General features: G+C 40.3%; 1 protein-coding gene across 3 annotated transcripts; it reads right to left on the bottom strand.

Moving 5' to 3' along the window:
- Window positions 1-21186: 21186 nt before the first annotated feature.
- On the bottom strand, window positions 21187-33043 carry BMP2 (bone morphogenetic protein 2). 3 transcript variants are annotated; one of them, XM_025469342.3, is made up of 3 exons: window positions 32897-33043; window positions 31307-31656; window positions 21187-23213 (listed from the first exon to the last, which is right to left on the bottom strand). In XM_025469342.3, exons 2-3 carry the CDS (start codon window positions 31647-31649, stop codon window positions 22369-22371), a joined length of 1188 nt encoding a protein of 395 aa, XP_025325127.1. In that variant the 5' UTR covers window positions 31650-31656; window positions 32897-33043; the 3' UTR covers window positions 21187-22368. The 3 variants fall into 3 exon arrangements, with proteins under 3 accessions (XP_025325127.1, XP_035561706.1, XP_048956332.1); XM_035705813.2 differs by lacking the exon at window positions 32897-33043 and adding an exon at window positions 31949-32128; XM_049100375.1 differs by lacking the exon at window positions 32897-33043 and adding an exon at window positions 31766-31909.
- Window positions 33044-72089: the final 39046 nt, after the last annotated feature.

Here is a 72089-nt window from a genome sequence, read left to right on the forward strand (position 1 = left end):
ATTTTCATCCAATTTGTTACTTGTTTTATTTTCTTAACAGTGTCTTTTGAGGTGCAAAAGATTATAATTTAAATGAAGTCCACTTTATGAAATTTTTATTTTATGGATCTTAATTTTGGTTTCATATCTAAGAATCACCTGCCTATCCCAAGATCAGAACATTTCCTCTTATGTTTTCTTCTAGAAGTTTTATAGTTATTTTTACATTTAGATGGTGTGTTACATTAATTAATTTTTGGGTATAAAACCAACTTTGCTTTCCTAGGACAAATGGTTCTTGGTCATGATGTATGATTCTTTATTACATGCTGCTGGATTTGGTTTGCTCCATTACCCAATTTGCTGACATCAAATTCTCCATAATATTCCTGTCTAAGCCCTTGAAATTCTTCAGGTTTAGCACAAAACTCCCCTCTTTTCATTCCTGATTTTGATAGTGTCTTTGGGGGAGGAGCGCAGTCATAGTAGGTAATTGTCAATTTTATTGACTTTTCAACTTTTGGCTTCATTAATACTCTCAACTGCTTTTCTGTTTTCCATTTCACTGATTTCCACTTCAATCTTTATTGTTTCCATAATTCTGCTTGCTTTGCTTTTAGTTTCTTCTTTTCCTAGTTTCTTAAGGCAAAAAGCAAGGTTATTGGTTTGAGATCTTTCTTCACTTCCGAAGTAGGTGTTTAAAGCTTTAAGTTTCTCTTTGATAGCTGCTTTGGCTGCATCCCACAGATTTTGATATGTCATGCTTTGGCTTTTACTCAATTTAAAATATTTTCTGATTTCCATGTGATTTCTTTTTGACCATGGATTATTTGATATGTGTTAATTTCCAAATTGGGGATTTCCTAAGTTTGTTTCTGTTGTTAATTTCTAATTTAATTGTGTTGTAGTCTGAGGACATAATTGTATGATTTCAACCCTTTTAAATTTACTGAATCTTATTTATGGCCCAACATATGGCCTACCTTAGAAAATGTCCTATGTATGCTATTGTTGGGTGAATTATCCTATAGGGTGTTGGTCCATATTGGTTGATAGTGTTATTTAAGTCTTCTGCATGTTTGTTGATCTTCTGTAATATAACATACTGTTTTATAAATTATTGAGAAAAAGATATTGAAGTTTTCAACTACTACAGTTGAGTGGTTCATTTCTTCTTTCAACTCTTTCCATTTTTGCTTCATATATTTTGGGGATCTATTATTAGGTGTATATTTATACTTTCTTTTTTTTAAGATTTTTTATTTATTCATGAGAGACACACAGAGAGAGAGGCAGAGACACAGGCAAAGGGAGAAGCAGACTCCATGCAGGGTGCTCGATGTGGGACTCGATCCTGAGCTACCCAGGCATCCCGGTGTTTATACTTTCATAAGTGTTATATCCTCCTGATTAATGGGCCGTTTTACATTACAAAATGTAATGTCTCTGGTAACATATGCTGTCTTAAAGTCTATTTTTCCCAATAATTGTAGAGCCATTCCAATTTGCTTAATATTATCATTTACATGATGTATCACTGTTATGCTTTTGATTTTTAGCTATTTGGATCATAAGTATCTCTCTATAGATAGCATACAGCTGGAACTTGAAGTTTTATCCAGTCTAACAACCTCTGCCTTTGATTAGAGTTTTCAATTCATTTACATTTAATGTATTGATATGGCTTCATTCACATCTGCCACTTTGTTTTTTTGTTTTCTCTGTTTTGTACCTCTCTTGTTTCTCTGTTCATCTGCTACTAGTTTGTGTGGGGGTAAACAGATATTTAAAGTGCACCATTTTAATTTTTTGTTAGTTTTTTCTTAAATATTTTGTGGAGTTTTTAGTGGTTGATTTAGGACTTGTACTGCAAGTTCTTAGATTATTACAACCTACTTCAGATTAATACTAACTTCTTATAAAATATAAAAACTTATTCCAATATAGCTCCATTTCTTTCTCCTTCCTTTTTGCTATTATTTTCATAAATATTATATCTTTACATGTTATAAGTTCAGTAATGCAGTTTTATAAGTATTGCTTTATGCAATCTCATATATTTTCAACCAGTTAAAAGAAAAAATAAGAAATATTTATAAAGTCTTATATATTTACCTGTATATTTATCTCTAGTGATATAATTCCTTCATGTGGATTCCACTTACCATATACTAAAATTTCAACATGAAGGAATTCCTTTAGTATTTGTTATAAAACAGGTCTGCTAGCAACAAACTCATTTTTAAATCTGAGAATGTCTTTCTTTTTGAAATATCAATTTTAAAGGATAAATTTAATGGATTTAGAATTCTTGAAATGTCAGTCTTAAAGGATAATTTTACTGGATTTATATATCTTCACTGACAGTCATATTCTTTCAGCATTTTGAATATGTCATACGATTACATTCTGGTTTCCTTTGTTTTGAATGAGAAATCAGCTGTTAATTACATTGTTGTTGTCTTATATATAATGAATCATTTTTCTTTGTCTTTGATTTTCAGCAGTTTGACTATGAAGTGTCCAGGTGTGACTCTCTTGGCATCTATCATACTTGGAAGCCACTGAGTTTGTTAAATCTGTAGATTAGTTTTTATTTTTTATTTTGATAATATTAAAAAATATTTATTTATTTATTTTGGCAGGGGGAAGGGCAGAGGGAGAGAGAAAATCTTGAAGTAGGCTCCTTCCTGAGCCTGAAGCCCCAATGTAGGGCTCCATCCCACGATCCTGATATCATGACCTGAGCCAGATACTTAACCGACTGAGCCACCCAAACACCCTATAGATTAGTTTTTAATCAGATTTGGAAAGTATTTGGCCATAATGCCTTCCATTTTTTTTCTGATCTTTTCTTTCTCCCTTCTCCGGTGAGACTCCCAATTTATGTGCATTAGTATGATTGATAGTACCCCAATAAGTCTCTGAGGCTCTTATTTTTTTCCTTTTCTCTTCTACTTGAACAAAACAAATTCTATTGATCTATCTTCAAATTTGCTGATTCTTTCTTCTGCAATCTCAAATATGCTGTAGAGCCCTTATGATTCTTTACTTCAGTTATTTTACTTTTTATCTATAGAATTTCCACTTATTTTTATAATGTATATCCCTCTATTAAGATCTCTATTTAATTAATCATTATTCTCATATTGTTCTTTCATTGCTTGACAGTTACCTTTAGCTGTTTGAACATATTTACAATAGCTGTTTTGAAGTCTTTGTCTACTGAGTCCAACAACTGGACTCCTCAGAGATAATAGGGATTGACTTTTTTTCTTGAGTATGAGTGATACTTCACTATTTCTTTGTATAACACCTGGCATTCCTTGTACGTATTTTTGGTGAAAGCTGAACACTTTGTTGAAAACTGGACATTTCAAATAAGGTAACAACTCTAGACTTCTATTTTTTCTTCCTGGGCATTAGTATTATTGCTGCTTTCTTTATGTATTTAGTCATTTTCCTGAACTAATTCTATAAAGTATGCCTCCCTCACAGTCTGTGACCATTAATGTCTTTGCTAAGATATTTTCTTTATTCTTGCTTTGTCAAGCCTGACTTCCTTGGGGTTTCCCTGGTGTTACCATAGCTCAGTGGCCAACCAAAGATTGGTCAGAGGTTATACTCAAACACCTTGAACCCCTCTACCATTTTAAGAAAAGTTATGGGTAGGCTGGGACATGCACTTAAAATTCAGGTGGTTTAGGGGATCCCTGGGTGGCTCAGTGGTTTAGCACCTGCCTTCAGCCCAGGGTGTGATCCTGGAGTCCCGGGATCAAGTCCCACATCAGGCTCCCTCCATGGAGCCTGCTTCTCCCTCTGCCTGTGTCTGTGCCTGTGTGTGTGTGTGTGTGTGTGTGTCTCATGAATGAATAAATAAAATATTTTAAAATAAAAAATAAATAAAATTCAGGTGGTTTACAAGACTGCCTTGACTTTAACTTCCTATGTGTGCAAAAACTCATGATCAGCCAGGATGAATATATAGCCAGGGATCTTTACTGAGTATGTGTATTACCTAATCATGTACACAGCCTTCCAAATGACCAGAGATATTTTGGAGCTTATCAAGGACTACTATGACTATCTCATTCCCTGACTCTCCCTGCTAAAATTTTCTCTCTAACCAGGATCACAGCTTCAAGCAAACTGCAGTATTGGCCTTCCTTCTTTGTTTGCTACTGAGGCTAATTTTCAATAACACTTAGGGATATGATTTTTTTTGCACCCCATTCCCAATCAAGTCATTCCCCACCAGCAGTTTCACTGTTGGTGTTTTCTCAATTTGCCACATCCTAATAGAACTTCTGAAATGGGTCTTGAGGATGGGATGAATGGAAGCATCCCAGGCTAAAATGCCACAGATCTTCACAGTTCTAACCCAAGGTTCAGCAGAATTTTAAAAGATAAATGCTTTTAAATTTGTTTTTATATCTTTGGTGGACTTATTTCAGGAGTTCTAAAATAGTTTCACAATTATGTTCGGTTTCATTAGTGCTTTTTGTGGAGATTTATTTATTTATTTTTAAAGATTTTATTTATTTATTCATGAGAGAGAGAGACAGAGAGAGAGAAAGAGGCAGAAGCAGGTTCCATGCAGGAGCCTGACGTGGGATTTGATTCCAGGTCTCCAGGATCACGTCCTGGGCTGAAGGCGGTGCTAAACCACTGGGCCACCCGGGCTGCCTGCAGAGAAGATTTACCATGCCCCTCACTTCTTCTATCTAAAACCCTTGCCCTCTAGAATGAAATTGTGTGTCATCAGAACCCCAGTGAAATGATTACTGAGGGAAAGGAATCTAAAATGATCACTTTATTACAAAATAAAATAAAAATCAACAATTAACCTAGAGTTTGGAAAATCTGATTGAAACAGCATCAATAGGAAATAATAAAAGAAAAAATGTTTTATCTGACAATTAAGATAACTAGGTTCTAGTTCTGACACTGTTGCCCATGAACTGCAAATTCTACTGCATTGTTTCATCTTGCTGAGCCTCATATTTTCAGCTACCAAAAAAGAGCATGTGGAATCGGGGCACCTGGGTGGCTCTGTTGGTTAACCAGCTGACTCTTGGTTTCGGCTCAGGTCATAATCTCAGGTCCTGGGATTGAGCCCTGCATCAGGATCTGTTCTCAGTGCAGAGTCTGCTAGAGATTCTCTCTCTCCCTCCCTCTCCTCCTCTCCCTTCTCCTTTCTAAAATACATAGAATCTTAAAAAAGAAAAGGCATGTGGAATCAAATTTCCTACAAAGGTCTTTCTCCACCTAATATTTGCGTTTCAGATGAAAACAGCAAAACATGGCAAGGAGATGCTTAAAGGACCATAGTAACAGTGAAAATACAAGCAAGTCTGTTGCACTAAGACACTTAGAGCTACTTTCTTGGTAAAACTCTCTAGTAAGCATATATTTGACTCAGTGCACACTCAGAAACATGAATGTGTCACTAGACCCAAGCACTCATAGTCCTTTGACATGCTCATATAATCAAAATGTACAAACAATGGCTTGCTTGAGAAGTAAATAATAACTATACAATGAAGTCCAAAGCACCACAAATTCATGGTATAACATGATGTTTGTCCATCTAAAGACAAAATTTCAAATCTCTGCTCCCCACTTAGTAACTACAGATACGAATCTTTACTATTTTAGGCCTCAAGATCCTCATCTGAAAATGAGTGTAAATTCATTAAAATAGATACAGCATTTCCTATACACAGCACAGATTCTGCAATATAAATGCTCCATAAATTGTCATATTTATAACTATTTCATATCTCCAGGGTTGGTCCTCTGGGTTGACAATGGAGGTATCTGTGTGCATGAAGGTGGGAATCTACACCCAAATTCTCTCTCCCTTACTAGGCTGATGCTAGAGTAAATCATGCTAAGAAAGCCCTCCTAAAAACAAACATCAAGGAACCATTATAGCTTCACAACCCTATTGCGTAGAATTGGGAAAAGTGCAACTGGATGAAATAGGAGGGGAAGTAGGAAAGATGAGAAAGAAGAGGGCACGAAATAGAAGTTGCAGAGGGCCACTGATTTGCCTTCTGTGGTACAAGAAGATAGGTGAAAATAGTTGAGGGTAGCAAGAGGCAAGCAGGAAGCAGAGAAGACTGATTCTGCCTTAGGCCACCTCATAGATCCCATTTCAGGAATCCAAGGGCTTCTCCCTTCTCTTTCACAACAACCCTAAGCATCTGTATATCTCTATGACTCACCACTCTCTCTCCTCTATCAGCAAAACATGTAGTTTCACTCCTCCATCTTGTGTCCCAAATTGGTCCCAAGCCCAGAGATTTCCCAAAGCCATGTCTCATTTATCCCTTTTGGCAGGTGGCAATAAGGGTTGACATGATGCTGACCAAGTTCACTTATTCTGGTGTATGTTGTTTTTTTGACATATGGCCTTTTCTATTAAGGCTCTAGGATATAGCTTCTTTGAGTGAATCAGTTAGGATTTTAGGAGATATATTGGCTGCTCTAAGTAACAAGGTCCAGGAGTAGGATGGGGATCAGGTATGGTTCAATCAGGGTTCTGCTCTAAGTTTCTCTGAAGCTCTTGCCTCTGCCCATCTTCACCTACTTCATCAAGCTGCAGCAGTTTCAAGAATTGAACCTGGACAGCATAGTAGACAGAGAAAGAACTATTTCTTCCTCTGGCTCTCTCTATACAGAAAAGAACTTCCTTTACCAGCATCTCCTTGAAAACACACCCATTTCTGGGCCAATCCTTATGGTACAAGGAATGGCATACAATAGTAGGCTATAGCCTGAGTTCTTAAACTGACCATTGGCAAAATCCTCAGGACTTCAAGTCCACATGAATACTCTGGGAATCTTGGTAAAATGCAGATTCTGGTTCAGGAAATTTGGAATGGGGACTAAGATTCTGCACTTTTTGTATCCCAGGTAATATACAGTCTGCACTCTGAGTACAAAGGAATAGGGGATATGTAGATTATGTAGGGAAGGGCTTGTAAGCTTTTATCCACCACTGAATTCACAGGGCCTATCATACAACACAGTGTACAAAAAGTATCCTACAAATACCTGTTGAATTTTGAAGAATATCCTCCCCAAAATTGGGAAATTGATACATAGTCAGGTAATAGGTCTTTATAATCCATTACCCCTTTCCAGACACAACTGTCAACTTCTGAGCTTTCAATATTATTTAAAACACTCGATAGATTCTAAAAGCTAAAAATGAATAAGTGATGGAACACTTGTACTTTGAAACCAAAGTCACAGAAATATTCCTTTCCTTGAGAACATGTATAAGAGAGATAAGCTCAATAACCCTACTGAAACATCAATATTTAGACACATGGATCTCCTTTCCAGGTGCACAAAACTTTGCAATTAGAAATATTATATACAAAGATTACCAAATATTTGAACTTAGAAGTAAACTGCATTATTTTTTTGCAAAGTTTTTAGCATGGTTTCTGATATGAAACAAGGATAAGTGGCATTTGAAAAAAAAATAAATGACACAAAGTATCTAAATGCAAACTGAGATGCAGAAATGAAAGTTGAAAATAAGACACTCTTATTCCCACAGTGTTCTCTGATGCATAGAAAACATTCATTCTTACTGTTTGCAGCAGTAGCTTTGTGTTTTAGAGAGGAAGCCGACACTTGGATAGATCCTTCTGGAATTCCATACACTCACCCAGAGTGATGGCTCTAGAGAGAAATCATTATCTCCAAAACAAAAAACAAAAAACTTCAAATAGAAAACTATAAAACATTAAAAAAACGTCTGGGGACCCCTGGCACTTACCAACTCTGATACCCTAACAAAGCAACTTTTCTGGAGTTACAGAAAATAAGCAAGCAATGTCAATGGCTAAGAAACTATGCATTGATTTCCTATTTCTCTTCTGGGTAGCAGGTCTTAAAAGACCGTCAGAGGCCCAGTCAGTACCTATGTAAGGGCTAATCTCCAGCCCCCATTTCCTCATCCCCCTTCCCTTATCACTGCATTTGCTGCATTTTCCTTCTGGTCTGATTTCTGGAGGTGAAAGTCTCATGGAAATGACTGCAAACTTGTAACTGAGATTTCTCAGTTGCCCCTAAACTCTAAGCGTGCCTCCTGCCAAGTTCATAGGGTCCTCTCTGACCAAGTATTTATGTGTGGCTGTCTCTTCTCATGAGGGAAGTGCAGCTAGGAGAAACAAAAGAGAAAGGAGATAGATGTCATCATTCACTCTTCCTTTCTCCAAGCAAAACTCAGCCCATCCCCTCCAACAAAGGCATTGTAGGGGGGCAAGGCTTTCCCTGGCAATTAAAGTAACAAAAAAGCTTCTTGAACCAAAGCTGAGACAACTTTGAATGCCTCAGTGGAGCCAGTTCTACAGCTGAGAGGCTGGAACACATCATGAACAACTTAGAAAAAAAAATCCCTACAGCTAAAATTTCTACAAAAACCTAGACGTTGCTGCCTTCAAAGAGACATTTTTCTCATTGAGTTCTGTAGGAAAATCGGGAGACTGGATGGAAGACAGAGGCACTCCAGGAGATTCCTGAACAGTAGCTTAAATGGAGCCCCAAACTCCTTGGGAAAACCAGAACTGTCATAACTCTTGATTCAGAAGCAGAGAATTTTCCATAGGAATGACTATACCCTTATTTCATTCTACCTTCCCAATGGCCCTCTGCTGTGTCCCATATTCTTTTCTAGAATTCCTTAGTTTTGCTCACTCTCCTCCTACAATACATGCCAAGTCTGAACTCCTAAGAACTGGATGAACCAAAATGGCCATGAAAAGATCAAGCAGATAGGTCAGTTCACTTGTTCCTAAAAAGTCTTCGCCATTTACCATCCATTCTTGATTTTAGACATATGGGAATTCTAAAGAGCAGTGGTAGTAATCAAGAGTAAAACAGGGGAAGAGGGGCTCTGAATGCTCTATTAGGAAATATATTAGAATTAGAAATTTTGCTTAGGGAAGCTAATTCTCTGAGCTCATCACTGCCTTTGCAATATTGGAAACCTTTCTGCAACTCTAAACATTGGGCTTTAAGAGAGCATTTAAAATAAAGTCTTCTTTGAAATACTAAGCAATCTGAAGAATTTGTAGGACCAAAAGGGTTCAGATGAAAGTTTTATATAAGCTTTCATCACTACAAAGTGACGAAAATTTTCCCCATCCTTCCCATTTCTATGCAAATCTTTAATTAAGGAGGTGGGAGTGATTATTAAATATATACCCTGCCACTTGAGTTTCAGGACACAGTACAAATAATTGAAGTTATTTATTTATAAGATGAGACATAAGCGAGTAACTACGAAGATCATATAGTTAATCTGTGTAGATTAACAACATTTCAAAGGTCAATTAAAATCCACCTAAAAAGTCCTAGTTCCACCATTCTAAATAGTTGCTGCTTCCAAACAAAAAAGTAGTCCTTTAGTGTTCTCTTTAGTAACTATTCTTTCCTTCCCCATTCTCATTACCCCTACTCCCAGATTTTTCTTTCTAACAAACATAGAAAGAAAAGGAAAAAGCAAAATAATAACTGTTAAAATTCCAAGATTTTACTCCAAGGCCACATTTCTAAGCAACTTTGATCAGGCAAATTACCTCTAAGTGTCTCAATTTTTTCCTCAGAAAATTGAAATAATTTATCACCTTTGATCTGCAAATTTGTGAGGGCATTTAAAGATCGAAAGAAACATACGTACTGGTATTTGTTTCCAGGAAGATAGAGTAGGCATACTTTTCCCTATTCCTCTTGCTAAGTTAAACTAAAAACCCTGTACTTTATATATAAAACAAATGCCAACAGGTCTTAAAGGTTAATTAGAGGAAGGCAGTCCAGCTAGGGACCTTGCGCCAGAAGAACATAGGTGGTGAGTTCTCTGAGGCTTCTTTCTGCTTCACATATTCCAGACTAGATACTGGAGAACTGGTACCTCATGATCATAGACACAAAAGAAAAGACAGAAAATAAGGAAAGAAAAAAAGAAAGAAAAGAAAGAGAAAAGGAAGAAGTGCAAAGGAAAGTTTGCCCTCTCTGGCCAAAAGACCAGGAAAAATGTCTAGAAATACAAAGACTTTTAGATAATACAAAGTCTACTCCAGCCAAACAACACAGAAAAGAACTTCAGCCTAACTCCCAACTCTGCCAGCAAAAGCCAAATGGACAGCCTAGACATGCCTCTTTATAGGCTGTAACAAGGTGTTCCAACTCTCTCTTCCTTGAGTGCATGTCAAAAGAAGCCTAATGGAGGGTCAGAATTTTCATCATTATTCAGTGGTAACAAGAATATCCCAACTCACAGCTATTAGTGGAAGCCAAAAGGGGACCCCAAAATTCCACTCCATCCAGTGAATGAAGAAGCCCCCTTACTCCCTGGGTGTTAATGGAAGCAGAGTGGAGAACCTGGACTTCTACCTCCACCTGGCAGCAGGAGGTAGTACCCCCACTTCACCCCAAAAGCACTGTTGGAGGATGCCTGCTACACAAGACTTAAATAAGATCTAGAATATTATAATACCCAAACTGTCCAGATTTCAATTAAAAAAAAAAATCCCTTGTTATACCAAGAACCAGGAAGAACTCAAAATAAATGAGAAAAGACAATCATCAGATGCTACCCTAAAATGATAAAGATGTTAGAATTAAAGCAGCCATCATAAAACTGCTCAGAAGAACAGTTACAAACATATTTGAAATAAATGAGTGCACAGAAAGTCCTGGCAAAGAAACAGAAGATACATGGAAAAACCAAATGGAAATTTTAGAACTGAAAAACAAAATAACTGATATAAGAAACTCCATAGATGGGCTCAACACCAGAATGAATAAGACAGAGGAAAGAATCCGTGAACTTAAACATAGCGGGGGTTATTCAATCCAAACAACAGAGTATAGACCAAAAGAAATGAACAGTCTCAGGGATATTTGGAACTCTAACAAAAGATCTTGTCACTAAAGTCCTATAAAGAAATGGGAGAGAAGAGAAGATTAAAAGAACAGTCAAAAAATATGGCAAAAAATTCCTAAACTTAGAAAAAGGGAGGGGGGACTTCAGATTCAAGCAAAGTGAACTTCAAATAAAAAAGCCAAAAAAACCCATTCTGAGACACCACAAACTTTTGAAGACTAAAGACCAAGAAAATCTCAAAAACAGCCTAGAAAAATTATGCATTGCTTATAAGGGTTAAAAAAAAAATTCAAACAGCAGAACATTTCTCATCAGAAGCCAGAGAAGACAGAGGAAGTAGTGCAGTGTTTTTTATGGGCCGAAAAAAAGAAGTCAACCCAGAATCCTATACCCAGTTGACAGTCTCCTTCAAGAATGAAAGTGAAACCAAGACATTCTCAGGTGAAGAAAACCTGAGAGAATTTGTGGCCAGCAGACCGACCTTAAAAGGGTAGTTGAAGAACAGTGAGTAGGTACCATGGAGACAGGGGACCTCGGCCCAAAGCGCCCAGCCCCATCCAGGAATTGCCGCCAAGCCACCAGACGTGGCCAAACTCTCACCACCTCCAGCTCTTGCAGGTGTGCCCTCCTGGGTGTGCGCACATCCAGCCACCTCCCAGGCTGCTGCTGGGAATGTGGGAATCAATCCTGGAAGGCCTTGTGGAACGTCCTTAATGAAGAAGGTTCACAGGTAGAGCAGGTTTATGGGTTGAGCACAATAGACTTTCCTTCTCTTCCTGACTTTTCTAAATTATGTTTGATGATTGAAACAAAAATCATAACCTTGTCTAACGTGGTTGCCAAGGAATGCAAGGAAATATTTGAGACTCCCATGTTCTAAAAAGGGATGAGTAAAGGGACATAAAAGGAGGTGAAATTTCTTCACTTTAATTTCTCTGGTACATAGTTACATACTAAGAATGCCTTGCAAAGAGATGCACTAAAAAAAAAAAAAAAAAAAACTATAGATAGATTAAAATAGAATTCTAAAAAATGTTCAAGTAAGGTAGGAAAAAGAAAAGGCAAGGAGAACAAAGAAATAATAAAAAAGTAGACTTAAACAATTATCCTTAATGAGTTACATGTCATTAAAAAGACACTGTAAGGATGCCTGGGTGGCTCAGAGGTTGAGCATCTGCCTTCGGCTCAGATCATGATCCCAGGGTCCTGGGACTGAGTCTGTATCAGTCTCCCTGCAGGGAGTCTGCTTCTCCCTCTGCCTGTGTTTCTGCCTCTGTGTCTCTCATGAAAATAAGCAAAATCTTAAAAAAAAAAAAAAAAAAAAGACATTGTAGCAATTAAAAGACAGGATTTGCTGAGTGGCTTAAGAAGTATGACCCAACTATCTGCTGCCTCTAAGAAAGTAACTTTAAATATAAAAATTTAGGTAGACTAAAAGTACAAGGATAAAAAAAAATATGATGCAGTATATTTTATATGTATGCATATTTAAGGCAAAAACTCGATAGGAAAAATAAAGTCCACTATTGTAAATACTTCAACACCCCTCTCTCAACAATTTATAGAATAACTAGAGATAAAGCCAGCAATGATGTAGAAAAATTCAACACTATCAACCAACAAAATCTAAAGACATTAACAGAACACTGCACACAACAGCAGAATTCACATTGTCTTCAATTACTCACATGCTGTATAACAAGATAGACCAAATCGTGGCCATAGAAAGGATGCCAACAAATTTAAAAGATACGCAATTGTATAGAGTATGTTTGACCACAATGCAATCAAACTAGAAATCAACAGCATAAAACCAAAAAGAAAATATTCAAACACTTGGAAACTAAACAACATTTCTAAATAATCCCTGGGTCAAAGGGAAATTCTCACACACACACACAAAAAGTGAAACTATAACATCAAAATTTTCAAGACACAAATAAAGTACTGCTGAGAGGGAATTTGTATTACTAGATTGCTTACATGAAGAGGAAAAATCTCTCAAACCAATAAACTAAGCTCTCATCTGAAGAGCACAGACAACAAAGAGCAAAAAATAAACCCAAATAAGAAGACAGGAAATAACAAAAAACAAAAATTAATGAAACTGAAAACAAAAAATTAGATAAAATGAATGAACAGAAAGTTTGATTCTTTGAAAAGATCAATAAAATCTACAAATCTGTAGCAAGGCTGACAAAGAAAAAAAGAGAAGAGACACACTAATAACATCTAGAATAAAACAAGATGCCACTACAGACCCTGCAGACACCAAAAGAATAATATTACAAACATCTCTACACATGTATTTGAAAACTTAAATAAAAAAAGCCAAGTCCTCAAAAGTACAAACTATTATAAATCATCTAATATGTAATAGATAATCTGAATAGCCCTCTGTTTTAAAAACTGAAATTGAATTCATAATTAAAAATGTCTCCAAAAAAAGAAATCTTCAACCCAGATATTCACTGAAGAATTCTACCAATGCTTAAAGAATTGATGCCAAATTTATACAATCTCTTCCAGAAAATCCAAGAAGAGGGAACACTTTCTAATTCATTCCACAAAGCCAGTATTACCCTTAAAACAAAACCAGACAAAAATAGTACCACAAAAAAACCCCACCTCACTGTAGACCCCTATCCCTCATGAATATGGATGCACAAATTTTTAGTAACATATTAGCAGATAGAATTCAGCAATGTATAGAAGCTATTATGCCATGACTAAGTAGGGATTATTCAATTGATACAAATCTGGTTGAATTTTTGAAAATCAATCAGTGTAATCTACCACATTAACAGACTAAAAAAGAAAAATCATATGATCACAACAATTGAAGCATAAAATGCATTTTTTATGCACGTTCAAAGCTCTCAAAACACAGGATTAGAGCAGCATTTCTTCAACGTGATAAGGACACATCTTTTTAAAAATACCTGCAGCTAACCTTCTATATGGTGGTGAAAGGAATTCAAGATAAGAAAGACATTAAGACGAAACTGGCTGCTTGAGGATCCGTCAACAGTAGTGGAAAGATCAGCCAGGGTAGAGGCCCCTACCGCAGCCAGGAGGGGAGGGGTGCGAGAAACGCCCCTCTCTTCCCACCCCACCCCCGCCCCCCAGTGAAGTTTTAGGGACATCTTCTATTTGGGAGGATAAAAGTGTATTCTTCCTGGTGAATGTTTTAAGTTCCTAAAAAGTAAGTAACTGTTTCAGTGTTTTAAATTCCATATGAAATTATCAAATGAGTCATGAGAAAAATCCTAACGTCAAAATTAAAATCAAATGAATCACTGTTTCTGGCTGCAAAGCAGAGCGCTTTGCTCAGTGCTTACACTTGCAGAAGGCCAACTGGCTGCCTGCTCCCTCCCTCGCACCCCCTCCCACCGGAGTGGCCCTTCTCCCCATCATCTCAGAGGCTGGGTTATGGACAGGAGGACAGTGCTCTCTCCCTCCCACAACAAGCATTTTCCATAAGGTAAGTCTGTGGAGTTACTGGTCTCCCAAAACTCAGTCCCATCACCATGGAAATGAAAAATAACAATAGGATTTGGTGCCTTCTCCAAGTTGGCATCTCAGAAGAGATCTTCTTCAGCAGTTTCAGTTGTGTTGAGCCAACTCTCAGGTTGGTGATGCCGTAGGACCAAATCCCTCTCCCTTTTTATCCAATCAAGTTGGCTTTGCCAGCTCCTCTTTCCCTAACATATTTTCCTATCTCCATGGAAGGTCCTGATACCCAGAGGAAGGAAAAGAGAAGGAGGGCTGAACGTGAAATAGAATTATCGGAAGGTTCTAATTGGTTTTCTGAGGACCAGGTAAGTGATAAGTACAAAATTAAAGTTACCAGGTTGTACTCCACCCAGAGAAGGACCACCTCTTAACTTACCTCTTCACTGGACAGCCTTGTGAGTCCCAACTCCTTTGGGACCCAGAGGTCAAAGTCCCACGGATCTACTAGGCAAGGAGCCTTCAGAGACTGTGTTTGGGCAACAGCTTCTATAGAGGGAGGCTCTTATTTTTACACCACTGAGGGTGAAAAACTGCTATCCCTCTGAACTTTCCAGAAATGGCACATCATAGATGGACTTGTCCCCATCCCAAGAAGTCCTTTAATTACTATCCCTGAGAGGAACAGCAGTGGTACAGTCTCATTGTCCTAGCTTTAAAAGTTCTAGAAATGAGACACTGCCCACCATGCTATGAGAATGTACCTAATTGTCCTTTAGGAATGTCAATACCCCCTCTACTCCTTCACACTATGCCCTTAAAATTTGCTTAGTGAGCCCAAGAGTATATCAAAGGGTGAGGTTAAACAAAGGCACTCAGGAAGTATCCTTCTGACACACTGACCTCAACCTGGCCTCATCAGTGAAAGTGATATTCAAAAGTACTCACGAAAGAGAGAGAATCTGGAGCTGATTTCCATATTATACAGTGACAACCTTCCAGAGATATATTTCCCAACAAAGCAGGGTTATATATTTTCTTTAGGGTTGCTCTTGTTGGTAAATGGATTCTAGAATTATACAGTTCAAAAACTGTTCTTTTATGTAAGACAAATAGTTCAGTAACTTCTAAGCCCTTTTCTACCCAGGTAAAATGTTCTGTAACATCACCAAGGAAAGGGTTATTATACTATGAGAATCTTTAAAAATCACTCCTCTGCTCATCAAAGCTGCATTGATCGTGTGTGTGTGTGTGCGTGCGTGCGTGTGTGTGTGTGTTTTCAAACCACAAAATAACCCCTAGCTTCTCAATTTTCTTTTATTCAGCCAAGCTATCTTCAGGCAGCAAACACGCACTTAATCCTATGAGATTAGAATATATTAGAATCCTCTCCTGGGCCTATTTTCCTATTTCTATTTAGCTCATCTATTGATTGTCATGAGGTTTGCAATTTGATTCATTTCAGGGCCCTGGTGTTTAAATATTGTGCCTTATAATATTGACAATACTAATGTGCCCGTGAGGACTTGTAGGCTTACTGCTTAAACCAAGTGATTGAGCAATATTTAAGTCAGTAGTAAGGCTTCTTTATAGGAGAACATTTTGTCAAATTTATATGTACAGGCCAGACGGGCTTCAGAAGATCCTAATTTCCAAGACAGGCTATGATGAACAAACTTCAGGGCTCCCTGTTTGATCCCCATGCCAGGAAATCCTGCCTGTAAATGAATCAGTAAAGTTGGTAAAGTTTTCCATGGAGTTGACTAAATTCCAGCACGGGGAACCCTGTGAAGAGGAGGCACAAAGAGGCAGCATCTCAGAGGACGAACAAGGGGAAAGGGCAGACCCGGGGTGAGGATAGCACGTCAGCTACAAATTGTGTACACATGCAAGACAAACTTGTGAACACACGTCCAACTTGGCAGACGTATAAAGATCATGTATTTATAACACGCTCCTGAAACATCTCACTGAAATGAGCAATTTAAATGACTTTGATTTAAAATTAGGCTTTTAAGAATCTTTAAAAACATTTCCAATCTGATCCACCAAAAAAAAAAAAAAAAAAAAAAAAGCGAATGCAGCTTCTTGGAGACAACCTGAAGTCCTGGCATTTCTGAACATTGCCTCAAAGTGATCTCTCCTCTACCTCTTTGCCTCATAACTATCGAAGTGGCTGGAAGCTGGAGCTCAACTTTGTTAGTGATTTAAAACACACCCTTGGAAACTAAGCTGGCTTTTTCTTGTCCGTTCAGGTGGGAAGTGTGTTCCAGCAAAGGGGAACAACTCTTAATAAAGTTCTCAAACAGATAATGCCTTAAGAGGTCGACTTCAAAAAAATCTTCGGCCAGCCAACTACCCAACAAAAGGAAGGGTAACCTGGTAAGAAAACTAAGCCTTCCATAATAAGACAAAGATAAAATAGTTCGGCCGCCAGGATTTGACATCTTTAAAAATGCCTTTTCAATCTTTAACTTTTGTCTGCTTGGTTGTCTAGCAACCAAGTGCCGACAAGAAACTCCACCCAAAACAAAGTGAAACAATACAGACACTTAATTTCGCGAGTGTGCACGCGCACGTGTGTTAAGATTCTCAATGTGCAAAGATAGAAACTCGCTTTCAGGCAATTAAAACAGAAAAAGTGCTGATTGTAGATGGCAGGAAAGGAAGTCGGGAGTGAGTAAAAAAGCAACTTGAAAATGCGTAATGCGGGATGAGGGTCTAGTTTCCACACACCAGGCTAAAGCAAGGTTTACACTCTTAAGTAGTAAAAACAAACCATTAAGCTAGGCCCAGCACTGTCAGGAAGTATAAAACAGTTCTTGAAACTTTGCAGTTACTATACAAAAGCTTTTCATAAACTCTGTTTCCTGATCTTCATTAAACGTTCACATCAAGTTGCCATGGGGCAATTAGCTTGCCTCCTGAAATCAATAAAAAATCAACAATTTGGAAATAGTTGTACAGTAAAATAGTTCAATAATTATTCTCTCATAGTGTTGTGGCCAAGTGGTTCCAGTGTAAATGCAGTCCAGATGAGATCCTGCTCCTTATGAGGGAAGCTTTGAGCAAATCGGTGGTTTGCAGAGAGATCTCTGCATCAGAACGACTGCAACAATAACGGACTCCTGGCCCTGTCTGAGTGGGGCCCAGGGCGCGGGGCGAACACAGCCTTGAAATGGGCGCTCAAGTCAGCAGCTGGCATACTACTTAAGCACCTCCGAGCGACTCAACTCAAAATGTAGAGACCTAAATGAAATTATAAACCCGACAACCAAAATAATACTAGATGCCTATGGGCTATGGGCATAGGCCTATGGGCTCCAGACAGGAGCAAACGAAAATTTTTTCTTTGGATATATATGGGAAAAAGACAGATTATATATGTGTGTGTGTGTGTATGTTATGCACATGTATAGTGTATGTTGATATATTAGTATGTATAATACTAATTATATATAAATAAATATAAATATAAAGGGTGTTTGGACATTAGGAACTTCATTCCAACATTTCAACAAATAGTCAAATCTGTGTTGCTTGTAAGAAATCTTCATAGCGGTCCCCTAAAAAGTAAAAATGAGGCTGCTGAACACACGACCCTCATTGGACACTTTGCTGAAAAAGGAGGCACCAACACAAAGTGATTTCTTCCCTGACCCCTCCCCGCTGCAGAGGGAAATCAAGTCCCTTTCCTTTTTCTAGCCTGAGCCCATTCACCTCAGCACCTGATTATTCAAAGCCAACCACGCCATCACAAATTCCAATATCCATTAAATCAAAGCTCAAATACCAGCTTGGGAAGCTTTATATCACCCTCTAGGCTCAGTGGTGTTATACAGTGAACTGTCTTAGAACTTAAAAAAAAATTCAAGTATCATTTTTAGTATAAACAAATACTTCAAATGTATGACATCTATTTGCTGCCTTCAAAGGGAAAACTTTTAACTCAGACGCTTGGCACTAAGATCACACGAGATCAACTCAGTGGACTGACTTAAGTGTTAAACTTTTTTAAAGTACGTTAAGGGCTTGCACCTGCTCCCCCATCCACATAGATGTACTGACACGCATTTGACTAAACTGACTGCGTACATGCCCAAGCAAGCAAGCAGAGCAGATTTTACAAGATAAGCAACCAAGTGTTTTCATGTCTGAGGGTGGCTAGAACACAAAATTGCCAGTCATCTTGTGGGGGAAAAGAATGCCTTTGAAAAAAAAGATGTAGAACATCATTTCAGATATGGTGAAACGTATTCAAATGCCATCCTGTATACAGGTTTTGTTTTTTTCCCTTAAGTACTGCTTCTTAGAGAGGGGTCTAAACTCAACCCAACTTTCTGCTGCTGTGATTGAGAAGATAATTACCAGAACCTTGCTTCTCAAAGTGTCGTCCATGGGCCAGCAGTAACAGCTTCACTTGGGGGCGACTCGGAAATGCAGACTCTCAAGCCCCACCCCAGATTCACTGAAACAGAATCTAGGTTGTAACATTTTCTCAAGTGGTCTGTATACACATCAATTTGCATTCTCCTTGAGGCAGTACTGATGATTTGTATGCACATTAAAATCTGAGATATTTTATTTAGAGCACTGGTCCCCCAAGTTAGGTAGAAGTTCACTTTGAAATTTTCAGGGCAGGGAGACAGTCCAAACAAACAAACAAAACCCCCCAAACCAAAACCTCTGCCCTGGAATACCATAAGGCTGTAATTTATGTCAACAAAGTAGAGAAAAAGGGAAAAGCATTTTACCTGAGTAAAGTAGACTTGTATTTTATCCATCTCATCCTACTTGCCCCCTAAAAAATTAAACCAGGAAAGGAATAGGGCAATCTTAGTTCTTTGTAGTTGCTCATCTGTATCATACTCACTCTACACTTAAATGATTTATTGCAAGGCTATGTTCCTTTTGCCTTGTAACAGATTGGGGGCTGTGGCATCTAACTAACATTCAGTGACTCAATTATCTTAATATTAATATGACTGCAGAATAGAAACACACTCTTTTAAAAAGTGCTTTGAGTTGCACAAATGATTTCTCCACCTCCGATAAAAAAGTTGAGAGAAAAGACATGGATCATTAAGATTATCTAGTGATAATCTTGGCCTTTGAGGTACAATTTAAAGTAGCGATTGGAGTAGAAATTATGAAAAGATGGAAACAGATAAATTTGTAAACTTTCACCCTCTCCCTCCTCAATTTTAAAAGCAAAAAATGAACAGAACAATCTGGACCTGCCATGCAGGTTAAAACCATGCCAGGGAGAGCACATAGCCCAGATAAGCACAAAAACAGATGACACAATTTAATCAATTTTGAAAGGTGATCCTCCAAAATTCAGAAACTAATACATTTTTTAAAAGCCAACTCTAAAAGGATTCAAAGATTCCTGCAGAATAGTCACTGAAGATTCAAAGGATTCAGTGTCATGGAGTTAGTTATGACACTTTCTCTCAGAATGAAGAATGTGAGCCAAATGTAAGAATGTAGAATGTATGTAATAATATTCTGTCTCTCAAATGAGCTGCCAAGGTCAGAGTCCTCAACTATTACAAAATCTTTGAAACTAAACTGAAGCTGAAAATACCATCATGTATACAGATGTTATATCACATATCTTTGTATGTTTTTATACATATTATATGTGTATTTATTTACGTTTGTGTATATGTAGTTTATATACATATAAAACATGCAAGAGAACACATTTGAGTTGATACCACTGAAAACCATTTTAACAAAGAAAATCAGAACCAATGAAGCAGAAAAATCAATAGAATGGATTGAATTGTCAATATGGGTGGAAATTCTTATGCAATAACCACACACTCTCCTCTAGAGTATTTGGAGATGAGAAAACAAGGGTTATTATCATGAAGATGTTAAGACAGTGCTGTCTGTCCCCCCACCTCCATGCCAAGTGAGGGTGAAGGGTGGCTGGAGGACAGAGATCACCCTGCCCTCCTAGGTTGGTTCTAATACTAACGACTCTTACCTATGCAAGAGCAACAGGGATAGGCATGAAAAGGAATGGAAAGATTTTTAAAGTGGAAGGAGTGATAGATAACTGGTATTAATTTAAAAACATGATCTGCACGATCAAAATGTAATTACATTCATGGTCATCACAAGTTAATTCTTGGGGAGAATCTGATTATAACTGTCTGTTCCTTGAGGAGCACACTGTTTTTTTCAGCCAATTCCAAGGCAAGGCTAGAGAAGATTAGAACTAGGCCTCGCCAATCAGAGCGATCAGAGGGGACACAGAGTCCTACAAATTGACCTAAAAGACTTCTAGTAAAATAGTGAGGAGTGGTGGGTTCCCTGGCTGTACAGACATACCCATCGAACCCTTCCTTGGGCCTGATTTCGACACAGAGCACGGAAGCCCTGCCGCTGCGAGAGTTCACTCTGAGTGGCCTAATTTGACTTCATTCTGCTTGGGCTTCTGTCCAATTGGCAGATGTCCTTGTAGAAGCTGATCTTAGACACTTTCCCTTTCTAATTTTTTGGCACCGCTGCCTCTGTTGCATGGGATATCATCTCTGAAACTTTATCTTGGGTTTCCCAGGTTTTGCTTGTTTCAGAGCTTTGGTTTTTCTTAAATCTTTCTCCTAAATCACGAACCCCAAAGAGGGTCACATGAAATACTAAATCGTTGCTAATTCCTTTGGGACAAGTATCAATTATCAAGTGACCTGCTTGCAAACGTCCAACATTCTTTGCCTTTTCCCCACCTCCCTCCGAAATGAGTAGCTTCAGACGAAAGAATGCAAACACGAAGCAATCATCATGCATGTTGTACAAATGCACCATCCTCTCTTACAGGTTGGACTATAGAATAAAATGCCAGAGCTCTGATATTTATTGTCTGAAAGAGGTTTAACATTTGGAGAAATGTGTTCCAACACATACCTTTGGAAAGAAAAGCAAGCTGATCCAACAGAGAATAGGTGGTGGGCAGAAAACATGATGGGCACAATTTTGCTGTGTGTTGGGGCAAAGTTAGAAAACTGGGTCCTTCTGCATAAAGAGCTCCCAGATGAGGTAACAGTTAAATACAAATCAATTTCCAACTCTTCATGAGAGCCACTAGACATCAATTTTAAATATACATGACCACAATATTAATAATAAAGAAATCTTATGTTTTATTTTAATACTTTGGCCAGACCAACCCCTTTGAAGGGATCACTAGTTTAGGAAAGAGGAACAACAAACCATCATTCACTTTCCTGCAGGTTTATCATTTTCCTCATTATTTCTATTGGTCCTGCTTTATTTTTTTCTGAAAATTAAGGGGTAGGGGAGTGTTTCTATATTAGATCAGCAATGTCTGGTTCTTATCCAAATATTCCACCTAATAAGGACGTAAGTTCTCATGGATTGGACAACCACTCTGCAACATTCCTGAGAATTGAATAATATAATAATCTTGAAAGTCAGCAGAGTGGATTATCCACTTTTTTTTCTGGACTTGAACTTGTGACCTTAACAGTAGCACTGCAAAAAAGCAAATGTGCTAAGCACTTTGCCAGAGTAACCTTCCATGTAGACTTTTCATCTTAAATACACACAACTGAAAACAACTACAATTTTTGGAAAATTATGTACAAACCCAATAGTTCTTTTGATTACATATAAATACAAATTAGCTATCTTTCCTAAAAAGTGGTTATAATAAGTAAATAAATACAAAATAAATCTGACCATTATACTTCATGTGCTGGGGTTGAACCCATATAAAATGTACAACTAAATACATTTTAAAATCTTTAAGGAATAATTCTCTGATTAAAATATTTGTTTTCCCAACTTTTTTTGTAGATATAAATATATTTTCAAAATAACTGTGTTTTTCTTTTTTTTCTCCATTCCATTCCATAAATAAAGTCTTCATTGGGAAATATTAAAGTGTCAACTTGGTTTTTTTTTTTTGCTTTTTTCTAATATATATATTTATATATTAGAAATATATATATATACACACACACATATATATATATATATTTCATTTTGCTGTGCTAACGACACCCACAACCCTCCACAACCATGTCCTGATAGTTCTTTAATACAACCTTTTCGTTTTCATCAAGGTACAGCATGGAGATAGCACTGAGTTCTGTTGGTACACAGCACGCCTTGGGGATCTTAGAATTAACCGAGTTGACCAACGTCTGAACAATGGCGTGGTTAGTGGAGTTCAGGTGATCTGCCAGGGGAAAGGGGCATTCCCCATGGCAATAAAAGGCGTGGTACCCCGGGGGAGCTACGATCCAGTCATTCCACCCCACGTCACTGAAGTCCACGTACAAAGGGTGTCTCTTACAGCTGGACTTAAGGCGTTTGCGCTGTTTGTGTTTTGCTTGACGCTTTTCTCTTTTGTGGAGGGGGTGTCCTTTCCCATCGTGGCCAAACGTTACTAGCAGTGGCCTGATTTGTGACCAGCTGTGCTCGTCTTGGTGCAAAGACCTGCTAATCCTGACGTGTCTCTTGGAGACACCTTGATTCTCCTCCAAGTGGGTCACTTCCACCACAAATCCGTGGTTGGCAAGCCCCTGTGCCGTCCACCTCATCACAGCAGGGGTGACATCAAAGCTCTCCCACCTGCTTGCGTTCTGATTCACCAACCTGGTGTCCAAAAGTCTGGTCACGGGGAACTTCAAGTTGGCTGCTGCAGGTTTTATAATTTCATAAATATTAATTCGGTGATGGAAATTGCTATCGTTTTCCAAAGGTTCCTGCATCTGTTCCCGAAAAACCTGAAGTTCTGCTGAGGTGATAAACTCGTCAGTGGGGATAGAAGTTAAATTAAAGAAGAATCTCCGGGTTGTTTTCCCACTCATTTCTGGCAGTTCTTCCAAAGATTCTAATTTGACAAAAAAAAAAAGAAAGAAAGAAAATTAAAAAAAAAGTCATTCAGTAAAGTAATAATGACAATCTGAAGACATAGGAGAATTTGTAAACCTCATTTCAGTATCTGATTTAACCTATGTAAAAGTTTGCAACCAGAAAACAAAAACTTCTGCTCTGGATACAAAGGAAGCCTCCCTTTTCTGTACATTTATGTCAACATGCACACCATGAAGCAAAACTTCACAATTCATTGTTAGAGCTTTTCTTTTTTTCATCGTTACATTCTTAATCCAATACATGAATACTGCTTCCAGGTGGCTATAATAATGGGGGAAACAGTGAAGCATTTCTTTGGAATTCACAGACTTTAGGACAAAAAAAAAAAAAAAAAAGAAAAAAAAAGAAGCACTATAGTTAGTAAAGGTCTAATGAGTGAGGATTTGAGGAAATTATTGCATTTCTTAAAAAGAAAAAGGCTTTAATGTCAATCCCTTAAACAGTATTCTATAACATTACTCTGCAATTTAGATGATTTACAAATCTCGATATACAGATTTCAGTTTCCTAATTAAAGAGTCTGAAACTCAACATCAACGATGACATTTTGCAATGCACACCCTACTATTTTACTCCAAGTCCAGAGACAAAGGCATTTACAGGGATCGACTTCTTTGGAAGCGTAAGGGTGGTACTAAAGCATCGTAGTAATTAAGGCCAGACAATTTTAAGAGAAGGAACTTCTCAACTGTTGTCTGTTCTCTCACCTCTTTATGACCTCAAAAACCAAATCCCGTTTTAGGTACTATTGAAAGGAAAAAAAAAAAAAAAAAAAGACTCTCTTCTGTTTTTAATTCCTTTGTCCTTATAAAAGATAAACCATATTAAATACATACACCTACCAAGACATAAAACCAAAAAAATTATGAAAGTTTATAAAAATACCATTATGAGATTCATGACCTAAGGGATAATCCCATCCTACTACAGAATAAACATTCTAGTCTAGTATCATCATTTCAGAATAGCCATTCAAGTGGACTATGCATAAAAGCTCTGATTTAAGACTCCTGAATTTAAATTTTAAGGAGTACTGTTTTCCAAGCAAACAATAAAATATAACAGCACCTTGAATGCTTTAGTCTGCAAATCATCAAAGGTACGTATTATCATTAAATTGGCTATAAATAGCAATAGAATTTGAGACACTTGGATTTATTTTCATTGAGTTTTACCAACATCCTGTTCCTTTCATTGTCAAAAAACTTAACCTGCTTCATTCTGGATCCAACCTATGTACTTTATATTATCTGACAAAAAAAAAAAAAAATATATATATATATACATATATATATATATATATATATATATATGCTCATGGAATTTACATTTTTTTTTTGAGAGGATCGTATGGTTCTTGTTTCTTCTCTTGTTGATGTGGGAATTTACATTTGAATGTGAAAAGCATCCTTTGAAACCTTGACTCTCAAAGGTCATGAGCTTCTAGCATTGCCTCAACCTGGGAGCCTGCTATAAGTGCTGAATCTCAGGTCCCACCCCATGCCCACTGAATCAGAATCTGCATTTGAAGATTTAAGGTGTCTTAGATGTTTTGTGTGAAGATTGAAATTTAAGAAGCATCACATTGAAGCATTACTCCATAATTTGGTGTAAACCAAATATGAAATTTTGGTAAACTGTCACTCCGGAACTTGGCACTTCCACTTAGCTTGCCCTGATGAGTGGTGCTTTGAAGATGAAGTTTTCCACAAGTAGAACCTTTGAGTGAATGATCTGAAGTGATTCGCCTTTGCTAAGAGATCTACATTCTCTGAACAACCTATAGCTGCTTGATTTAGGGGAAATACAACCATAAAAGTAATCAAAACAGTTTCCATTTATGATAATGATAGCGTCAAACAGATTTTGTTAGCACGCAGAAGAACATTAGTGTTGGCCAAGGAATAAGAGCTGAGTCCATGGGGGCAGGGGCAGGGTGCAGCCAGGGACTCAGAACAGAAAGATCTAACAAAGGTCATCTATCTACTTGGGAAGTGGAGACTATCAGGCCAAGAAGTAAACCCTCCGTGGTCCCTTTATGCCTGCTAATCTACACCTGTTGGGAATATCTTTTGGGAACTACTCACACTCTAAACCTCATTCTAAGCTAATAGTACTTCAGGCACTATTTTTATATTTTATTTTTTGTTTAATTTAATTTCACTTAAATTCAATTAATAACATATACTATATTATCAGTTTTAGAGGTAGAGGTCAGTGATTCATCAGTTGCATAAAACACCCAGTGCTCATTCTATCTTGTGCCCTCCTTAATGCCCATCACCTAGTTACCCATCCCCACACCCCGCTCCCCCTTCCAGCAACCTTCAGTTTGTTTCCTATGCTTAAGAGTCTCTTATGGTTTGTCTCCCCTCTCTGATTTGGTCTTATTTTATTTTAAAAAATAACCCTCCAACTAATCAGAGCAGGGCTTTCCTCAGTAGCTCCAACAAGTAGCAAGGATAGTATTTAGCTACTTCTCTTTTTTCCTCCCCCTAATTCAGGGGCCCTGTTTCCACTGAAGGCATTCTTTTCACAGAGAAGCCAACACATACCAAAGAAAGAAGGAGTGTCATAAAAATCAGTAGCATCCCCCAGATGTAATGACATAAAGCTAGATCTGGCTTGAACTACTGATTTCTTAGTATACCTAAGAACATGCTCTTTTCTTTTAAAGAGTGTTGAGGACACGCAAATGATCCAGGGCATTTGTTGACTGCCTGTAGTAATAAGGTGCCCAGAGAAATCACAATTGCAACAAAAACTTCAGATCCTAAATCCATAAATGAAAAAGAAAGAAGTTATGAACACATACAGACACGAGCACACCCAGACACAAGGACACACACACACGCACACACAGCAAGAGGATGATAATGAACATTCAGCAAGACCAGCTTGAAAGACAGGTAAAATGGATAAAGATGGGTATAAAAGAGGCATGGAATAGAATAACCCTCCAGAAGATAAATGTAAGCCTGAAGTGAGTCATATAAAATTGCCGTTTGACTAGATTTGACATGTTAAAAAAACAACAATTTCATGCACTTCAAAATCTCACTGGAAGTTAAGTGGCAGGAAGGAGAATCACTTAGTAACTTTAGCAAAGGGAAGACACTCGCTATTAAACAATAAGTAACTTGAAGGCCTTTCTCTGACTTCCCAGCTGCACTAAGAACCTCTCTTTGTCCTTAATACAAATGATTCTGGTGATGCCCCTGTGGACTTACGTCAGAGAATAAGTCAGAACACTCCAAACCCAGGAAAAAATGGCTCAAGTTTGGGGCACCTACCACCACTTCCTCTGATCTGCAAGGAATGACTTTCTTCTTAAGGGTGGAAAAATCAAAACCTATTTGAAGTAAAATAAAGGGGGGGGAAAAAAAGCTGCAAATCACCGCACCACACCTGGGGATTCTGAAAATATACAGCATTCGCCTAAGTTGGCAATGTATGCTTTTTCAGAGGTTTACATAGTTATTAGTTCTCTGTAAATAACCGTGTTGAATAAGCTGAACTTGTCAAGGGATTTGGGTATTCCAGCCTATTTTAGACCTGGGTTCCTGAACCTCTAAGTTCTTATCCAAATAGAGAGCGAGCTATGGCTGTAGAAATGTGGGGAAGTAAAGAAAAATAAGACATTAGTGACATCTGACCTCTTGTCCAAAGAGAAGTTCTGACTTAATCATCTACCCCCTATCAATTATTCATCTACATCAAAATAATACAGAATATGAGGCTGAATTCCCTCAGCCCTCCTGTGTTCACTCTGGCCTCTTCTTCCCCAGACAAGTGTGTGAATGGGACAGAAGAAGAGAAAGAAGGCACCATGGTAATGCCTCTGGTGTGCTGAAGGCTTCTTGGTGCCACGTCTGGCATGAAGATCTCTATATGAATCATCTCACAACGAATCGATTAGAGAGAGACTCTTATTATCTCCATTTTGGAAATGAAATAGTTAGGGCTCAGAGAGGTTATGTGGCTTTCCTAAGGTCACCGGGCTAGTAAATGAAGACCAGAGCTGCGAACTTTACTGAAGTTTCCAAGTTTCTGACCATTAGGCACCACTACCTATCTGAGGGGAGGAGTCAAAAACTCAAGCAAATGTCAAAACCACTAGGGGCACGTTTATGTTTACTATAATAACCACAGGGTGAGTTCTTTTCCAACCAAAGACTGTATCACCCAAGTATGGTGGGGAGATGTAACTAAACATTAGGAGAATACAGCGGTAGGGCCCACTGGGACATGCAGATCTTGTCTGGAACTACTGTTAGTCTGCAGCTACCTTTTTGTCCTCAAGGATGGTGAATTTTAGCAAAAAAATGTGAATTATTGTTATGTTTTTAGAATTCTGCAACCCTCTTTGAACCAAAAGTGTCCATTAAGACAATAACCACAGAGCACCTGGGTGGCTCAGTGGTCGAGTGCCTGCCTTCGGCTTAGGTCATGATTCCAGGGTCCTGGGATTGAGTCCCACTGGACCTCCCAACTCCATTTCAGGGAGCCTGCTTCTCCCTCTGCCTGTGTCTCTGCCTCTCTCTCTCTCTCTCTCTCTCTCTGTCTCTCATGAATAAATAAAGTCTTTTAAAAAATAAATAAATACATAAGACAACTACCACTACCGAGCAGATGCCGTAGCCAACCAGTAAAACTGGATGTCACTGCCCTGAAATGAATGGAAAGTGCCTGAGAATAAGAAACAATATTTTCTAGAATATAAAATAATGGCTAGAGAATTAATATTACCAGGGAGAAAAAATATAAAATTAAAAGGTTACAAGGAAACAGTTTTTTATTTTTTTAAATAAAAAACAACAAAAGGCAACTGAAGGAACAGTACTGTCATCCTCAAGAACCCTGATCTGGCTTCTGCCCACCCTTAACTCCAACACCTTTGGAACGATCATGTGCCCGTTTACTGTCCTTTTACTACTTAGTGAAATACACAAAGGGCAAGTCTCAAAGAAGACAAGATAGCTCAATGAGAAGGGATTAAGGAAGGAGACAGAGGAACGGCCAAAAGAGTAGAGAACAGATAATATTAGTCCAAGAACAATCGTTGAGCATCAGAGCCTCGACCCCCAAAGACTTCCAAAGAGAATGCCTGTTTTACTTGCTGGGACCCTTCTCAGTGACACTGAACGACCCGGGGATACTAGGGAAGCACATCAAGTAAATACTGCTTTGGGGGGGTGCCTGTGTCCAAATCCTTTGCTTACACTGGGCATTTGTGATACAAGTTCTCTCTCCCAGGGCATCAGTTGCTTCTTGAACTCTCCCATTATACGGATATTTTCGTGGTAATTACATTTGTGGGAAAAGGGTTATTTTCTATTCAAAGGCTTTAGTCAGGGAGGCAAATAATTCCATTGTTCATTAAAACGAAGACTGTGTCCTTCAGAGTCTGGAGAGCAAACAGATGGTCCTTCTATATTCTACTCTGACAGGAGAACATAAAGGCTTTTTGCAGGGCCGGTGAAGTCAACCAATTTCAAGGTGTTTTTCAGTACAGCAAAGCACAGAACACTCCTTCCAGGAGGAGGAGTGATTTTTCTTTCCTCAGTGGCAGCTGCGAAAGGTCTATGTGCGGCCAAAGAACTTTTTAATGACTGGAGGAAGAAAACTGTTGGAGTACTTGGGTTCTCCTAAGGGACAAGTACTGTCCAGAAGACTAGACAAAGTTTAATAGGAGAAATGACAACTGATCATTCTGTTTCAGATCACCTACCATGCGGTCCCATTATCTTCACACAGTGGTTGATTATCTGATAACCATGGTATCTCTGGTCTTGTAATTTCACCAAATCACCCAGATTCCACCCACAAATGAAACCAACAACAGGTAATTCTTGGAATCAGGCCCTTAGTTCTCTACCAAACACATGCCCATTAAGGCTGCAGGAGCCAAGTTCTGGTCTTAAGCTAGCTGCCTTAATCACATGATTTATTAAAAGATTTTTAGTGCCATGCATGGCACAAGGATCTTTATAAAAAGCAAATCCTGGGTTACACAAAAATGAAACGGTCTTCAAAATATGCATGATGTGGCCTAAGAATGATATGCTAGTCATAACAAGAACAGAAATGGATGTGATGAAATTTGAGGCAAAAATTACATGGCTTTTTCTATCATCTAACTGCACTGAGATCTGACGTTACTGTAAGTTGACTTTAAGCAGGTTGATAATTTCTCTACTGCTCTGCACATAACTTTCATACTTTTAAAGTTATAAATTCTGACTTATAAACTCAAGCACGCTATTTAGGTTAAAATAACACACTCAAATAATTTGTAGCCTGTTTAGTTTTGATCAAGCCACTCCTAGAGGAAAGAGAAATACACAGACTCCACTGACGGGATCCTCATGCAGCTGAATGTTTTAGGTGTCAGACGACTTAAGTGTTCCTCCTTTAAGTTATGAGAGACACACAGTACCTTCCTAGCCTTTAAAATAATTAAGAGTGGTTCCAGGCTAAATTTCCAGGAGAGGTGGCTGAAATAGCTGCTCTTGCTACTTTTCTATCCAGAAAAATAATTCTTATCAGCATCAGCTGGGAATGATGAGCTGCATCTACTACAATCATTCCAAGATTATGTTGACAGAGCATATAGGAGTGAAAACATTTCTACATATGACAACAGACAACTTCTGCTTCTCAGCGAACGAATCCTGAAGGAGTAGAAGGATGCCTTCTGTGCTTTCTCATGGGAGCTCTACTGCAAAAAAGCACCTCACTTGGAAATGTGCTGGAAAATGATGGATTACGATCAATGGGTTATCAATCCCGTGTCCCTTCACAGTGTACAACTGCTTTGATGAAGAAGTACCTTTGGTTACGCCACCTGCCTTTAGGACTTCTTCCCAACACTAAGTGCTGTTCTCACAAGTGTAGTCACCCTTCACACTGACAGAAAATAGGTAGCTGTAACAGTTCTTATTTGTTTATGTTAGAGAATAGATTTCTGCCTGAAATTTACCACCTCGAAGCAAGGCAAGAAAATGGGAACTTTACTCCCGATTCCCCAATAATCTACAAGTGACTGCTCTGTGATACACAGCTTTGGAGATTTCTCTAGAACTTGATGAAACCCGTGCTCTATTTGGAATGCATTAAGCCAAAAGGGTATTTAAAAGTGTAGAAAAAGAACTAAAGTGGAACATAAAATTTTTGACTAATTGATCCAAGAACTTGGGTACAACAGATGTCAATAGCTTCTCTTGGACATTTCAAATCCACTAAATGCTGTTCTAATGAAACAAGCAGAAATAGCGTACCTTAGGAAAACCACATCCAGTATCATAAAAGAAAAAAAAAATCCACATTTCAATGCACATGGAGAAAAAAAAAAAAGAACCACCAGGCAGCTGCTGCAAAAGCTTTTATCTGAAGGCTTGCCTTGTCTCTAAGAGGGAGTTCATCTCAGATTTAAGCACAAAACAAGAAAGTCATTGTGGAAACAATAAGATTGATTGTGGGATTGATCTCTCACGGGGATTAGATAGGGATTCGAAATCTTCCAAACCAGGCCCAGATCAACTGTAAATTAGAAAGACTTTGGGGCCCCTGGCTTTGATTCTTCAATAGTATCTCTGAAAAGTCTGTCCTTGGCTGTGTCTAGCCTGAAACCCCAGCTGAAGCAGGAGAAACAGATTTACAGGGCAAAAGGGCTTCCAAACAGACATAAAGAGATCCCAATCTGCCCCCCTCCTTTTCATTCTTCCCCTATGAAATTCTTGCACATTTAGCTGACTAGGGGCATGCCTTTTGCCCTCATCTTCCCCATCACTTGATTTCTCTCCAGTTCCTGGAGGAGGAGTCGCTCTCCTGGCTGCAGGCCAGGAAAAGGGTGCAGATTGACCAAAGGGGAATCCCTGGCTCCCTCGCCACACAGGCAGCGCGGTAAAGCCAGGTTCGGTTCGGAAAGGTTCTTACAAAGGCAAGAACTGCCTTCCCAGGGATGCCAACAGTCGGCCCACAGTGGGGAGCTTCTGGAGGGGACTCTCCGCGCGCATCTCGGCCCCCACGCTCTGCTCCACGCCTCACCTTCGTGGTGGAAGCTGCGCACGGTGTTGGCCAGGCTGGCTGCCCTCTCCAGCCGGTGGTCCGGGGCCGGTGCGCCCGGCTGGCCCGAGTGCCGGCGGTACAGGTCCAGCATGTAGGGGGGCACCACGGCGTCCCTGCTGGGGGTGGGTCTCCGCTTCAGGCCGAACATGCTGAGCAGCCGCAACTCGAACTCGCTCAGGACTTCGTCCGAGGGCTGGGACGGGGAGCGGCCAGGAGATGCCGCGAACTTCCTCCGGCCCAGCTCCGTAATGAGACCGGCCGCGCCGCCCAGGAGGACCTGGGGAAGCAGCAACGCTAGAAGACAGCGGGTCCCGGCCACCATGGTCGACCTGCGGACAGGGCCGACGTGAGTCACCGAGTTCCCCGCCCAATCCTCTCCCCGCCCTCGCGTCCCGGGGCTCCCGCTCCGGCCGCTGCCTCCCCCTCCAGGGTGCCCACCTGGTGTGCAATACTCGCGGGGATACTTCAAAGGTCTTAAGCTCGAACGTTTGGGAGAATGGAAAGCCCCTAGTTCCTGAGCCTGAAGGCTCCCCCCCCTTCCAACTCACTCTCATCCATCCGGCACGATTTGCGCGCGCGCGCACACACACACACACACCCCACCAGCGTCAAGACTGTCACCTTTCTTCTGTGACACTCGCGCTGACAGCCCGTGCAGGGAACCTGGGGAAACCACCGCTTGGTCTGACACCTCCCGGATCGCTAAACAAACCCAAACACATTGCCCAGCGCTGGCTTGCATATAAACACGCACGGATGGTGCATGTGACTTCCTTACAGGCACCGTATAGAACTTCCTGATACACACATACACTCACACTCTCTCTCGCTCCCGCCCTCCCGCCCTCCCTCTGACTTCCAGACCCGGTAAACTCAGGGCCACAACTTCCGAAGCCACTTGCAACTTGTGGCCCACGCCTTTAACCTCAGAGGTGTCAGGACAGGCCACCCCAGCCCCGAACCCCCCGCCCCATGCAGTCCAGACACACATACATATTCCTCCAGTTACATAAATAATACCTATTCGGTCACGTGTCACCAGAAGGTGGCATTTAAGTTCTGCCCCCCTCGCATTCCTGGCAACAAACAGGGAGAACCCCAACTTCTAGTATTTTCCTAAATGGGACTTGGCTCTGAGTAGAGAGCAGGTCTCCCTGAGAAACTTGAAGAAGGGAGAGAAGATGGCCATGGCAGGGCGCAAAGGTTGGCGACTAACGGGTGAAATCCAGAGGCCACCCTCTAGATTGGGCTTCTTCGAGGTTTTTTTTTTTTTTTTTTTTTTTAATCATCTAAGTGTTAACAGCCCTAATAAAATACTGAGAAGAGAGAAGGGAGGAGGGGCGGAAGAGCGCGAGCCGGGAGGGCCAGGCTCGCCGGGGCGGTCTGGTGGGGGCATCGCCGCAGGGGCTCGGCAGCACGTGGACCCGGAGGGGGTCTGTTTACGTCCGCCCGGCCCGGCCCGGCCCCAGGAGCCGCTCGCCCTCGGCGGCCGCCCGCGCCCCGCGCCCCGCGCCCCGCCCCTACCCCTACCCCGTACCCCCACCCCAGCCCGGGGCCCTCGTCCCCTACCTTTAGGAGACCGCCGACCGTCTAAGAAGCACGCGGGGGCACGTCCATTGAAAGAGCCTCCACATGGAAAAAGCTCTGGTCCAAGGACCTGGCGCAGGGACCCGGTTCCCTCGGGCCGCCGCCGCCGCCGCCGCCGCCGCCTCCTCCCGCCGCCGGGCACCGCGGCCCCGGGTCTGGCCCCGCGGAGCAGTGGGGCGGCGCGGGCGCGGGGTCCGGGCGCGGGGTCCGGGCGCGGGGTCCGGGCGGCGAGGCCGGCTCCGCAGGGGCCAAGGCACCGGCGCGAAGCGGGAGCGCAAGCTATTCTCCCTGCAAGTTCAACAAGTCTCCAGCCAAGTGCTGACACACAACAACAGCGAGCAGGGGGAGGAGGACGGGGCAGGCGAGGGAAGGGACAGGGCAGAAGCCGGTGCGTCGTCGTCCTCAGGCACCGGCGCCCGCGGGACGCGGGGCCCGGCGCGGGGGCCGAGGGTCGGGCGCTCCCTCCGCGCTAGCGCCGCCGCGGCCCGTGGCTCGGGGCGGCCATCCTGGGCGACGCCGGGTGCGGGGAAGGGCGCAGCGGCGGTCTCGGGGCCGGGCGGGGGGCGCCCCCGCATCACTCGGCCTCGCTCCGGCGCAGCCCCGCCGGCGCCCGCCGGCCGATCGCCCCGCGGCTCCGGCGCCCCGGCGTCCTCGGGCGCATTCTCCGGCGAGGCGAGGCGAGGCGAGGCGAGGCGAGGCGGCGAGGCGGGTCCCGGGCGGCCGAGGCGCGCGGCCGCGCTCTCCCCTCGCGGCAGCCCCCGGGCCAGACTGCGCTGCGCTCCGGGGCCGGCCCGGGGTCCGCTCACGCGTCGGCCGGCGCGTCGCGGGCCCCCACGCTCGGGCGGCGCGGGCTCGGCATCGCGGCGCTCGGGCTGGGCTCGCGGCTGCGCGGCGCCGTGCGCGCGGCTCCCCGGCTCCGGCGCGGCCCGGGCGGCCGAGGCCACGGCGCAGGGGCGCGCTCGGCCGGGCGCTCCAGCCCGCGCGGGGTGAGCGGCGCGCGGCGGCGGCGGCGGCGGCGGCGGCGGAGCAGCCCCCGTAGTCCGCGACGCGCTGGCCGCGAGGTCGGCGGGTCGCGGCGCAGCCTGCGGCGGCGGGCGTCCGGCGGCGGCTGCCAGTCCCCGGCGGGGTGTGGGAAGCGGAGCGGCGGGCGCAGCGCGAGCCGGGCGCAGGCGGCGGGGCGAGGACTCCGGCGGCGGCGCCGTGGCGCGGCGCTCGCGGCTTTTAAAGGGGACGCAGCCTGCCTGCAGCCTCCGTCTCCGCGGAGGCCGGACACCTCCCCCTCGGCGGCGCGGCTCGCCGGGGATCCCCGAGCGGGCGGGAGCCGGAGCGGGAGCGGGAGCGGGAGCGGGAGCGGCGCGCAGGGGTGTGGACGGCGCGCCGGGGCAGCCGCGGCGGGGTGGGGCCGAGGGCGGGGCCGCGGGGCCGCCGAGGGGGGCGCTCGCGCATCCAGCCCCTGCGCTCCGGGGGGAGAGCGCGGGGAGCGCGGGACCCGCGGCGGGGCGGCGGGGGCGAGGGTCCGGGCGAGCGCGGGGGCGAGCCTTTATCTCCTGCCCGGCCCGTTATTCAACTTTCAGTTTGAAGTTTTTCGGTAACAGATGATTAAGGAGAAAAAAAAGAAGAAGAAAAAAAAAAAAAAAAAAAAAGAACTCAACCAAGTTACAAGGCGTCTTGGCATAGGGTTGCGTAGACACTTGTGTTTCTCCAGGGTGGGGGAATTAAAAGAAAACCAGAGATTGCAGAGTAGGTCACTTAAAATTTAATGTATCCAAATATATCTATATATATGTAATGCGTGAGTACGCATTTACTTTTACATATGTGTATACATTTATGTTTATGCAAATGCCCTTTTAGTCAGATAAATGTACATGTAATATACAAAAATATTCGTGTATGTCTCTATCAATGTATCCACATATGTAAATATATGCTAACGAAAGCTCATGTCTTTAAACGTATGTCTCTATATCTACACATGTGAAATGGATGTCATCCTGCTATGCATGATATTCCCAGTGTTGACTCTCGTGTGTGGCAGTGTAGAGAGAGGATGATACTATTTTTTACGGTGGCCATCAGGTAACGCTTCGTGATATTTATCTTGCCCACCTCAGAGGCAGGCGTGGAGCAGCTCAGAAGAAGGTAAAGTAATGCACAGTGTGAACCAAGCATACAAGACCTTAGAACCCTCTGACCCACCAGGCCCAGCAGCAGGTATATGACATACGGTCAAGTCACTTGTCTTCCTCGGCTGAATATTCCCCAAATCTGCGGTACCACGGCGTTTGGAGGTTAAGGCTTTCTCACCTTTCTCCAGGGCCCTCCACGCATAACACAACCAGGTTGCCCAAATGATCCTAGAAGCCAAGAGCCAACAATTTTTGGAAAAGACCAGATCAGCAAAATCAAGTTTGCCTGCACTGAACCTCCAGCCTGCAAAGCAGGAAAAGTCTGCAGCCAGAGCTCATAACAGCGTATTATCCATGTGTATTATTTTTTCAGTTGAGAAGCTAAAATAATTCTAGGTTCTGCTCACGTAAATCGGATTAGCAACCCACAGAGGGGAATTAGGCACTTGCTGTTTCTGAAAGTATAAAGGTCAAATAAGGTATTTCAGAGGAAGCCTACCTACTAGGAAAGTAAATGGAGTGCGGGAGGGTAAAATATTCAGGAACATGCTTCCGTCCCACCCTCCCCCCCCCCCCAAAAAATAAAGTGCTATAGAAGCAGAATGCCCCTCTGAATCACTGGCCACCAAACAAGTCGGCAATAGAACATATTCTACCCATAGACACTTCAGTTAAAAAGCGTTGCTGTGCTTCCAAAATGATTTCCTTTCTTATCAAGTTTAACTGAGAAGTTAGCAATTGTTTCTGTCATCAGAGAGATTTAGAAGACAAAACAACCTGAGACCTAAATCAGTATGTAGCTTTTAAAGAGGAGGAGAAAGATGATGGATGCTCCTCACGTAAAGATGAAAAATTAATCTCTGGTGATGATATCAAAGATGCCTTGCACCTTTAGGCCCTCATGACTTGCGAAAAGGGAACCTTTTCGGTGTATGAAATAATCTTCAAGTCAAGAATCTAAGAGAAAATGGGCACTTCACTACCTTCGATTCCATTTCAGTGTTGCCCATCACAGGATCTCTTTCACGTGTGATATAGGATTTCTGAGAGACTGCAGAATGCCTTTTCCTGAGCACAACTTCCTAAATTTTGGCCCTATTTGTCGAAGAGCCAGACTCTCTGGTTGTTTTTTAGAGATGGCTGCCCTCTTGTGGTGGAAATGAGTTCCAACTCTTGGTAGAAAAAGTCCGTAAATAAATAAGTAAATAATCAAGTAAATAAATAAATAATCTCCACAGGCTGAATTGGGGTATGAACTATAGGGCAATCATACCTGTTCACATTCCAAGCAACAGAAATAATTAAAAACAATAAGTATAAATGGAGATGACCTCTCTCTTTATCTGCTAATAGCCACCTTCCACCTGTAGCTCAGAATGCTGGGTTATTACTTTAGATGCCAGTGTCTGTGTGCCTAGAACATATCACCTACTGCTAACTGTGGCCGACCCTACCTTTTTCAAAGGTTCATTAAAAGTTTTCCAGCCCATAAAGTGAGATTCATTCTTCGTGGCCATATCAAATTTGATGTATCTGCCAGATGTGGGGAGTGGCCAGAGTGGGGGTATGGAGTTATCTGGGGGAAGCGTTGATGGTAGTTGCAAGAGGGCACAGGCAAATTATGTAAACAAGAAAAAAAAAAAAAAAAAAGCAAAGCCTACCATGTAAGGACTCTGTATAAAAGAGGGTGTTGCTATTCCCTTCCAGTAATTTCTTGCCAGTTTTGAAAAAAGATACTGAAAATCCACATTTGATTATGTGTGGACATGACCTAGGATGAAATTAAGTGCTTAAAGAGTCATACTTTGGCAACTTTTCCTTTAGCAGTTCAGCCCAGATAATGTTTAATTTTATTGCATCCTGCAGCTATTAGCATTCACCATTGTTCTTGCTAGGTCAACCATTATGCAAATTAACATTAAAATAATGATCCTTACTATTGTAAAGGTCACAGCAGGCATTAAATGATCCATCTACCTTGTAATTGTCATTCCATGAAACCCGTGGCAACTCCCCTGAGAAACCTCTTGGCTTTTTAGCATACATATCACTTTGTTACTAGTGTGACACCCAACACCAACTGTACTTACTTCATCTGGATGAAGTTCTTTCATGGGAACCAGGAGCCACAGCAAAAGAGTAGCATCTAGTCTATCACTTTTACCTGTTGGGTGTGTGATTAGATGTGGTAGAAAGGATGTAAGGTGGAGTGATTTATTTGTAAAACTAGGCCTACTAGGCCAAATCGGGTTACTGCTTTCAGGCAAATACTAACTACATCTTAAACTTTAAGGGAGAATGAGCTTTGTGAATTGACTAGGTAGTATTTTAGGATGCACACAGTAGGTATTCTATAAACAAGTTGATTATGTGTGTGCGTTCTCTCTCTCAATCTTTCTCTCTCTCTCTCACCTCCTCCTCCTAAAAATAAATTAATTAAAAAAAACAAAATGGTCATCTCTTGGGCTCATCTGTTGATCCGAATAAAAGAATATATATTCTTAGCCTGCCTCAGCCTGCATGATGAAGGTCAAATGCATAAAACACGTGTGGAATTGGAGAATTTAAAAATGTCATACAAACACAAGATCCTGATTGCTACTTTATGTATCTTGAAATGTGTTTTTCAGCTTTCTGCCTGAAATACTATGGCCTGTTTTTGAGAGTTAGGATTTTGCATGCATTTTTTCTTTTTTTTTCTCTAACAGCTTTTATCATATTGCCAAACAGTGGCTATTTCACCAGAAATTTGGGTTGATCTGAGACAACAACAAATTTTCATAGTCTCAGCTCTCTCATGAATAACATGTAGAGGCTTACAGCTGATCTCTTCACAAAGTTGTTGTAAAAAATAAATGAGAAGATAATGTGTCAAGAAAAAAGATACCTTGCAAAATTTGATTTACTATCCACATGCAAATTAAGGTCTTCTAAAATTAGTTTTACGTTATCTTCTATTGCACTTGGTAGATACCAAAAATGAATGTTAAATGAACACATGCATCTGAAAAATAAAGATAGCCTTCCAATAGGCTGCTTTAGATATCAATTAAATATTATTTCATTAGCATATATCAATATATTTGCTTATCTTGTCAATAATAGTAAAATATTTTGGTCTTGTGTTAGATTGTGAAGAGTCAATGGCTAAAATTTCTCTTTACATATCCAGTCTCCAAACATTTATCGAGTAGCTATTATACCCATGGCACTATTTACTTAAGTCCCAGGTACCTAAGTCCCAGGTAATACAAAAATACAGTCTCAGCCCATAATACATTTAGAATTCATCAGAAGAGATGGAACATAATAAATGTAAAGTATATGAATAAGAACCTTAGTGAAAAACAAGTGCTGTAGGTTTAGTAGAGAAAGAACAGTTTCACTTCTGAAATGTAGATTCATTACATTTATAGAAGGGAGGGCATTTGAGAGGAACATTTAGGACAAGAATTGCGTAGGATTGGTAGGTGTCTTTATGAATGTCAGCATTAACAATAGTAGAGGTCCACCAATGCTGGTAGTTACTGCATTTCATGTATTAGCTGCTTTCTACCTAATTCTCACAAGAACCTTGTGCCATGGGCATTATTACTTCCACTTTGCAGCTGTAGAAAATATGCTTGGAGAGGTTAAGCCATTCTCCCAAGGTCACACAGTAAGTGGCACAGGCAGTCGTCTTTTCTATAGCTCTTGTGTTTGCTCATTTGAGTATTTCTCCCAGCTACCCTCATGCCACGTTCCACCTGCCCACCATGCTAATGGTCTCAATTCTACACAGTACAAACAACCCAAACCCAAAACATCAGATGGAAAAATATAGGGAAATGTTTTGAGGAGTATGGGTGGGACATGTGTTCGGATAGGGATACGGCAAGACCACAGGTAAGTCTATTCTTCAGACAGGATCCCAGCAGGAAAGTGAGGGCACATTCTTTAACACAGAATTTTAGGAAGTTTAACAAAAGGCACTGTACAAAGGTTTGGGCAGAGTTGAGGGGAAATGACAAGGGATTGTGAAGCACCCTGGCCCTACGTTAGGAAGCCAAATGGAGGCTTTACAACGCTTAGGCCTACAGGGGCTCAGGAGCAAACATTCCAAGGCCCCGAGAAAGCTGCAACCGCAGGAGGGAGCCCCTGGCAGAAGTAGGGCACCTCTGGTTCAAGGTCAGCTGGGAAGGAGCTGGCAGGGGAAAACAAATAACTCAAAGTTTCTTTGCTCCTCCTCTCTGAACATCTGTTGAAATCTCCCAGTGACCTAATTTAACCAGGACAAGTATCCATTGCTGTGTAGCAAACTACCATAAACTTAATGTCTTGATGCTCCTTTATTATCTCATAGTTTCCGTGGGTCACAAAGCCAGGCATGGCTTAGGTGGTTCTCTACTCAGGGTCTCATAAGGCTGCAATCTCATTTAAGGCTCAGGGTGTTCTTTCAAGTCTATGGGGCTATGGGCAGAATTCATTTCGTTGCAGCTATAAAACTTACTCATGATCATTTCTTGCATCAATGCCAACAGGAGAACATCTTTCTGATTAGTAGACCCTCTTCTAAAAGACTCACCTAATTATATGCCCATCCAGGATAGGCCCATCCCCTTTATACAGTAACTCAATTTCAATTGATTAGGGACCTTAATTACATCTACAAAAATCCCATCACCTGTTGCCATACAATGTAACCTAATAAGGTGAGTATTATCCCACCCTATCCCTCAAGGGGAGGGGCTGTGCGGGGGCTGGGAATCTGGGAATCTCAGTCTATGCAGCCCATAGAAATCAACCTCTCAGACACAAAGCAAGGAACAGAGTAGATCTGGGGCACAAAGGTAAGCAGACTTAAGGACCTCAAGACTCTTGACTGCTAGTCTAAGGTATTTGGACTCTATCCTGTATAACGGGATCACTGTGAAATAATTTTACCAGAGGAATGGCATGGCTGGAGATACATGTTAAGAAAACAAATCTCATGTTTGGTAGTGTATAGTGGTAAAAAGGAGGCAGAAAAGAGAGACTGAGTAATAGCTTTTGTAACTATATATATAAGGGTGAAGGAGTGGTATTGGAAGCCTAAAGTCCAGGTGAAAAAGAAACCAGTGTGAAAACTGTGAGATCAGATGGGTAGTGTGGCCTGGAGACGGGAAGTAGCACTGGGGACAGGAAGAATCGAAATCTGCAGTTTTTAGAGCTTGGGTGGCCAAAAAAGCACAGTGCAGTTCACAGTAAGGAGTGTGAACAGGAGCTGGATGGGAGATGTGGGGGTGATTCTTTTTGGGTGTCGTTAAATATCCTCATGGATGTATAGAGCAGATAATTAGATACCAGCCTGTAGTTCAGGGAAAGGATTAGGGGGTTGGCTTGCAGATTTCTGAACTAAATCTTAACCATTTAGAGAAGAAAAGATTGCCAAGGAAGGTGTAGAAGATGTTGCAGAAAAAGTCTTAGAGAAGTCAAAAGCAGACCATGGTTATTTGTCTTAGAATTCATAGGAGGGGAGTTTCCAGAAGAAGGTAGGTCCACATCTTCAGTGCTGGTGCATTAAGAACAACTCTTTGATGGTGTTACTGGATCACAGGTATAGAAGAGGATGGAGTGGCAGGAGACAGTATGGCATTAAGTAGGAGTGAGGTATGGAAGTTGAGTCTGTAAGTGAAAGAACATAAAGCAAAGGAATTACCAATATTTGAAATATATCTCCAAATAGTTCATGAAATGGTTGAAGTTACCTGGAGGCCTTTAACAAAATCAACAAAGGGGTGCTTGGGTGGCTCAATTGGTTGAGCATCTGCTTTCTGTTTGGGTCCTGATCTCAGGGTCCTGAGATCAGGCCCTGAGTCAGGCTCTCTGCTTCTCCCTGTCACTCTCCCTCTGTGCTCTCTCTCTCAAATAAATAAAATAAAATCTTTTGGGAAAAAATTCAAAATTCAATTATTAGGGGTTTACATATTGGTTTTGCTGGAGAATTTCTGGGTGGTTATTTATTTTTTACAAGAAGAAATCTCCCAGGGAAATAGTTCTAATTAATACCTAGGGATTTGTCATTTACTTAAAACTTCATTTGCATATTTCTGCACTTTTTACAATTTGTAGGACCACAGGAAGCTCAGTAAGGTGGCAGTTAACCTTCAAACTATCAGTCATGTTTATCTCCTCACAGTGCCCTCATGGGACCAGTTGCAAATTCTTTTCATCTTACTTACCTATTGATTCAGTAAGAACTTTTCAAAGGCAAAAGGGGTTTGGAGGTAGCAACTTTAGAATTATGATTTAAAAAGTACTCTGATTGAACAATAGCAATCCAAGAGAATCACTTTAACCAGTGATTCTTAATGGATATTCTCACTCCAGGCATATTTCACAAATTGTCTTACTGGGATACAAAAGGATTTGCTTTCTGCCCTAATTAGTGTGGAACTTACTTGTTGAGCAAATATTATGAGTATATGTGACTTGAGAGATTTAGAGAAATATCACTTTTCATACTTTCATATTTACTGCACAGTGACCACTCAATTGCAGCCAATAGAAGATGCAGCCCCCCAGCCCTGTCCACTCCAGTACACACCTGATTGCCAAAGAAGGGCTTTCCCCATTTGGTAGAGTTTGTTCTGCCAGCATGTGCTGCTGGCCAGATGTGCTAAGGAATTTCATACCTCCCGGAAGCAGCCCTCAAATCAATGACCAATGGGAGTATATCAGTACCTTGCCTTCCTCTGGGAGGGATAACTCAGGTGCATGATCTAAATGGACTCCTCAAATTCCAGTCACCTGCAGTGATAAGGGCTTGATAATGCGTCCTTTACTGGCTGCCTTCTCTTCCCTGTCTCACTTTTCTATTCCTCTAATTGTGTTTCTCACCTCCCTGTAACCTATCTATACTCAGATCTTTGTCTTAGAATCAGCTTCTGGTGGAACTCAACATAAACACAGGATGATATTCAGTAGAATATCTACTGACCTGAGATAGCACCTATCTGTAGTGACTCAAATTTAATGGTACTCTGCCAAGAATGAAATAACATTGTTGACTTTGGAGACCTGTTTTGCATTTTCTTTGTTCATTTATTCATTCAATGATTTTTACTTCTCCAGGCACTGCTAAGTTTCGGGGGCTACAAAGATGAGCACAGCGATTTACACAAAACCATCAAATAGAAATTTATACAAGATACAAAAATTGAACCAACAGTTACTACCTTCCCCTGGAGATCAGAGAAGGTTTCCTGGGAGGACATAATTCTTGAATCAAATCATGAAAACTGAGCAGGTGTTGGGCAGATAGGCGAGGGGGAAGGGAATTCTAAGCAGGAAGAACAGCAGGGGTAAAAGCAGGAAAGCATGAAACATCAAGATGCATTAAAGAAGTGGTCAACAATTTAGCGTGACTGGATAGAAGAGGAGAAAGGGTGCCAGCATTTTGCTGGGCAAAGGAATTTGGACTTTTCCCTATAGGATCTACTTTGAGAAAAATGTCTTTGGTAGAAATGAGCATGATCATTGTTTGGAGTAGTGCCAGACTGGAGGCAGAAGGACAAATTAAAAGCTTCTTGTAATTATTCAAGCAAGAGATGAGAAGTCCTTGAACTCAGCAGAAGCACGGGGCAAAGGAGAAGGCTATAAGAGATTGAAAAGATAAGATCTGATGGCACTTAACTGTCCACAGGGAATGAAAAAAGATTACATGACATAAACCACTATAGAAAGTGCAGTGGAAGAACATGGTCAATTTACAAGTATATAGACATAGAGAAAATTCTTGAGAAAACTTCTGTGGCTTCTAGAATCCAAAATTTCAATTCCCAGCTATCAATGATTATGTCTTTAAGATTATTTTCCCAAGTTCATTCATGCCAGTCAGTGTATATTGAGGAATAAGCTAAGTCTGCTCTCAATGGGGAAGACTCACTTTAAGCTATGAGGGTGCAGTTTTGTATTTGAACAATTAATTAATAAAAGACCAATTTGCATACATAAAGTAGCTAACAGATGGGCTATATCTGGTTTAATCCAGAGAAGAAAAAGCTATAAGACAATTAAGCTATCATTGATTCTACTAAATGCCTGGAAAATTAATGTTAACAATAGACTTCCTGCTTTTATAACAATTAATTTTTGCTAACTTGGTATTGATTCAGCAAATTATAATTCTAGCATCTTATTAGACAAGTAAACTATTATGTATACAGAAAAGATGGGCATTTAGGAGATTTAGTTATTTTAATATGCTGATGAATGGAACTAGCATATGTAGCAATTCAAAAGTGAAATCAAAATACAATTTTATGTTTTACTTGTATATAACACATAATTATAAGAAAATGTCACTGAACACAATTTAATCTATTTTTTAATATTTTACATTTGGTTAGGTTCCTATAATGGAAACCTCAGAACCATGTTTATGACCAGGTGTTATTCTTGTACCAACTATTTGAAAATATATAGAAATTATATCCTATTTGTCCTGACCATTTGAGACACTATAGAGTGTTAGTATCAAAGAATGGAGGGAGGCGGGGAGGGAGAAATGGAGAGAGGGAGGGTAAAAGATATTAGCTCTACTTGTTATTTGTTCATTTGTCATAAAAGTAGTATAAGGAGTAAAGTTCTTTGGTTATTTGAGAGCTATTTGTTATTTGAATTCAGAGTAAGTTTGAACTCAGTGAATTCTAGCTTCACTTGAGCTATAGAGTTAATATGATTATTCCAAAGTACCAAATCAGAATCTGACAGAATGATAATTATTTGGCTATGTTCAGTATAAGTGCCTCTGCTATAATTTACCTCCTTTGCAGATTTAAGTGATTTTCATTATGGAGTTACTGGGAGATATCTGAATTGCATTCCCACATATCTTCCTTCATTTTCAGCAATAAACAAATGGAGCACTCTTAGATAGGAAGTAACTTTTGGATTAACTCACTCTTGTTTCATGTATTACATCAGTAAATAAAAATTGAAACTGGATGTTTCTCCCATTTTGCTAATTTGGCTTTAATTAAGCCACAAAAAGAATCGAAAGGTAGGAGCTCTTCTCCAATGGTCTCTCTACCTCTTTTGGAAATAACATGCATTAGGTGGACTAACCTTAAAAATAAACGACGATTTCTTCTGTGAAATCCCACCCTAATGAACACTCAACTGTATACTAAGTTACAAGGAACATTTCTTGTGCTTCATGATGTTTTCTGATCTCTATGGTCTTTCCTCCAAGTCTACCCAATTTGAAAACCTCCAGGCATATGTGTTTTTAGAGTTTAAAGATCTCACTTTGGAGAAGGCAGGTTCAGGGAAGGAGAAGTAGGGAAAGAGGCCATTGTTTTGCTATACGGATCAGGCTGCCAGTCAGGAGAGAAAGAGCATGCAATGCAATTGCTAGCTTTGCTTAGCCCCCCAGAAACCCTGCTCACAGTAAACTGAAGGCACTGTTCCCCATTAATAAAATATCTGAATATTTTCAGGAATTGATTTTCATTCAGTGTAAGTTTATAAAGTATTTAAAATTGAAAAATGATACTACATCTTATTTTAAATCATGTTTTAGGGGATCCCTGGGTGGCGCAGCGGTTTGGCGCCTGCCTTTGGCCCAGGGCGCGATCCTGGAGACCCGGGATCGAATCCCACGTTGGGCTCCTGGTGCATGGAGCCTGCTTCTCCCTCTGTCTATGTCTCTGTCTCTCTCTCTCTCTCTGTGACTATCATAAATAAATACAAATTTTTTTAAAAAATCATGTTTTAGGGACGACTGGGTGGCCCAATGGTTCAGCATCTGCCTTTGACTCAGGGCCTGATCTCAGAGTTCCTAGATCTAATCCCATATCTGGCTCCTTGCAGGGAGCCTGCTTCTTCCTCTGCCTATGTCTTTGCCTCTCTGTGTGTCTCTCATGAATAAATAAATAAGATCTGTTTTTAAAAATCATGTTTTAAAGTATTTTTAATAAAGAAAAGAAAATTATAATGACTCATAATTCTGTTACCCAGATAACCTCTGTTAACTTCAAAAATAATAATCCACATACATATTAAAAAATTTAAACTGTATAAAAACACATAAAATGAAAATAAAGGTCTCCTTCCTTCTTTTCTACCCTAAATGAATTTTTCTAAAGGTAACTAGGGTTAACAGATACATATATAACCTTATGGAAATCAAGACATCACATGCATACTAGCATATGCACATATGCATGTGTATATATTTGTGTGCAGATATTTTGTACAAAGAACTAATAGCCATATCTTAGTTTTCTGCTTTTTAAATGTATATATATATATATATATATATATATACACACACACACATATATTATTGTTTTTAAAGGTAGCATTATTGCCATGATTTGTTTAATTTTCCCCTCCTGATAGATATTTAGGTATTTCCAATCTTTTTTTCTTTTATAAAGATATTTTGACAATAAATTTATACAAAAATGTTCAAGTGTATCCAGAGGGTAAATCTAATAATAGATTTTCTGGGTCAGAATATATGCATTCAAAACCTTTTTTTGAAAGACTGTAGCTGAATTGTACTTCAAAAAAGCGTTACTGATTTAACATCAGCAGAATCATCATCAACCTTGCATGTCATCAAACATTGATAAAATGGTAAAGTAAAAATGGTATCTCGTTTTAATTTTTATTTTGCTTCGTTATGATTGAGGTTGAAATCTTATCATATAATTACTAGCCATTATATTTCAATTTTTAATCAGATCCTTTACCCGTTTTTCTAGGTTGCTTGCTTTTTTCTTTGACTTAAGGCAGAAAAACAAAAATATCATAATACTACTATCATACCTAAGTTTTGTTCTTAATTTTATAGGTTTACAACATTGAAGAAGTGAGTCCTTTGTCAGCATTTGTTATGAATATTCCTACATCTGTTGATTGACTTATGACTTTATGATGCATTTTTTCCATGGTCATAAATACATCAATGTTTTCTTATTATATCTTAATGGAGTCATTATTTTTCTTTAAATCTTAGACATATCTGGAATTTATTGCAGCTTGCCAGTGTCCCATTACATTTATTAAATATCCCTCTATTCTTATTAGCTTCAAATGACATCTTTATCATGTGTCATGTATCATCTTTATCCCACTTATGTTTGGGACCCTTTCATTGACCTATTCACCTATTTATTTTTTTCTTAACTAATTGCATGGGCTAGTCTCTTCCTATTGGAATATTAAATACAAAGGAGCAGGGATCTTATATGCCTTGTTTGTAGTTAAATCCACACCATTTACAACAGTGCCCAACACATAGTAGGTCCTTAAAAATTAGTTGTATACATGATTAATAAAAAGATCTTCTTCATTCATCAAATTGAGATATGATCTATTGGCTCTCAATATATAAATGGAGAAATTAATACAGTAACACATATTCTTAGCTCTGTTCTTTATCTCTTGATTTCCTGTTGCTTTATTCTAAAATGTTCAATAATTAGAAAGGACTTTCTGAAAACCTGTTTCCCACATTGATTTAATTTTAGTTCTAGATGTAAAGAGATTTAGTGTATCCACCTGTAGCCTTATCAAGGCTTCTGTTAAGGCAGGTTTTATTAAGAAGAACTCATGGATTTCATGAGATTCAGTTCATTCCCATTTAATGAATTAACTAACACTTATATAGTGCATTTTATATACCAGGCACAGCAAGTGCTTTATAAATATTAAGTAATTTAATTATAAAAATGATTGTTCTGGAATTTTTGCATATAATTTAATTGGTATTAAATCTATATGCCCTCTTGGCTTGGTTTAGCATTTTTTCTGACAACCTCCTTTATCCTACTTCTATCCCAAATAACTTGAAGACATTGCTCCACTGCTTCTGGCAACAGATACTGTTATAGAAAAGTCTGAAGCCAGCTTGATTTTTATCCTAATGATCAACTTTCTTTTTCTACTTGTATTTCTGAAGAAAATCATCTTGATCCTTGAAGTTGAAATTTTAGTAGGCTGTATTTGTGTTTGTAATTACTTATTAGTTTATCCTAGAACACATTATATAACACATTTAATAGACTTCTTAATTTAAATAATTGTCATTCTTGTACTACTTTCTTGTATTATATATTTTAATTGCCTTCTCTCTTCCATTTGTTGAGATTACTTGTCAGGCTCTTTCTGAAAGCTTTTTTTTCACATTTATCTTGGGTTGCTTTCAAAACCTCTGCAATGGCCATCTCTCCAGGTTGGAGCTAGATGACCCAGAAATCAGGGGTGCGTCTGGGAAATGAGGGACACTAAAGTCTCCAGTGTATCTATGACTCAGACACAATTCAAAGATGTAGATCTGAGTAATGTGGCCTTTCCTTTCTTTGATTCCTAGAAGCTTATTTCTTTCTTTCCCATAAACAAACAAACAAACTTGTTTTTCTGTTTCACCCTGCCATTTTACTTTGGATTATGGATATGAAGTATTTATTTACTGGGCTCTATCTCACATGTTTTAGCTAGCTTGATATAAAAGTGGATGCCACCACACAAGAATAGCCTTATAATCCCACAAGTTTCATTGACAATAAATGGCTTCCCCAAGGACACTAGATGATTATGTTGAAGGTAGGACTTATCCTACTTTCTCAGCTGTGGTGGTGAGAGAAGAATACTGATAAAATGGTAAGAATATCAGAATCAAACAATAGCATAAATGATAGCCATATTTATTGAACACTCACAATGCAACAATTACCCTTCTAAAACCTGAGCATAAGGGTACCTGGGTGGCTCAGTTGGTTAGTCATCTGACTTCAGCTCAGGTCATGATCTCAGGTCCTGGGATGGAGCCCAACATCTATCTCCCCACTCAGTGGGGAGTCTACTTATTCTGCTGTCCCTCCTGCTGCTCATGCTCGCTCTCTCCTAAATAAACAAAATCTTTAAAAAATAAATAAACACTGAGCATAAATGAATTTATTTGATCTTCACAACACTATAAACTATGAGCTTCCATTATCCCCATTTTATATAGGATAAACATAAAACACAGGGTAGTAATTTGTCCAAAGCCACCAAGCTCCAAGTAGTAGAAACGATTCAAATCTTGGAGGTCCAATCTCTGAAGTGGTGGTCTTAACTCTGACCTTTTGCTGCTTAAACCACAGGTCAAGACACATTAAGGTTTCCATATTGTATATGTAGGCTTTCAAAGAAGTTTGGTTCCCCTAGGAAAGCTGAGATATCTTTTTAATTAAGTCAACCCTGTCAACTCCAACCATTCATGCAGATACTCCATGTTCAATACTCCTCACAACTGGGTTTATTCAAGTTCTTGCTAAATTGATCGAATGATCTGATTTCATACTGGCCCATCCTTAATCAATAAAAACACAATTTCATCAGTAGTCCTTTTAATGTTTTTGTTTGCACATTTAGAGGTTGTCACAGAACAGCGGTGGACTGTTATGTTGCAGCACGCCATCTTTTGTCTACTTATGCCTTGGTGAGAGAGAAAAGGGCAAATTTGGCAGCCAGCCATATAATTTGAATTAACCTTGGCCATGAAGGCATGACAGATGAGCCAACCCGATCACTCCAATATTTGCTGTCTGCATGTGGAATGCCTGTCTTAGACCATGGCACAGAAGGAAATGTTCTTCTTTTGAAATTTTTTTCTGTATACCAATCAAATTGTTCCCTCGGGACACATCATAAAGAAATGTCATTGAATACTCTAATTGTGGCATTCACCAGAACTATTTTTTAAAAAGCAACATTGGTCACAAACTCAGATTTTAATCAAAACCAGAATTCTGGTGAGTTGAGTGGTTTTCCAATATTTTTCAGCTTAAATTTTTTGATAGTCACTGGCCCCATAAATTGAACCTGTATTCAAAAGATTTGAGCTAAATTAGTTCAGCATTTTACTGTTAAGTTAAAGTAGAAAACCTGCAATTTTCTCTGAGGAAAACACACACACACACACACACACACACATCACCTTACCAAAATACTTTTTTCCCCTGTCCATTGAGTATTACTCAAAAGTATCTGAAAGTTTAAAATTCAAACTTGGCAGTTGTATAATCCTCCCAGGGGAGGAAATTCAGGAGAATTTAAAGAAAATTGGCTTAGCAATGTGTTTTGAATATAGGCAACAGAACATTTTCTATTTGGGTACAACTACATCAATGAAACTTGAGTCGGTGGAAGTCTTGTCCGATGCCATTTAGAAGGCTGTCAGAGCTAAGGGAGGCGTTAGAAGAATACCAGTTGGAACAGAGAACTGCCTTAAGGAAAGACTCTATTTCCTTCCATTTCCTGCTGTAGATAAATGAGGACCAAATATAGGAAACCATAAGGTCATTTCAGCAAATAAAAACCAACCCACCATTGTGGGTATCATATATTGTGGTTATTGCTGCTGGTATTTTGTTCACTTGTTGGCTTCAAAGCATGGCTGCAAATTGTTTGACACTTTGACATTGCTCTCACACTCCTGGATCTGAATGGGACTGCCACTGCTTTGACCAAGAGATTACAGAGGAAGTCACACAAGGTCTGAGGCCATCAAGAAAGGCCAGGTGGCTCCCACTTTATTCACTGAAACACTCACTCACGGAGTCCTGAGTTGTCAAGCAATAACTCTACCCTGAGGCTGCCACACTGAAGAAGATGGCATAGATTACTGGTTAAAAAAACACAGACTCTAGAGCCAAAATGCATGGGTTCAAATCCTGACCCTATGAACTACTAGTTGTATAGTAACTTTGGGACAGTTACTTAGTCTTTCTGCACCTCAGTTTCCTCATTTACAAAATACGGGAAAAAGTAGTCTGCTGCACACCACCTGAAATCTTACCTGTACTTTATGCAATTGTTTAAATGGTCAGATGTGTTAGTATCTTAGAAAAGGGCTGGCAAATAAGACACACTATGAAAATATTTCTTAAAAGAAACATGCATGTCCTTTTAGATGTGCCTCACAAGTCTATAAGCAGATTTCACTTAATACAGTTCAAAATCACCCTGCAATTTATATTTCAGAAAACAGATCCCCCTCAGGCAACTAAAGAGGTTTGTTAAAGCTCTGATGTACTAGAGCAATTCAGATAAAAAAATTGCTAATGTCTAAAAAGCAGAGATGCTCCTGAAAAACCTCTTTTGCTTCTATTTCCCTTCTTTCACTCTAGGCTGATGTTTGCTATGTTTACATCATTGAACCAGGCATTTTCCTACTCATGTTCTAGCACTGAGTAAGATATTTAAACTTATAAAATTTACAAGTCTAAAATAGTTACCAGCCTTGTACTCCCCCACTCCACAGCTTGCCTCACCCTGTGAGGGATTAGGTTATAAAAATGAATGAAATCATCATTCCTGTTTACTGGATAATCCCAAAGCTAAAATAAAAAAAGAAGCAGGGGAGACGGCAAAGAACATTTAAGGAAAAATGAAGATATATTGGTACAGAGAGACTTAACTACATATCTCACAGGGTAAATTACTGGCAAATGCATCATAGCCTGATTTCCCTTCACTCACTTTTTCAGATGAAAACAAATGAAAAAAGGAGCTAAGTGTTGCTTGTTAAAGTCCACTTAAGATATAGGTCAATTAGCTAATGCAAATATACAAATATACTTGCCTTCAGAGATGCCAAATGTGCTAGTCATTTGCCATTCTGCGATACTTCCCATGTCTCACTATGGAAACTACATTTCCCAGGCTCTCATGCACCCTGATTTCCAGGCGGATTCAGCCAAAGGGAGGCCTTGATGGGAGAGTAGGGCATGAAAGATGGGAAAAACCAGGATATTTCTCCTCTACTCTCTCTACTTCAGACTATATCATCTTCTCTATGATTTCAACATTCACTGGGAAGGCCTCAACGTGGTTGTAGTTTCCAGCAGATGCACCCATATTCTGGACTTGGTAACCACATTCCTTCTGCTAACCTTAGGGGTGGTACCTCTTTATTGCTGATACTAATCTCTGGATTGTCTCACCATCCCCTGTAAAGCTCCTTACCCACTCTTCATCTCTGTCATCAAGGCCCTCTATTAAATCCCTTCTGTTTGAAACACCTGGAGTGACCCCAGTTTTCCTGACTGGACCCTCATAGATACCCATATGCAATGTTTTTGTTTGTGATCTAAACTATACAGGAGTAGGGGTGTTTTACTGACCTACAGTTTTGTAGACAAGCTGCACTAGTTATCTCTGGAAGGATGCTGTGGCACTCATGCTAATTTTTCTTTTCCTGAGCTAACTGAGCTGTGCTTGTGATATATGTAGGAATAACCCTAATTGCTCATTTAGAGGACATGAAAGTTGAGTTACTCAAAATGAAGCATCTACTCAGATGCAATCAAATTCTCTTCAATTCACCTCCCTGTGGGCTCTTCACTACATATTCTGTTTTGTCATACCACATATGCAGTATGTCAAACTCATGCACAGTATGTGGTGCATAAAAACTCCTCATCACCCATTAGGAAAGCTACTCCCATGACAATGATTTAACAAATAATCTTTAAATATTGATGATTCTCTTCCTCAGGTAATATTTTTATTGATCTCAGGACCACCACAGCTAGTAGGAATCCTTTCCCATAAAGCATTTTATTTATTTGCTTGCATGGCATCAGGTTGGAGATCTGGATATAGGATTTGGGTGCTGGGCTCCATCAGGAAATGCCACTGCACCCCCAGGGATGTGAACCTTAGTAGAGAAGCTAGGATTTGCAGTCACAGCTGACTGTTTGCACGAAGGCTTTATTGCAGCTGCAGACTTAGCACATATGAAAAGGTTTTCTGTGCTCAGTTTCTGGATGAGGCAGATTGCATCACCAGGAATTCCTGTCCTCTAACACATAGTGACCAACACGCCTTAATAAGCATTTGCCTTTTTATTTTCAGTCAATAACGTCATGCTTTCTGTTCATTATGGAACCAGTTTTTTAAATCTCTTTTCTAAACTAGGGGGAAAGACGTAAAATAATAATTCCAATGCTGTGACTCTGGTATGTCCTGTGCACAAGTAGTCAGCCAACAAAACTCAGTGCAAACAATGGGCAATGTTCAGGTTTAAATAAGGCAGAGTTTCCAAGGTATGGCATCTGGCAAGGGGGGTTGTTGTCAAGGGAAGGAGCTTGTGTATCCTTCCATGAGGTAGATGCTCTTGTAGGGGGTAGGAAATTGGCCCCATGCTGCCAAGGACAGCATCCTCTTAGCAAAGGAGTCAAGGGTTCAAAGTTGATGCACTTTGTTTGGAAACACTGACAGCAGAACCCAAGGAAAGCAGATGCAGCAAACAGAACACAGACCATCTCAGAAAGTCAGAGGATGTGAAGCCAGCCAGAAAGCCAATGTCAGAACCATAAAAACCCTAAGCAGACAGTGTAGAGATAGAGGAGGAGACAGAGGCATCAGATTGGCTCACGGGCTGGCAGTGGGCTGGGCCAGGAGAGAGCTAAGCTCAGAGGAGGACTGCCTCTGGAGAGATTTCCTTCTTCTCTTGACCCTGGCCTAACTTCAGAGTTACCCCATTTCTGTAAGACACTCAGATACATAAGTTGTGAAATGCCCCACTTAGGAGCAGGAGCCACAGGACTCCTCCAAAATGTCTTAAAGTCCTGAAGGATGTCTTCTGGCATCACCAATTCTCTATGTTGATCCCTTGTTTGAGAAGCCTTTATCCACACAATGATAAATTATACTTTAGATGGGCTTTCTTAGGTCAGATCAATGAATTGTACAATCCTAACATCTTCCTTAGTATTTAGTACACCTTGTGTTGTTCTCATTGAGATTTAGGTTAATGCTGACAAATCAACTTACACTGCGAGTAAAGAGGCACATTGGAAGTGTTTATAGATCATATGAGTCAGAAGTTTTCCATGGCAGTGTCTAGATGATTTTGAATCCAGGATAAATTAGAGCTTGAAAATATAGTTATGGAGATATTTTCACACTCTAATAGTACAATGCATAAGAAGGGAGTCATCCAAACACAGACTAGATGTCAAAAAAAGTCATTCTTAGATAACCATGCTGAATGTGCAAATGTGTGTGTATAATAAGAGTGGAGTGTCTACATGGGGGTGATGGGGAAGAGGTGACTCTGTGGGCAGGGAGAAAGTAATCAAGAGCCAGGATTGCCTTGAAGGCAGTTGAGCACCATCTTACTGCCTTCTAGAACATGCTAATTTCTATACTTTTATTAAATACAGAAGGAAAGAAGGAAATTGGAGCAACTCTGCCCCTTCTTACTCCATGTAAAACTCTGCCCAGTAGCCTTCCATTCATGGACTCATCAAGTCCAGCAGCTGCTCTCTGGTGGCTCGTAGGTGATTTCTAACTTAAAAAACGTTAGATCTGGATATAAAATACTTTTTAACTTTTTCATATTTGTTACTAATATCTAAACTTTGAAAATTTCCCCATAAAAACTTGCTTGGAATTCTTGCTTTTTGAATGACAAAGATTTAACAACACCAAGTTTTCATTCCCACATAACATTAGTGTGCTGGGCCAAAGCAGTGAGGCATCCCTCTAGATGGGATACATGTTCCCCAGTTTGCCACAGACTCCATCACTCCCTTTTGTCTCCTTGGTCTCTCTTGCCATTTATCATCGCACTGACAGTACTGTTTTCCTTAACAGGGAATAAGATAAAAGTGAAATACATCTTGTGCAAACATCTCTATCAAATATAGGAAACAGAGATAGGCAGAGAGCATCTATGCATGCCAAGAAGCGGGTTTTTTTTACACCAGTTTTACTTTGCTCATGTATGTTACCTGTGTGGCTGCTGTAGGCACTTGAGTTAGAGAGCCTGAATTAGTCTCAATTATAATAGAAGGCTACAAGTTGACAGTGAGTGTGACAGTAGTCAATCTGTGGTGCAAACAGGATCAGTTAGGAGAGCATCATTATTTCTGTCATTCTTGTGCAGAGAACCATGTGGAAATAAACAAAAATGAGCTTAGAAGGTGGTTCAAAAACCTATCTGCTCAGACCATTGGGACTCATTTGAACAATCAAACTTCCCCTTGAATTTTCATTAAGAAATTATTTCTGGAAATAGCTTTTAAAGCTAACTGTTACTACCCTTAAGGAACTGTGTGAATGACTGCAGGATTTTGTGTAAATAGTGAGCTGAAGGAAGAGTCAATTACTTCCTCAAATCTGACAGCTTTAGAGAGATCTAGATGAGAAGTTCCTGTCAGTCAAGACTTCTCAGCACATGGGGGTATGTGTTGCCTCAGTTAACGAAGTTTTTAAGTGGCTCTCCCAGAGCTATAAAGTGTCTCTTTTTAAAAAACAGATGGAAACATTGTACTGGGGAACTATGAGGACTTTAATACATTTCAGGTCCTGCAGATATTTTTTTAATAGACTACAGAGGTAGTTCAAAGGGGAGGGAAATGCTATTAGAATAGAACAATTAAAGATCCCTAAAATATGAAACACACACATGCATAGACTACAGCAGTGACATCCACCAAGAGACACATTTTCAAAGGGAAAGAAGATGAAGGCAAGCACTGGATAAGACCAATGATTGGGACACTATTAGTTAATGAGGTAACATGGGACTTTTCTCCCTGGAGGGTTTGGGGGACTCTACATCACAAGATAATAGGCATTCTGCTAATCCCAGGTTTAAATAGTTTTTCAATGCATCGCATGAAATTTAAAGCATAATTAAGCCCCTAAATCAAACATACTTCTTCACACTGAGCACTTTCCCCCAGTCTCGACAGCTATATTTCTGTACAATTTCTTAGTCTGGATCTTCTCTAGCAAAAAGAAGTTAGAGGTGGATCCAACAAATTGAATATAAGAGTGAAAATTCAAACGCTGGTTGGTCAATCGCCATCTGTTTCCACATCCACCTTACCCTACCCTCCAGTCTACATTCTTCTTTGCTTTATGCCACACGAGGGGATATCTATGGATAGAATCATCCCACTCCTTGTGTCCTCTGGCTTTTGGCTTCTCTGGGGGGGTACTGGCAGGAGATTGGAGGGCAGGAGAATGATGAAGTCACAGTATTTATTACCCTGCTCTCTTCCTGATGGGCCTCATGTTTGGGAGTATGTTCCTGTACTGGTGCTACAGCTCCTATGTAACTGCCCCTCTTGGCATTGCTCCCTTCCCTTGTGCCTTCAGAATTGGGGTGGGAACAATCTCTTCTTGTTGGTGAATCCTGGGCCACTCATTATCCCTTATTAGTTACCTTAACTATCTATCTTCACTCTTCTGTACGTGGTGGACATTAAACTCTCTGTAATCCAACTCTTTGAATGGGCCACCTGCTCCTGTCAGGATCCTGACAGGTATAATTTCATTTGCTGGAAGCCCTACATAACTCTCTAAATGCTTGTGGCATTATGATCAATAATAATGATCATTCTGATAATAAAGTTAGTTGAGAGCTTTCTGTAGGTCAGGCAGTGTATTTTATATTCAATGTCTCATTTAAGCTTCATGTTCACCCTAGAAGTAAGACATTGTTTTTATCATCCCTATTTTGCATATAAGAACATTTAAAAACTTAGAATGATTAACTAATTTGTTCATGGTTTCATAGCAACTAAGGACTGATCTGAGACTCAAATTCAGGTCTCTCTAAAGCTGTCAGAGAAAGACAGAGTGGACAAAAGAGCTGTTCCTAAGTCTCTAAGGGGCTGTTGTGGAAGAGGATTTGGACTTTTACTATGTAAGGACAAAGGGCAGAAAGATTGGTGTGCTGATAAATGTTTAAGAATGGACTCTTAGTGTGGGAGATAGGAGGATAATGTTTGATTTGTACCTCCTGGCAACCTCTATGGTGTAAGAACACCTACCATGGCTGATTTCAAGGTGCCAACTTGAGGTCACTAAGTGTGGAGTTGGGAACAGATGTACACAGTCAGCTCTTGAGCTGGCATGAGTAAGTATGGACCTGCTCCAGTGTACCACTGGGTGGAAGTCTCAAAGAAGTGACTTTCCTCTAAATAAGGGGAAGAGCCATCTAACATGGCCACCAGTTGCTCTGGGAAGTAATGAGGTAACTGCTATTCTCAATGAGCTGTTGTGGACCTTGTAGAGGGAATTCCTACACTTGATAGGACCTGGGTTGACCTCATAGGTCATGCTTAACTTGAATATTGAAAGATTTGTGTCAAAGTTACATGTATTCCAAGTGGGAGAAGAGAGAAGAAAGAGAGAAAAAAAAGAGTTCAGGCTTTGGAGCTGGACAAACCCCAGATTCTGATCCCAACTTCAAAGGGCTATGTGACCTTGAACAAGATATTAAACTACTTGGAGTGCGTGTTTTCTCATCTCTGTAAAATGGAGAAAATAATATTACTTCCTCCTGGTACATGATTAAATGACGGGGCTCTGGAACAAGTCATGAAATGCATTTTTCCCTATTTTTCCTTTTAAGATTCCCATTCTCTCCTAGAGGCAGAGATAAAGAGCAAGCATGTATATGAGAATCACTTTATGCACAAATTTAGTTATAGGATTAACATCCAAGATCCCTACTTCATAATTTGACCTGTGATATTAAAAATCCTATATAATATATTGAGCTCTCTTATAATATGGTTCTACTGAAGTGGCTGGAAATTAAAAAGGAAAGAGAAAGGGAGGTCTATGAGAACCTTGACCACTAAATCTAACTAAAGGCCATGGAACCTTTCTGAGATACTCCTATCAGAAGTCTAGCCAGCTGGAAAGTGTTTTGTAACCCTGCCTCCAGTGTAGCACTATCAGAGGAAACAAATGAATGACCTGCCAAATTAGTTTTGGCCACACCAACCCACCCTGGCACAGAGCAGTAGTGTTCAAGAAGAAAAACAGAGGCCACCATTCCAAGCCCTGAGTCACTATACAGGGCAAAGTCAGTATGTGACTCCAGAAATTGCCTGCCCCTGGAAAAGTGCTGCTGAAAATCTCCAGGTTTTTTCAGCAAAAAACTCTAGGACAAATCTTTTCCCTTATTCAATATTCTAAGAGCCCTTCTAGAAGCAGAGATGTCTGAACTTTAAACCACATACTTACAAGCAGAAATGGATGCTGCCTGCATCATCTGCCCTTAAAGTGTCTCCCTTTAGATATAGTGGGCTGAGCAGTTAGAGAGATGGACATTACATAGGGAGTTGTTAACTTGCCTTGGCTCAAAGAAGATTTTGCTGCCAAGGACCAAGTTATACCTTAGAAAAGATATTGTCCTTAATTTTTTTCAAAAAAGTTATTTCTTTGAAAAAGTTGTTAAATGTATTTCAAAAGTCACCATCTAATTCATAATAATGCTTTATTTCAGAGAGGCTGGGGAGGGTGGGGGGGGACTGGCCAATTGTAGACCAAACCAAAGGTCTACAAAACTGTTTGAGTTCCCTCCTCTTATAAGACTGTGAGACTGGGGAGAGGGCAGCAGTCAGTTAAGTATCTGACTCTTGATTTTAGCTTGGGTCATGATCTCAGGGTTGTGAGATTGAGCCCCACGTTGGCTCCACCTCAACTTGGAGTTTGCTTGAGATTCTCTCTCCCTCTGCCCCTCCTGATCATGCTCCCTCTCTCTCAAATAAATAAGTAAATCTTTTTAAAAAAAATTTTAAAAAGACTGAGAGATTGAGATCTCTCCAAAGAAATGGATATGTCCAGCACCTACAACATGCTGGATACTTTGCTAAATTTTGTTGTTGAAATATCACTGCAACTCCATTCTTCTCCCTCTGTACACGTGGGAACTGAGGCTTCAAATTTAAGTTATTTTACTACATTACTCATCTTCCTGCCCTAATTAACTTCTTGAGTCTTGAATGGTTTAAATCAATATCAGTCATCTAGGCTAAAGCTCCTGGGCATTGTAATGATTGAGCAAAAAGTGGAAAGTCCAGTCCAATTGGGGCATAGCCCACATCCCTCTGAACTCAGCCTGGTGGGTTTGTGTGAGTACACATGACCTACTGAGCTGGAGTCTATCCTTCATGGACCCAGCCTTCAGTTGGGAAGACAGCATAACACAGGAGAAATACCTGGAGCATACTATTACTCAGGGGCTGAGTGTAAATGGGGTGGCTCCATACAGAAGTTCCACGAAAGCTCAACAAAGGTAAAAGTCCACATGGGTGAGTGGAGGAAGTGATGTGGAGATATGAGTATTGACAAAATAGTCTTTGCAGAGGGAAGACGATGGTCCAGTTGGTTCTTGTGAGCTTAAGAGATGATAGGAAGTTAACTAAAGCACAGAAATGAAAGTTAATGAGTGTAGGACACACAGAGTAAGGTGACAATGTGATTATCACCACATACCCTCCAGAAGAACTAAAATAAACACTGGAAATACCAAATACTGACAAGGGCAAGGAGCAACTAGAACCTTCACATACTGCCAGGGGAAGTATCAATTGGTTACAGACACTTTGGAAAACTGTTTGGCAGTTCTACTAAAACTAATCACGTGCACAGTCTATACACAGCAATTCCTCTCCTAGGAATAAACCCAGAAAAGATGTGGACATATGTTCATCAAAAGATATGCACCAGAATCCTCATAATAGTACTATTCATAATAGTCCAACAGGAATTTGGGCTGTGCCCCTCAACAATAGAATGGATTTATAATTTTTGCTGTACTCATACAATAGAAAATAGCAAAAAATTAAACAATCTACAACTACAAACAAAAACAAGGATGAATCTCTCAAATATAATATTGAATGAAAAAAGCCAGATGTAAAAGAACACATTCCATATGATTCCATTTATAGAAATTTCAAAAAAAGATTAAACTGTCTCTGACATTAGAATTTAGGTTATGATTTGGGAGGTAGTGAATAGGTGGGTGTGTAGGGGGGCTTCTAAGGTGCTATTGTTTCATATTGTAATCTGGATGCTTATTACACAGGTGTGTTAAGTTTGTGAAAATTCAGCAAACTGCACACTTATGGTAAGTGCACTTCTTCCTATGTAGACGATCTGTCAGTAAAAGTTTAAAAATTATTTATGTGTAGGTGACAATCCAGATTAGGATGGATATCTCTTTAATCCCCAGCAGTATCTAGTTGCTCTTGTTAAATGGGAAGGGATGGTGGCCTTGCAGAAAGATGTTCTCTGTCTTTTCAATCCTCACAACCATGATGATGTTCATAGCGGATTATTGAAAATTAGCAACGCCTCCAGATAAAGTGAATATGTATATACAAGAAGAAAAGTCACTTCCTCTTCAACTCCTCCTGCCTTCTTTCTCCCACATTTCCCCTAATCAGCCTCCTGCTATGTATTAGTTAACCTCCTAAATCAATACATCTTGATCTGAACCTAATAGGAAGGAATGTTTGCTTTTGTATCTGGGTTCAAAGTACAGACTACAGTAGTTGGCTTTTAAGTTTATGTTATAGGCTTAATTTTCTTGCTCAAAATGAAATGAGGAATACATTAAGACTGTGAAAGGGGGAAAAACATGATTGATGAACTGGCTTATATGACTACAGTTCTTCTAGAAACGAAAATATTTGGTACATTCCCTTATTATTGAGATCAAGCAATATGCCTGGATCTAAATGACACAAAAATGGTTTGAATTAGAGTCAAATAATTGCCATTCTGAAAGAACATAAACTTTTTTTGAGGGGGGGGGGAGTGGTGAATGGGGATAAAAAATAACTAGTAAACTCTGAGGCAAAGCTCACATCTGAGATTTAAGCTTCAAAGGTCTTATAAAGGAGACTCCCCCCTACCCCACCCCAAGAGAAAGATTGAGAGAGAGAGAGAGAGCAAGAGAGAGCCAGAGAGTGAGACAGCGAGAGAGCGAGCTGCACGCAGCGAGAGGAGTGGTTTTCCCAAGCTGATTTTCCTTACAGGGTGACCCAGCCTGGGTCGGAATGTTACCATGTGATCAGCCCAGACCGTGGCAGCAACACAGTCTGAGCACAGAAGTTAGAACTTTCTGCAGCATCATTAAAATAATTGGGAGAGAAAAAAAATGTTAAGCTCCACAAGCTTGAATCACAAGCCTCTTGGAAAGGTTAATAAGCTTGCTGCTCTGCACTCCCCTCCCTTCCTTCCATGCCTTTCCACCCCCACCCTTCCCACTTACAGTGACAGACTGGTTATCAGTTGGGGAAGGAAGATTCAGAATTAAAACCTTTGTTTTGAACAGCTGAATGGATGGATACCACTCCTCTACTGACACTGCAGGGTTCTTGCTTATGACTGTGCCATGGAAATCCAAAAGGGAGTCTCTGGGACCTACCAAGCTAGCAGACTCTTGGGCCCCAAAGGAAGTCAGTCCCACAGCACTAATGTGTGTCTGACAAAGGAAAGAAGGGAACTGGCTGAGTGGAGTGGAGGCAATACATAGGCTGAAGTCAGATTCTGTCAATGAAAGGCAGGCAAGATCCGGCAAGGGGAGACAGGAACCTTCTTTAACCAGAGAAGCAGAAGCAATTGTAGTGCAGCTCACAGACAAAGTGTTGGAGCATGGACTGAATTCAACTGTGGTGCGTGGTGTGCCAGCTGGATGCGGGCAGCAATTGAATAACTGGATGTGAGTCAGGAAAAAGAGAGAGAGAAGAGGGAGAGAAAGACAAAGAGAGACAGAAGGAGAAAGAGAGAAAGAGAACTGCAAGAGATTGGACTTGCTTCTTCCTCACTCCTGTCTGGCCTTAGAATACCCCGCAGTCAGAGGCAGACTTCCTCTAGTGGAATCTTCTGGCTCAGGCTCCCATCAGCTCCTTTCCCCACCAAGATTCCAAGCTTGAGACTATGATCAAGGTGAAAGTATGGTTGGTAATGAGTGAATAGCTCCCTGCTCTTCTTCCTCCTCCTCCTCCTCCTCCTCCTCCTCTTCCTCAGTAAGCATAATTGGTGCCAGTGCTGGTTACTAATGGAGGCCAAGAGGGCAATGTGGGTTCCCAAGAGAGACAATGGATTTTCAAGTTTAGTTAAAACTGGTTGATTTGGGTGAGCAGAGCCCCTAAAGGAAAGAGAGAAGCTTAGCCCTTAAGAAAGATATTTCAGAAACCATGTCCAGGGGAGCAAGGGCCCACAAAGGAAATCCTGACTTTCCTGTGTTGAATGAAAGCTCTCTTTCATGCGTGTGAGTTGAAATGTGGACAACTGTTTGGATTTGGAGCTCATCCTTCACAAAGGCCACGTTCCCTGACAGTTACACTTGACTTCTTACTGAACTCAACCTTCTCAGCTGAATGTAGTAGCAGCAAAGCCATGTCACAGGGGCACACTGGGCCTCTCCAGCTGAAACCTTTGCTCAGTTGATTAGCCTTTTATGCTTTGCTTCATTCCACACCCTAATCCCAGTGAGGACCATGCCATCAGCCCCTTTAAGGAACACTTGTTCTCTTCCAATCAGGCAGAATGGACCGTCTTTGTTAACCGATATAAACACAACCCTAAAATGTTAACCCCTAAATGTTTCTCACTCACAGGGAACCATCTACAAGATGAGTCAGTGACCCAGGCTCTTTCCATTTTGTAGTTCTGTCCTTTTGGGGGGTCTTACAGTCTTCACTCTTAGGAACTAAATGGGAAAAGAGACAGTAGAAAAAACACCAGCATCTTAACCTCTTTGTTTGGAAGTGATACTCACAATCTGCTCGTATTCCACTGGGAAAAATTAGTGACATGGCTCTACCTATTCTCAAGGAGGACTTGGAAATGTGGCACCTCTCTAGGAAAAGAATTTCCAGCCTAACAGCATCTCTGCTCTAAAAGCATGACTCATTGGAGGACAACTAGCCATGCCTCCCAAAGGAAGTTATGTTATGTATGACTTTCCATCAGCCATGGTTGATTGAACCAAGGCTATGTATTTGCCCTGATCGCAGACTGGCACTGGACCAGATGTGGCCCATTGCAAAACGATATACTCCAACTGGCACAATAATTTTTAGTTGAGTCAAGTAGATGTCAGGAATTTGAACTGCTCAATACAGAAAACAGATAGGCAAGTGAGGTCCCATTCATGGCAGGGCAAGGGAGAGATACCCACAAAATTCTGCTGAAGAGCACTTTTCCAGTTCTAGCATTTGTAAGACCTGCCTTTTGTTGAAGTCACATAGTCAGAAAAGAATGGAGCCAAGATTCAAACTCAGATCTCCCTGGCTCTAAAGCCTGATATCTATACACACATTTTTTTAAACCTCATTATACTACTTCCCCATTCAATGTTTTAGGCATAATAGTATTTTTGGTAAATTGGTTCATTGTTCTCAATTCCCATGCCCTTCCTGTTTTAGAATTATATATTCATATACTTTGCCATGTAACATTGCATTTCATCTCCCTGGAGGTGGAATCAATTTCTGTATCCATTGTTGGTAAAGTTGGCCGTATGACTAACTTTAATCAATGAAATGTGAGTGGAAATGACTGTGTGCCAGTTCCCAGAAAAGGCTGTTTCATTTACCCCCTTCTACTCCTATGATCACAGTAAAAAAAAGTACTACCCAGGTAGCAACTGCCTCATCAGCCTGAGCCCCAAAAGGTGACACATGGAGTAGATTTGAACCCAACCCAGGGCCCAAGCCAAGCTTAGTCAACCCCCAGCCTGAAGCAGAATAGTTTCAATTGACCTATAGACCCATGAATAAGAAACATAAATGGTGTTGTAAGCCCCTGAGATTTATAGTGGTTTGTTATATAGCTTTATTATGTCAAGAGCTGACTAATAATACAGTACTGAAAAGCAAATATTTTGCTATTTAGCACAATTGCTTATATCTGCACTTTTGAGCACATACTACGAACATTTAATATAGCGTTATTATTATTTTTGAGCCCATGAGTAAATAATCCCTGATTTAGCCTAAATGGTAAGCTACATCATCTTTAGCTAACAAAACTCAGGAAATCATATCATTGATGAGGAAAAAAAAGTTACCATTTAACACTAAAAAACTGTAATTCATTTTCTTCCGATCAATAACCACATTCAATAAAGTTTAAAGATTTTTTTTTTTTTAGGAAGAGAGAGAGAGAGAGAGGTAGAGTACCAGTGGGAAGGGGCAGAGGGGAGAGGGAGAGAGAGAATCCAAGCAGGCTCCATGCCCAATGCAGAGCCCAATATAGGGCTCAGTCTCACACCCCTGAGATCATGATCTGAACTGAAATCAAGAGTCAGATGCTTAATGGACTGAGGCACCCAGGAGCCCCCAAATTCAAAGATTTAAGACTTGTCCAAGGACTTTTCCCACAGGTCACATACTCATGGATTATACATTGCAAAATAGGGCCACTATTTCTCTTTTGACTCACTTGTCAGATGTGGTTTCTCAGTCCTGGCTAAGATAAAAAAATCTCTGCCCAATTCTCTATCTGGTTTTTGGGTAAACAAGGGAAACAAATCAAAGTTTAAAAAGAAAGACACCATTATTTCCCATTTAAATGTCTATCTTTCTCTTGACATCAGCCACACAACTTCTGTTTGAGATACACAAGAGACATGGAGCCAGAAACAAGGCTAAAGGAGAGTAGGGGCTATGTTGAATATATTTACATTAAAGTGGCTTGCAATTCCTGAAGCAAATTTAAATATGTTTCCACTGTTTATGCCTTAAGCTAGAAGAGTCTTCAAGAGTCCTTTATTTCTGTGTCTGGGTAAAAATATGATTACACAGACAAGGAATCTTTGAGTTAGAAGTGCCCTTAGATATATTTTGATCCAGCTACAGACTCAAAATACAGTGCCCAGGTCTCTATTCAATTTAATCAATTTCTGTAGAACTCCACTTGTATTAGTTGCTTGAATGAACATATTGCCAAGACCAGAAGTGGCAAATTCATAATGTCTGTGTTGAAGCTCCACTGACCATTCCCTCCCCCACTAACCAAAGGATGCAAGACCATGGCAGACATTACTAGTCAACTCCTGGCCCTCTTTCTTGCCAAGCCTAGAAGTGGCCTCAGGTTCCTTCTTCGTACAGCATTGCCAGCAGTCACTGCTAATGGACGAAGTTGCCACCTGACATAATAAGTAGTTAGCTTGTTTGACCTTACTTTTCTGATTATTTATTCCATGATATTCTTTCTGTCAATTTCTGGCTTGTAAAACCAGTTTAAAAATCAATGCAATCATAAAAGGAAAAATTGGAAAACAGATAATGATATGAGTATACATTCCATTTTTTTTTTTACACACGAGACTATCTAGAGATGGTAATATAACATGATAAACAAAGGCTCAGGGAGAATCAAAATTACTGATTAAAGCAGACCAAGAAAACTAATAGGGCACAGATCTCCTTGGTGTGTTAGAAAAATTCCCTAAGGAACAGACAGGTCCATTCACTGCAGCTTCACAGAAAGCAGTGGAAGGGCCTTAACTGTGGCAGAAACGGCTTCCCTGATTTAGTTACACACTGGGGGACTCTGGTCCAAACACAAGTGGCTGCACTTTGGGCATAAAAATAAATTTTATGTTGTGACTGTGTGAAATTACTCATAGTAGACTCTATAGTTTCAGATGAATTTGGGAAAATGTGTTAAAAAGAAAATACATATTAGCATAAATGACTCATCTCTGTTTTCAGTTGAAATACGCAAATCAGAATTCATCAGTTCAGGGCTCTCTATGCTTTCTGTCCCTTCTCCCCCCACCATCAGGCACCCCCTCCCATGTTCCCTTTTCTCCTATTCTGAATGCATCAGTGTCCTGGAAATTCTGGCAGCCCTCCTAGGCCAGCTGCTGCCTCTGACCTGGACATTCCCAGCCTTCTACAAGGTCACGGGACACGCTGTATTCTGGGATTCTTCTAATGGAGGATGGGAAGGGCTTGAAATTTCATGTCCCCACTGCCCCTGTGACCCTAAGATTCCCTGGCTGGTGGGCCCAGTTTACAAACACAGGTGCTTTGACTGCCAGTTCTGTGATAGAAGCTGTATGGATCTGAATTAATATAATCCCTAATTATAAATCAGTACTCCATTCAGCTCCTTAACCAACAAAATAGTTCATGAAATAAATGTTAACACTCCTATTTTCTAAAGGAGAAAAATGTTGACAGGAATCTTTGAGAGGAGTGCTTGAGTTTAGATATAATATATTTAAGGCATTTATTCTCATATTCCAGGAACAGAAATTGTTACCTCAAATGAAGGATGTGCGCATATGTCTCACAACTTCTTAAAGCTCCCTTTTCAGCCTTCTAATAGCCTTGACCACTTAGTTCCAAGAGTATTATTTTAGAATGTATTGGCATGCCTCTGTCAACTACATCTATTGGGCTTCTAAGGATAGAACTCATTCCTTGCCCACAAATTCACTGGGTACCCCCAGCAGTGTGGTCATGGGCACACAATGATTTTCCATTCATTCTTTTCTGGCTACACCAATAATTGGGGCCTGATTACAATTCTATTTGGTATAGGGCATTTCAACAGAGAGAGGTGGCATGTTGCAAGGTGAGAAACCAGCAGAGAACTCAGGCCCTCTGCCCTATCTCCTTCCCTTTCCTCTTTCTGTGGTGAAAAGTAGGTAAGGGTTGGAAAGCATGCTTAGGTCAATAAGAACAAATCAAGTAAAGACAAAAACAAATATACATAAATAGGGGGGAAATGGAGATGTAGAGTTGTCAGAAAGGAGGAACTCTCAACTTCTGGCATAGGTTCAAACCTGGAAACCCAGTGAGGTTTGCCCATCACTAGTGATCACATAATAATATGTTCCCAGGGGAGGGGCTGAGAGAGGCTATTAAAATACCACAGCTCTGGTGCTCTATGGAAGAGGAGCTTTCTGAAACGTGGGCCCTGTCAGGTTTCCCTTGAGAGTCAAAGGAAAAAATTACTGCAGTTTGGCTCCTGCAAGGTAAAGTGTTGGGAAAACTAGCTGGGGAAGTTTCACTCTCCAGCCCAGGGCTGGACATGCCTGCATTCTCCTTGTATATTTTAAACGTGGTGATGGGCCAGCTTGTTAAGTGTGCTGGCTGGATTGCTGGGTGACTGGCAGACAGCCCTAAGTGAGCGGAAACTAAACCATTTGTGGGGTATGAGGTGGCCAAGTAGCCAGAACCAGGCTTTTGTGATGTCTTCCATCAAAACAGTTATTTCAAAAGATGTTGGCGACTCTACATTTCCTTCTAGAGAGATATGACTCTCCAGTGGAGTACATGTGGGTCTTTGGCCTTTTTGACTAATGATTGTGGCCAAAGAAAAGCCCTAATTTGACCATATCCTATGGGTTATACATGGTAGGGCTCAGTAAAAGTTTTCTTTTAAATCAATTTTATGGAAGTATAATTTAATCTATTAAATTACCTATCTTTAGTGTACAGTTCAAAGAGTCTCGATAAACGTATATATCCATGTAACCACTACTGAAATCAAGACAGGGCATTTCCATCACCCTAAAACATTCTTTCATGCCCCTTTCCAGCCAATGCTGTCTTCCAGCCCCAGGAAACCACTGATCTGTTTTCTGTCACTATAAATTAGTTTTGTCACTTCTAGAATGCCATATGAGTAGAATCATACACTATGTATTCTTTTGTATTTGACTTCTTTTGCTTTCGATAATATTTTTGAGTTTCAGTGATATTATGGGTATTAGGATACGATTTATTTTTGTTGCTAGGTAATATTTCAGTATATGAGTATGCCATGGTGTATTTACCCATTTACCTGCTGTTGGACACTTGCATTTTTTTTAATGGCAGTAAGACACAGTGAAGGAGACAGAGAAGACAGGGAAGGTAAGGTTAACCAGTTATAGAAATATGAGCAACAGACTTTAAATTGGCACTTCATAAAGAAGGATATCCAAATATCCAGCATCTGCAAATTAAAGCCAAAACGGGTTACCATCAGACCCTTGCTAGAATGGCTGAAATGAAAAATACTCATAATACCTAGTGTTGGCAAGGATGGAGAGAAAGCCAAACTCTAATGCTGTGCTTAGAGTAGTATAATTGAAACCATCATTTTTAAACTGGGAGTATGAACTGAAAGATAATACACCCAAATCTGTGACCTAGCAATTCTATTTACAGGTTTATGCACAATGGAAACATGTATGTATGCATACCAAGGGACATGTACTAAAATGTTCACAGCAGCACTATTCATAATAACCCCAAACAGAAAATTATCTAAGTATCCATCAATAGTAGAGTGGATAAATGCAATGTGGTAAATTTACATCATAGACTACTGTACAGCAACGGGAGTGAACATTATACATATAATATGGATATTTCATAAATATATTAGGCCAAAGAATCTAGATCAAAAGAGTATATTCCATATGATCCATTTATATGTACATTTCTAAAACTCATGTATAGTGTTAGAAGTTAGGATTGCAGTTGCCCTTGGTAAGCATAGTAACAGGAAGAAAATACATAGATCAGGAGCTTTCATAAGGCTGGTAATGTTCTGTTTATTGATCTGGTTACTCAGGTGTGTTAGCTTGTAAAAACTAACCAAAATCTGCACTTAATAATTTGTGCATTTTTTCTCTATGTTATTCAATAATAAAGAGTATCAGGGATCCCTGGATGGCTCAGCGGTTAAGCATCTGCCTTTGGCCCAGGGTGTAGCCCTGGAGTCCCAGGATCAAGTCCCACATCAGGCTCCCTGCATGGAGCCTGCTTCTCTCTCTCTGCCTCTCTCTCCCACACCCCCTCTGTCTCTCATGAATAAATAAATAAAATCTTTAAAAAAAAAAGAGTATCAAAAAGTAGGAAAGCTTTTATATTCTCAATCCTCCACCCTCACTTACAAACACACACACATACACACAAATATGCACACACATATCACAGGAACTGAGAAATTGTTGGCCAGGCATGCTGCCAACTGCAGTTCATAAAATGGGGTCATGGGGCAAGAACAGGTGACTAGCAGTCTAAGTCACTGTCAAGGAGGCCAAAATAATTGTGACACTAGAGTGAGGTGTGCTAGATAAGACATCAAGACCTACTTACAAGTGAAGATACCTATGATAACTAAATAATCATGTATCATAAAACTTGGTGTGAAGCTTTGGAAATGTCCACAAAGTTTCCTTTTAGCAGCATGAAAAAGGAGACATGGCCAACTGAACCCATCAGCTCATGATCTTCATTAATCCCTCATGCCATTTGGTCTTTGGCCTTGGCTTTTCAAAAAGTTAATTAAGGGGGTTGGGGGAGGGTTCGGGAGAACTAACAAAGTTTGCAGTCATGTTTGTAAGCCAAATGGAACAATATGAAGGATGATGTAAAGTACTCATTCCTTAAAATACCTCTCCAAATATTGCCTAGAATAGCATTATTGTCAATTAATTCATTTTGGTTAAGACTTTTCATCTATAAAAAGATGGTTCACTTTTGAAAATAATCACTAGGCAAAACTTGCCCACAATCTCCTTCCTTATTCTAAAGGCACCCCATTTCACCTGGTCTCCAGGCCAGATGGCAGTTGTTACCACAACCATGTTTCTAGATGCATTCAACTCTCATACCTCTGCTGGCCTAGGTGCACATAAAACAGACACATGACTTTTTCCTGTATTTTTCCCCTCAATATATGCAAGACATATCAACATATTTCATAAGGAGCTATAAAATTAAAGAAATTACAAAAATATTTAACAATGAGTATAAAAAATATTAGTCTCCAATTCTTAAACACCTGTAGGACTTCTTGATTTCTCTCTTTGTTTTGCTTCTACTCCTGTAAACAGCTATAGATCAGTGAAAAGATTCCTTGAGTTAGCATCAAAAGACTTGGATTTGAAAGCTTGGTCTTAAGTTAGGGTGGTATAAGCTTTGAGAAGATCCTTAGTCCCTGCCAGCCTTAGTGCCCTCATGTGTCACTGATGAATGATGGAAATGAGATTAGCTGTGTGCAGTTGTTTTCTGAGCTAAAAAATGTACTGCATCAGGGCTCATGAAATGTGGCCTCTGGACCAGCAATATCACCATTACCTGCCATTTGTTAGAAATACAATTTCTCGGCCTCATCCCAGACCTACTGAATTGGAAACTCAGGTGGTAGGGCCCAAGAATCTGTTTTAACAAGTCCTCCAGGTGATTCTGATATTCTATCAAATTTTAGAGCCACTATATTTGTCAGACACAGGCCTGCTTTTCTTTAAAGAAAAAAAAAGTTTTATTTATTTATTTGAGAGAGAAAGCAAGCACAGGAGCAGGGAGAGGGGCAGTAGAAGAGGGAGAAGCAGACGCTCCTGCTCAGTGGGGAGCCCAATGCAGGACTTGATCCCAGAACTCTGGGATCATGACCTCAGGTGAAGGCAGACACTTAACTGCCTGAGCCACCCAGGTGCCCTGCATGCCTGCTTTTAATTAGAAAATTACTCTCCTCTCTCAAGGTCTTGTCTCAGACCCTAACTAGACTACTTTGCCTTTTGAGAAAGCTTGGAAAGAAAGCTTCTTTCTCTCCTGGATCCTCCCCAATTCCTCTGTTGGGGGTTGGGAACAACTTAGCTGATGGCGAGACAGGGCAATCAGTATTCCATGTGGACTGGGCTCTTGGCTCTGTTTCTTTGAGTTCCCTACTCACAGCTACCCACTGAATTTGTTTTGCTTCTTTATAGCAAGCACAGCTGGTGCAGGTCAGGTGAGGATGGCCCTTTAGAGACAGGTCTAAAAATTTGGGGGTTCCTCCCTGGGATATGAGCCAGACAGGCAGCAACCACCATGCATCAGCCCAGATGGTATGTGCTCCATGAACCCAGGCCTTCCTGTAGGAAAGTTCTAGATGAGGAGGTGTGATAGTGACTGGACAGCTCCTCTCTGATGTTAGGCCCAAGACATGTCTTTCTCAGACTCAAAATACCAGAAATCCTCTATTTGGAGGTCAAAACTTCTGAAAATGGATTGAATTCTCATCAATGGACTCTGTTCTCAGTTGATTTGAGGCAAGAGAAAAAGAGAGGTATGACTAATTGGCTCCCTACACCTCAAACTTCATCTACTACAGCAGACCAGCTCTAGGGACTGACTTGGATATTCACTCTGATGGTGGGCACCATCTTTCTGAGAACCTATGCAAGGCTCTGCTCCACATTTGAGGTCCAGTCTTCAATTTTCTCTTTGTTCCATTTTCTAGTCTATTGAACAAATAGTACTTTTTTTGGTTTCTTCACATTGTGGAAAGATGAACACATAACAAGTTCACTGAATGTTCCTTATGTCTCTACAAGCTCTCTCCCAGCCGCAGTTCTCAACTATGCTCACATTTTTGAGTCTTGTTTCTGTTCCTGTCCCTACTCTAGCAGAAGTTTTCTGCCATCAAAATACAGTATCTATGGCTATATAATAAATCACCCCAAAGCTTAATGGCTTAAAACAACAGTAATGTTTTGTTTTGTTTTGTTGTTTTGTTTTGTTTTGTTTTGTTTTGCTTACATATTTGTAATTAGATAAGGCTTGATGGGGTCAGGCCATCTCTTCTCCATGTGGTTTCATCTGAGTGGCTTGACTAAGGCTGGAAGATGTACTTTCAAGATGATACACTCATATAGTTAGCATGTTGGCACTGGCTGTCAACAGGGAGATCAGCTGGAGATATGGGCCATGGACCTTTGTTCCTTTCTGCATGAACCTTTCCATGAGCTACTTGGATTTCAACACAGCATGTAACCTAGGTTCTGAGAGTGAGCATCCTAAGAGAACTGGCATTTTTCAGTGCACAGCATTTTTCAGACCTGTTTGGAGATCATATAGCATCATTTCCACCATACTCTATGGGTCATGGCACTCACAAAAGCTGCCCAGATACAAGGGTACATAGACTCTACCTCTTGATAGAGGGTGGCATGGTTCTAGAAATGCTTTTGGGATGAGAGACATTGTTGGTGTCAGCTTTAGAGAATACAATTTGCCACTGAATTCTCTCAACACATCTTTAATATAATTTCATTAAAATGCAAATATTTGTGGAAAGGTAATATGATAAATTACTATTAGTCATTAATGTCCTATTGAAGATGTGGTTATTAGGAACTTAGCTAAGAGAAAAAAAAGATCTATACTTATTAGAAGATAATGACAAGAGCTTCCAGTTGTATTTACTGTATGTCAAGCACTGTGCTATGCAATTTAAATGTATTATCTATACCATGCTTATAACAAAGCTTTGAGGTAGTTATCAGAATCCCAAGCTCAGAGAAGGTTGGAGAACTTGTCTGAAGCCACACAGTTTGGAAGTGGTAGAGCTGGGATTCTAGATCAAACAGCCTGGTCTCAACTCCTCAGTCTGATTTTGAGCCCTCCTTACTTAACAAATAGAATGTTAAAAAAAATCTTTCATTTTGACATAAGTTTACAGAAAAGTTTCAAAAATAGTACAAAAGTTCCTGTATATCCTTCACCCACCTACCCCTGATGTCAACTCCTTATGACATTGGTACAATGTCATAAAAACAATGATCAAAACAGGGGAATGTATATTGGTACAATATTAATTACAGATATTTTAAAACTTCACTCATTTCCCCAGTAAGGTCCCCTTTATGTTCCAAGATCTTATCTAGGATCCTATGTAGCTATATAGCTATTGTCTCCTTATTCTTCCCCAATCTATGACAGTTCTTTGGTTTCCCTTGTCTTTCATGATATTTTCACTTTTGAAGAGTTATTTTATAGAGTGTCTTTCCATTTGAGTTTTTCTGGTTTTCTTTTCTCATGATTAGATAGAAGTTAAGAATTTTTGTCAAAAATATCCCCAAAATAATGTTGGGTCCTCCTCACTGCATCCAATGAGAGGTACATTATAATGATACCTTTTTACTAGTGTTAACTTTGAACACTTTCAGCATTTTGAAAGAAAAAGGTTGGGGAAAAAACATGTGGATTTGACATGGCAGTAGGCAATTCAGTGCAGAAATGCTTTTATGAATAGAATTACTGAATAATTATAATGAGCTTTCAAGTGCCAAGCATGAAATTCATCACTTTATTAAAACTTACTAATTGGATATTCAGATGAATAGTCTGGGATGTGGATGACTTCACAGGGCACTGGTCTCCATGGCCTTGTAGGGAATCTGGTGACAGTGCCAATTTGTGGGTATCAACACCCTTTCTTTTGGGGCTCAGGGAAATCAGAGTGGAAAGAGGGTACATCTA

This window comes from Canis lupus, chromosome 24, assembly GCF_003254725.2.
Source record: "Canis lupus dingo isolate Sandy chromosome 24, ASM325472v2, whole genome shotgun sequence".
NCBI classification, from domain to species: domain Eukaryota; kingdom Metazoa; phylum Chordata; class Mammalia; order Carnivora; family Canidae; genus Canis; species Canis lupus.

Excerpts from the sequence above, each read along its gene's own strand:
- BMP2 (XM_049100375.1), bottom strand. The coding sequence starts at position 31,881 with ATGAGAGTGAGTTGGAAGGGGGGGGAGCCTTCAGGCTCAGGAACTAGG. Across the intron at positions 31,657-31,765 it reads CCGCGAGTATTGCACACCAG|GTCGACCATGGTGGCCGGGA; the intron begins GTGGGCACCCTG and ends CCCTGTCCGCAG. Across the intron at positions 23,214-31,306 it reads GCGCAGCTTCCACCACGAAG|AATCTTTGGAAGAACTGCCA; the intron begins GTGAGGCGTGGA and ends TTGTCAAATTAG.